The sequence below is a fragment of the Scylla paramamosain genome, chromosome 15 (assembly GCF_035594125.1).
Source record: "Scylla paramamosain isolate STU-SP2022 chromosome 15, ASM3559412v1, whole genome shotgun sequence".
Classification (NCBI taxonomy): domain Eukaryota; kingdom Metazoa; phylum Arthropoda; class Malacostraca; order Decapoda; family Portunidae; genus Scylla; species Scylla paramamosain.
The window spans coordinates 22,886,012-22,951,011 of NC_087165.1; the positions used below are offsets into that span (position 1 = coordinate 22,886,012).

The following is a 65,000-nucleotide window of genomic DNA, read 5'->3' on the forward strand; positions in this document are numbered from 1 at the left end:
TCCTTTTGTTTTTCTCATAATCAATCACATTTTTATTTCATTTTTCTCTCCCTCAATTCCTCTCACTCCCTACGCTTCCTCCTCCTCCTCCTCCTCCTCTTCTTCCTCCTTTTCCTCCTTGTCCTCCTCCTTCTCCTCCTCTTCCTCCTCCTCCTCCTCCTCCTCTTTTCTTCTCCCTTCCATTACTCCTCCTCTCATCCTCTTCTTGTTCAACTCTCTCTCTCTCTCTCTCTCTCTCTCTCTCTCTCTCTCTCTCTCTCTCTCTCTCTCTCTCTCTCTCTCTCTCTCTCTCTCTCTCTCTCTCTGAAAGCAAAAAGAAGTTAATGATCGAAGTGATAAAGGGAAGAGAAGAGAAAGGAAAGGCAGGAAGGAAGGCAAACGAAAAAGAAAAGTGAAGGGAAAAAAGGGAGAAGGAGAGGGAGAAGGAGGAGGAGGAGCAGGAAGAATACATAAGAAGAAATACGAGGATCAGGGAAGGAAGAAAGAGAATATTAGGAAGGAGAAGGGAGAGAAGGAATAGGATAAGAAGTAGGAGGAAGAGAAGCAAGAGGAGGAGGAGGAGGAGGAGGAGGGAAAGGTATAACTACACTGCCACAGGACAATAGGTAACCTTTATTTGCAGCTAAGTCAAAGGTCACACAGGTTCACAAAGCACCCCCCTCCCCACTCCGTTACGGCTGACTGATGGTTCCCCAGACACGTAATATTCCATCGAGAGTCGAACCCGGGACTATATGATACCGAGTCAGGGCCTTTACCGCTAAGCCATCCAAAACCAGTAGGGCCCCAGTGAGAGAGAGAAAGAGAAAGAGAGAGAGAGAGAGAGAGAGAGAGGGAGGGGAGTGTTTTTTTCACCCAACCCTTCACAGTTTCACGTTTATGGAAAAAATGCAAACGCGCCATTTTAGTGAAGTGGTCCCTGGATCTCGCTTTTCGTAACCTGATGAGAGCTAGGAACGACCCCTCCCCCTCTCTCTCTCTCTCTCTCTCTCTCTCTCTCTCTCTCTCTCTCTCTCTCTCTCTCTGGGATAGTGTACCTGTTGGGAATAAAAAAAAATATTTGAGTTAAATTTTTTCAGATTCTATCTACACAATTTACTGTACATACCAGAGAGAGAGAGAGAGAGAGAGAGAGAGAGAGAGAGAGAGAGAGAGAGAGAGAGAGAGAGAGAGAGAGAGAGTGTGTGTGTGTGTATGTGTGTGTGTGTGTGTGTGTGTGTGTGTGTGTGTGTGTGTGTGTGTGTGTGTGTGTGTGTGTGTGTGTGTGTGTGTGTGTGTGTGTGTGTGTGTGTGTGTGTGTAACTATGTGTGTGTGTTAAAGAAACCAGCAAGAAAAAGAAGGAATAAAAAAAAGTGAAAAAAAGAACGATGAAGAATATTATTAGAGAGAGAGAGAGAGAGAGAGAGAGAGAGAGAGAGAGAGAGAGAGAGAGAGAGAGTCAAGAGAACTACTTGCAAATGGAGGAGAGCAGCGTATTACATGCATATACTTTCACACACGAGCGGAGGCAGACCAAGAAAGACAAAAAACAAAAAATAAACAGATAAATAAAAGAAGAAAGAAAGAAAGGAAGGAAGGAATGAAAGGAAGAAGAAAAAAAGGCAAAAACTTGATCAAACGAGTAATGGTAACACACAAACTTGAGACGAAAAATTACCGACAACAAGACCAGTTTTTTTTTTTTAATGTTTCGACGTGACTTTCTATCTGCATCATCTAATCCCGGCAGAAGTTTAATACCGGAAGGCGCATATTGAAGAAAACGGTAAATATTTACGGATAACTGTGCTAGAATTAATATTCAAACTGACTGGGAAAGCATGTGACGTTTTATAAGCAGTAAAGGTGGTAGACAGATATAGTCGGATACACAAAATAGAAAGAAAAACATAAAATAGATAAAATAGATATAGACAGAAAGATAGATAGATGGATGAATAGATGGATAGAAGGCCTAACAGACTGACTGATAGATACACAGACAGTTACATTACTACATACATACATACGTACATACATAAAAAGATAGATAGATAGACAGCCAGAAAGACAGACATGTGTGCATTTGAGTGAGGAGAAATTGCAACAACAAGGACATGAAAAATAACTCAAAAGGAAAAGATGAAAACTGGAAATATGAAAGATACGAGACCTAGTTATGTCAGTAAAGTAAAAGTGGTGCTTAGGAGAAAAGGAACACCTGGAAAGGAAAATGAAGGCGATGAAGCCACGTCAGATGTAAAGTGAGGATAATGAAAAGCAGGCTACACTTAGAAATTAATGTGTTTTAGTGAATATTTCAAGTTTAAGGCAAGAATGCGTGTGGAGAGAAACAGGAAGGGCGGAAGAGAATGAGAGATGAGAATGGGAGGATGAGTAGGAGGAAAAGAAACATATTTATTACTAACTAAGTGGAACGGTGTTGAAAAAAATGTACTTGATAAAATGTGAAAGAGAAAAGTTGAGACGATGTGAAAAAAAATAATAATAATAATAAATCATCAATACATGTTACTGACTAAAAAGAATTGAAGAGGAAAGTCAGTTTGGTAATAAAAAAAAAAGGCTTAACATATCAAAAAAAAGAAAATAAGGAGAATCCAAAATGTTAGCCAGCTCACGAGTCGCTGCGAAGAAATCTTGATCAAAAAGCGAGCGTTGGACAGGGTAGAGGGAGCGGTTTATAAGAAGCAGTGTGGCTTTAAAAGATAAAAGGGATTCGTGGACCAAGTACTTGCTGGGAGACGAGATACAAGAGTGCCTGGCAGCGAAGAGACCACAAAGGAACACCAAGGAATAACAAACCCGCAACGTTCCTTCCCTCCAAACCCTGAATATTAATAGGCAGTTTGTGTTAAGTTAAGGCGAAGGAGACTAGAAACAACAGGATGCCGTAACTGATGAAGCAATGGAGACAGAGAAGAAATGTGCTGTGTGTGTGTGTGTGTGTGTGTGTGTGTGTGTGTGTGTACGGGTGTGTGTGCGGGCGCGCTAATTACCCCAAAAGTCACTTCGTCTTCTTCACAAGTGACGTGGTGAAGTCTTCTCTGTTTTGAGGGAAGTGAAGAATGGCGAGTGTTAATGTACAAGGCGAGTCACACAAAGAAGCGTCAAGAGGGGAAAGGAAACGAGGGGAAAGAGGAAAAGGCGGAAAGAAGAGGAAAGGATGAGTAAAAACGCGAGGAAACACACGGAAATGAGAGAGAGAGAGAGAGAGAGAGAGAGAGAGAGAGAGAGAGAGAGAGAGAGAGAGAGAGAGAGAGAGAGAGACGGCAAAAAGAGCTTAAACGCTTCCAGGTAGCACACTAATTAAAGAAAGATACAATAAATGACTAAAAATTATCTCATTTTAATCTTCAACTAATGAAGATTAAAATACACACGAGCGATCTGTTAAGAAAGCTGATGCATGACGAAACATATAGAACCTGAACCAAAGCTAAAGACAACGGAAAAAGTTTTTTTTTTATTTTATTTAGGAGGGACACCGGCCAAGGGTAACAAAAATCCAATAAAAAAATAAAAAAATGAAAATAAAAAAAAGGCCCACTGAGATGCCGGTCCACGAGTGGGGTCCAAAGCGGTAGTCAAAAATTGAAGGATAAGTGTCTTGAAACCTCCCTCTCGAAAGAATTCAAGTCATAGGAAGGTGGAAATACAGAAGCAGGCAGGGAGTTCCAGAGTTTACCAAAGAGAGGGATGAATGATTGAGAATACTGGTTAAGTCTTGCATTAGAGAGGTGGACAGAATAGTGGTGAGAGAAAGAAGAAAGTCTTGTGCAGTGAGGCCGCAGGAGGGGAGGCATGCAGTTAGCAAGATCAGAAGAGCAGTTAGCATGAAAATAGCGGTAGAAGATAGCAAGAGATGCAACATTGAGACGATGAAAAAGAGGCAGAAGACAGTCAGTTAGAGGAGTTGATGAGACGAAAAGCTTCTGATTCCACCCTGTCTAGAAGAGCGGTATGAGTGATTCCCTCACCTCCCCCAAAGGCATATGAACCACATTCCATTTATGGACGGATAAGGTCCCTGTACAGAGTTAGCTGCTGGAAGGATGAGAAAAACTGGCGGAGACACTCAGAACACCTAAGTTCATAGAAGCTGTTTTAGCTAGAGATGAAATGTGAATAAATAAATAAATAAATGAATAAATGAATAAATAAATAAATAAAAGCTGAACAGCAACATAATAAAATTAAAACTGTTTACTCAATTATTTATTTTTTTTTTTCAGGGTCAAATTTGTGGGACGAAAATATGATATGCTGTTGCTTCCGTTACATGCAAATTATTAATGAAAACACTGCCTCCGCAATAAAGGTAATTTCCTGTTGCAAAATGCGCTTATGCTGGCGATTGCGTAATACAAGTTCCATTACTATTATTACTATTATTATTATTATTATTATTATTATTATTATTATTATTATTATTATTATCATTATCATATTACCACACGCCATCTGTTAAACATATAAGGATTGGACAATTAAATCAACCTCGTAACAATGTGGCACCACTGCTCGCCAACCACCACCACCACCACCAGCACACTTCTCCCTAGGGCGCCACTGCACTATCAAACAGCCACTACCTCTCGCCTACTACTCGCTACCAATCACTCACTGCCTCTCCCTGCTATTCCTGAATCATCTCCCTACCCCGCCACACATCCATGCATCACCGCCGCTATCCCACGCACCCACCACACACTCACCTACACAGGGTCCTGACGCCACCAGTACTCATGCTGGTGCCCGCTCCTCCTGTCTTCATACTACCAATGAACAAAGAAGCTAGACAGTCATAAGCTTCCTTGCCAGTGACCAACAAGCGGCCCACAGAGGGGAGGGATATGGAGGGGAGATGACGTCACGCTGTAAAAAGCATTACAAAAACATTAGTTTGTCCCCCTTAGCCAAAACTGCGTGCGAGGAGGCCAGTGACGTGTGGTAGCGGATGAAGTACTACACGTTTTGAGAAGGAAATATATAGATTTATTGATGAGGGTGAGTCAGTAATACGAAAAACTTCAACTGACTGAGTTGTTGCGCCGAAATACAACATCAAAGTCACCTGACAAGATAATTTGGGATTGGATAAAGCGCCACCTCTTTTATATATAAAATGCAGTGAGGCGGGATCGAATTCACCACCTCAAAGCACAAACTGAGGGACTTTTAACTTGAGTAGAGCTCTTGTACTCATTACTGGTTGAATATTATTACACTAACTGTTCAGTAACCGAAGTGAAATTTACGGGATCCTAGCTTCATTTCAGCCGCTCTACATCATGCTGCCTCTTCGATATTTAATGTACTATAACACATGACTGGACAACAGACGCACTAAACAACGTATAACAAAGGCAGTGTGTTCCTCCCCAGTCGTTTGTTTACATCATGGAATCCCGCACCGCCTTGAGCGATTTATCATTTTTCCTGTATTTCAATAATCGTGAACACACTCTCCTTCCCTATACGTTGTCTTGAATGGTAACGCAACACCACTGTAGAAGCAATGACAGTAAGAGACTCATTATTTCCTTGGATTACACTGATTACAAACTGCTATAGACACCGACTCAACCTTGGCACGACGCACCGTACAGGGGATCATAGAAAACGAGATGAGGGAGATGAAAGAAGCGGCACACAGGCTGAGCTGATTGGCTGGCTGAGTGGCGGGAAATTCAAACAAACAGCCAAAGGTAAGAAGCAATTGTCAACATTTTCCGTGATAATGACTGGCTGACAATTGCTATTTCATTTAATTAATGCTGGACAACGACTGGGGACTGATTTTGACGTTACAGACACATCATTCCATTCTCTCTCTCTCTCTCTCTCTCTCTCTTTCTCTCTCTCTCTCTCTCTCTCTCTCTCTCTCTCTCTCTCTCTCTGGGAAATCGGACAGCCAGACAAAAAAAAGTTATTCGAGCCTGAGAAAAATGTCCCTCATCCCTCCTCCTCTTTGTACCGCAAGACAGCGAGGCATTGGGAAAGGATCCTCTGCCGGCAGGTCCCCCCCCTCAAGCCACCACGCCCCGCCACCCCCTATGTACGCCGCGTCTCCTTACCCTCCTTACAATCCTCCTCATGTTACTGCTTCTCGTGTCCTTCCTCTTTCTCACTGTCACTGTTCTCCTCTTTCTATTTATTTTTTTTTTCCTTTCTCCTCTTTCTCCTTCTACTCATTAGTCAATATACTTCTTATCATGATCATTCTCATCCATCTCTTTCTCTTATCCTTCCTCTTCCTCATTGTCAACATTCTCATCCTCTTTATCCTTCTCCTCCTCATCAGTCTATATCCTATTTATCATGGTCATCCTTATCTACTCCTTCACTTATCCTTCCTCTTTCTCATTGTCATCATTCTCCTCTTCCCATTTATTTTCTCCTCTCTCATCCTCTTTATTCTCCGCTTCCTTATCAGTCTATGCCCTCCTTCTCATGATTATCCTTATCCTCATACTTCTCAAATTCTTCCTCTTCCGAACTATTGTCGTTCTCCTCCCCTTTATCCTCTTTCTTCCTCCTTTCCTCCTTCCCTTTATTTATAATTTCATAACAGGACAAAACTCCCCAAATTTCTTTACTCCTATCTGTCAGTTGCCTGTTTACGTACTCCAGTCCATCCCAGCAAAACTTCTCATCTCTCTATCTAATTCTCTGCGTGTCTTGTCCTCTTTCTCCTGTAACTGTTATGTTAATTTTTTGTCAGCCTAACTTTCCATCTGTTTTTTTTCTTCAGTACGTGACGTGTTCTGCGCAAGTCTACATTTTTTTTTTAACTCTTCTAATCGTAGTTAATATCTGGCTTTAGATTGGCTTCCCTTTTCCTAAACCAGCACAAAAAGAAAAAAAAACTGTGTTATTCTTCTTCCTTTCACTCTGTTGATGAAATGAAAAGAAGCGAGAGAAAAAAAAAATGAATGTTGTAAGTCTTAAGTCATATTTTTCCCTACATCTCCTCCTCCTCCTCCGTAGCCACCATGTCTAAAGACGCCTTCTATTCCGTAACATGAGAAAAATTTGAAATGGAATAGGACTTCTATGCTACAAGTACGCTATATAAGAAAGGTTTCCTGGTGCATCAAGAAAAAAAATTAATATTCTTTCTCTCTCTCTCTCTCTCTCTCTCTCTCTCTCTCTCTCTCTCTCTCTCTCTCTCTCTCTCTCTCTCTCTCTCTCTCTTATTCTTAAGGGGAATGAATAATGTGTAGGTGGTGGCAGCAGTGATGGTGGTAGTGGTGGTGGTGGTGGTGAATCTCCATATCTCTTCATCAATTCCACACTTCGAGGCGAAAAATAAGCAGTTTTATTTTCTCATTAAAAGGGGGAGCGTTCTTTCATCTTTCCCTGCGTTGGAGATTGGTGGTGGTGGTGGTGGTGGTGGTACTGGTACTGGTGGTAGTGGTGGTAGTGGCGGTGGTGGTGGTGGTACAGGACGCCCGAGTTTCCACTTTCATGACATTTTTTTTTTTTTATTTATTTATTTTACTACGACTGATGCTACAGGAGATTATAGTTTATCTTGCTTCTTGATCCCAGTAGGCAGTGGTGGTGGTGGTGGTGGTGGTGGTGGTGGTAAACCTTGGTGTTCTTAGGGAAGGAAGAAATTAGTCTAAGTATATTAGGAAGAGAGAGAGAGAGAGAGAGAGAGAGAGAGAGAGAGAGAGAGAGAGAGAGAGAGAGAGAGAGAGAGAGAGAGAGAGAGAGAGAGAGAGAGAATTAAGGAAAAGGGAAGAAAGAGGAAGAAAAAGAGGAACAACACCGCCACCAACAACAAGAGACAAAAATAACAACAAAAACAAGACGAACAAGAAGAAGAAGAAGAAGAAGAAGAAGAAGAAGAAGAAGAAGAAGAAGAAAACATAAGAATAACACGCTAAAATCATACTGTGTTCCTTGGTTACACACGCTCTCCTCTTCTTCACTCGTCTCTCCTTCTTCCTCCTGCCTGCCTGGCCCTGCAAAAAACCTTCCTACGTATTATCTTTCTACGGCTTATCTATCTGTCTTCTTCCCCCTTTCTCATTCTTCGTCGTTTTCCTCTCACTTGCTCCTAACTCTACCTTTCTTTCTGCCCTCCCCCTCCTTCTCCATTCACTCTTCCGCCTCCCTCCCATCCCTCGTCCCTTTTAATATCTTTCTTCTCTCTGTCTTCTTCCCTATTTCATCTAATCTTTTCTCTCTTTCCCTTCATCTTCCGGGCCTTCTCTCGTTTCCTCCCTTTCATCACTTTCATCCTTGTCCTTTCCTTCCTGATCCTCTCTCTCTCTCTCTCTCTCTCTCTCTCTCTCTCTCTCTCTCTCTCTCTCTCTCTCTCTCTCTCTCTCTCTCTCTCCACAACCACCACATTTGGCGGGAAAATTGAGTCAGTAAATATTGCCGGCGAGAGGTTACTGCTTTTAATTAGTGATGTGAACTACCAAGACCATCACCTACACACACATAAACCACCACCACCACCACCACTACCGCTGAGAATATGAAGAGAATAAAGATGTGTGTGAAAAGAATCAAGGGAGCAGCTAACAGAGAAGTACAGGTGAGTGAGGCGGGAGAGAGTGGTGACCTGAGGCTGGGGGCACTGACAGACACCCACCACTCACAGACCGAGCGAGACACGAGCTCAGTGTGGCTGTGGCCGTGGTGCGAGGAGGGTGGTTGTCCTCCTCGCCACTCCTGTGCTTCGCTCCTCACCTGCAGTCTTCAGTCCGGTGCGTGTTGACAGCCTCCTATCTTTACGTACACTGACATTAAGGCTCATTTTCTAAAATCTTTAGTCCCTCATAATTACTGTTTTACTTTAGGTCGCAGAGAAGATTAGTCGGATTTTCATGGGTGCCTTTTTTTTTTCAGTGATGTTACCAAATTTTTGTTAACCTGTCAATGGTATCCTGGAGTACGTACCATTGAAAACCTCCGATAATTTTTAGTATAGCCTGTAGAAAAAAAATGACAAGATAAGGTGCTGAAATGTCTGAGAATACGTGCCTTGTGCCTCTCTTCATTAGCATACTCTCCGATTCAACACAAACACTGCATTCTGCATTGTGAAACACGTTGCCTTACACTCATAAGGACAATTCTCAAAAGCCACAGATATGAGTACGTAGCCGAGTTTTCATGATTGTTTCCCCCCACCCCACCCATTGAAGTTGATGCACTATACTTATTAAACCGTCACGAAAATCATAAAATCATCTTTAGAAATACTGGCAACTTCCACTACGTCCTGCTGAAATTAATCGGGATAAAACATTAAGGAGATTTGAAATAACAGTTCTTGCTACAACACGGCGCTACAACACAACAACGCCATTAATATTTTACTTCTCATTTTTTTCTGATTAATCAAAGATAGTGTGTGTGTGTGGTGTGTGTGTGTGTGTGTGCGCGCGCGCTTCTAATCTGACGTGATTTTTTTTTTTGTGCGTGAGGGTGTAATGCTTTTAAAACTTTATAGAAATGTAGTTTTTACATTTCTCTCTCTCTCTCTCTCTCTCTCTCTCTCTCTCTCTCTCTCTCTCTCTCTCTCTCTCTCTCTCTCTCTCTCTCAACATTTGTAGTTGTCTTATTATTATTATTATTATTAGTAGTAGTAGTAGTAGTAGTAGTAGTAGTATCTTTATTATTATTATTTTCATCATCATCATCAGCAGCAGCATCATTATTATTGTTATGGCAGCATATGTTACCTTACGATTTACTGAACTTCAAAGGAATAACCACCTCAAAATAAACCCATGAGAGAGAGCGAGCGAGAGAGAGAGAGAGAGAGAGAGAGAGAGAGAGAGAGAGAGAGAGAGAGAGAGAGAGGAGAAAAGCAACTTACACACCCACACACACACACTCACCCTCCCCACCCCACATCCCACACACACACACACACACACACACACACACACACACACACACACACACAAGGGTTGAGTGTCCGCTAAAGTCAGGAAATAAACGAGCGTATGAAATAAATCCTACCCGAACAAAATAACAAAGAACAAGAGCAGAGAGAGAGAGAGAGAGAGAGAGAGAGAGAGAGAGAGAGAGAGAGAGAGAGAGAGTCAAATCAAATGAACCATGAACGTTATGGTAAAGAAATTAATTGCATAATGAACGAGAATTGCAAATGTAAACACAATTATTGCCGGTAATATTCATTTAGCAATTATTTCACGGCACAGATATTTGCATTATTTTAACATTTTTATTCGTGTTACTAAGAAGGCCGTGTGTCAGTGCGTGTGTGTGTGTGTGTGTGTGTGTGTGTGTAAAGGGAAAACTAAAGACACGGCAGAGAAGGAGAAAAAATGGAGAGAGAGAGATGGTGGACAAGAGGAGGAGGAGGTGGAGGTGGAAGAGAAAGAAGAAAAGGGGGAGGAGGAGAAAAAAAGAAAAGAAGGAAGAGGAGGAGAGGAAAAACGAGCAGGAACAACGAGGACAAAATGATAAATGTATTAAACATTTCACAGCAGCCGACTGTTTTTTTTTTTCCCTTTCAGTCATCGCGTATTGTTTATGAAGACGAAAACGAAAAAGAGTAAAAAAGGAAAAAAATAACAAAACAAGAAATGCAGGCAACGAATGGAAGGAGGCGAGGCGGCAACACTCGCCTCGCCTGCTGTGACACATTTACTGCCAGTGTTTCGTTACCAGCACGTAAAGGCAGAGTAATGGTTCTTTGCTTGGGAGTCTTTGCCGCCCTCCATGTGTTGCGTCCAGTCGGGTGGAAGTGACCAGAGCATTCACAATGGCCCGCTGCAGCTACTATGTGTATTACCACCATTACTATACATTTATTGCTACATTCATATTATTACATCGCTATTATTACATCTAAGAGTATATTACTACTAAGTTTCAGCACATTTGTATTACGAAAAGCACTGGGTCTCCTTGTCCCAGTTTTCTCAGGTACAAAACTCAATTCGGGGATAACACTTGCAGTTTTCAAAGTCATCAAGTCAAAAGCCTCCGTCGAGAAATATTGAGATTCAGAGAAGCTTCCGTCTCCGTCAGAAGTTATCAGCAAATTATTAACTATATTTCAAGTCAGTGAGCCAGCGCGAGACTGGTGTGGCAAGGATACCTACAGTGTTTCTTTCTTACCCTTCACTATTTAATATTACTGACAGCCTCCGTTCTTCATCAGTTACAGTTACAGTTATATTGCGTGAGTAACTAGATCATTTATAGGTCATTGATAACGAAAAGTATCCTCCTTAACTTAAAATCTCTCTCTCTCTCTCTCTCTCTCTCTCTCTCTCTCTCTCTCTCTCTCTCTCTCTCTCTCATTATCATCAAATCGCTTCATGCTCCGGCACTTCTTTCCTTATCTTTCTTCTTTCCTCCTCCCCATCTCCTTTTCTTGCTGCCTCAATCTGCTTCCTTTGCTCTCTTCTTCGCTTGCCTTCCTCCTTACCCTGTTTATCTTCTATTTCACTCATTTTTTTACTCTCTCTCTTTCTCTTTCTGTTCCTTCTCCTTACGCCCTTCTTCCTTCATCCCTACTTCTTATCTCTTTCCGAATATTATATATTTTTTTTCTCTCTCTTCTTATTACTTCTCTCCCTCATTCATCCATTTCGCTTCTTCCTCTGTCCATTTTCTCCAGCTGCCTCTCTCTCTCTCTCTCTCTCTCTCTCTGCATCGTGGCGGTAAACACACGAGTCTCCAGTAATTTCTCGAGATTACAATCAAGTTTACGGCAAAACACGCTCTCTTCTGTAATTTCCTGCTCCCCTGTGCCCCCCCCCCAACACTGCCCTGCTGCCACCACCTTCGCCACCGCCGCCGCTGTTCCTACTCCTGCCATCACCGCCCGCGCCGCCAATACTGCCGCTCCTGCCACCACCGCGTCGTGAATAGCGCAGAATATTGGAGAAAAACATGGCGCGATTCCCTGGCTGGACAGATACAGTTGTAAGCTAAGGTTTGTCTGTGCTTTGTTCGTCCCCACAGCTGGGCCGCGACACCCACTCCCTGCCTGCCCGCCTGCCTCCCTTGCCGCTTGCTTGCCTTCGCTCCATTACGCGGATGGACATCATTAGGACCAAACTTCAGAGCGAAAAACAGTTCTTGGAAATGGCTGAAATTTGAAAACGGTGGAATTAGAAAGAAAACTCATTATAGCCGCGCTTACAGTCGTGGTCAGAAGTCCGGTAAACCTCTGCAACTCGCCTCACCTCTGTGTGTTTTGTGTGTGTGTGTGTGTGTGTGTGTGTGTGTGTGTCTTCCCCGCAGTCTTGTGTCCTCTCATCTCTTGTGTCTCTCTCCTTATTTAACCTGAGAGGTGATTTTTTGCATGTCAGAGGATTTAAGATTGAGAGAAAACGCTGTACACAGTGAAAGTAGGTACAGCATTGCCGCAGCTGCACAGAGGAAGAAGGAGTGTTATATAGCACGGGTTTTACTGCAACACTGGCTCGTATTCTTCAACATTTCGAAGCTTTATCGCGAGTAGTTTCAATAGGTAGTGGAGGTTTTCGGTATTTTATAGGAAGCTTACATGATTTTAAGGATAGTTTAACGAGGACTCTGCGCCATCAATACGAAAAAAAAAAACACACACACCAATGAGAACCCGACTATTTACGTGTCTCTGTCGCCTTTGAAAATGGTCATCCGCATGAAAGCTCATAATGTTCGATAATACGGGTCACTGTGTTAACCGAATTGCCTGTAAAATGTTGATGAGTGTTGGTGACGAGGCACAAATTCATCATAAAGGCAAAGTGTTGTGTGTGTGACCTGAACTAGAAATGTTAATATTATGTTTTACACGACGAGTGAAATATAAAACGAGAACAACTTTGCCATAAATGAGTAAAAATAAAAAATAAAAAGAAAAGAAAAGAAAAAAGAAAAAAAAAAACATTCGTTCTCAAAATTACACGAATGAGTATCAATTTACGCAAAGAGGAAACTTAAATGTGCTGCTCAAAAAAAAAAGAAAAAAAGAAAAAAATAGAATAAATATTTAATGTATGTATGTTTTTCTTCTACATGCTTTTCTTGCACCCACACACTCAAACAGACTCTCTCTCTCTCTCTCTCTCTCTCTCTCTCTTACAAGGCAGGCTGAGGCTCGCGTCTTGCTCACATCGCAAACAGTGTTAAGTGAAGAGTGACAGGTCTTGTAATATCCAGCGACTAAGACTCTCTAAGCGCTACATCACTCCACTTACCGGAGAGAGAGAGAGAGAGAGAGAGAGAGAGAGAGAGAGAGAGAGAGAGAGAGAGGTTAAACGGTGCTGGGAAAAATAAAAAGCTGCAGCAAACACAAAACGAAGGGGAAAAAGCAAGAAAAATCAACACAAAGAGGTGAAATTTAACGGTTACGGGGAGGAAGACGAAATAAATATAAACCAAAACAAATATACAAGAAAGAGCGAGAGAAAAAAAAGAAAAAGAAGAAAAACCGATACCATGACACGAGTAAACACACACACACACACACACACACACACATGCAAAAAAAAAGTTATAGCTATATAAAAAAAACGGGGATAGTATTGAAATAGAATAAAAAAAGAGAGAAAACAAAAAAAAATAATAATCGCCACACAAAAAGTAAACAAGCAAGAAACACGCCACCAGAACACACGGCGCTAGGTTGCAGAAACAGATAAGAAGGCAATGCAAGGAGCGTAACCTTTCGAATTTACAACAAAACTTACCGTGACGTGAATCCCTTGGCGGAGAGCTTGGAGGAACTAGTGCAGTGGTGGCGGGGTGAGGGTGAGGGTGAGTGGGTCTGCCCTTACTCCGTCCCTACCCACACCCCGCCCCAGTAGCAGCAGCAGCAGCGCACAGCTCACTCTGCCTCAGGCTCCAGGCAACTTTGAGCACATCTGTGAGAACTTAAAGTGGAAAATGAGTAAAGGTTAAGTCCGGCGGGGGAGTAAGTAAGGCATGACACTCAGCCAGCGCTTGTGTGTGGATATGAGGCAGAGAGAGAGAGAGAGAGAGAGAGAGAGAGAGGGAGGTGAAGGGAGCGGAAAAAACCACTTCCCGCTTGAGTGGGGGCAGCCAGCGGTCACACACACACACACACACACACACACACACACACGTCTTTTCTGCGTTACACAATGTAAGAGAGAGAGAGAGAGAGAGAGAGAGAGAGAGAGAGAGAGAGAGAGAGAGAGGCAGACGCAGAGTTACCGTCATGATGTTTTTCCCTTTCATAAAATTTTAAGTGCCCCAGAAAACTCGACAAATCCTTCCGAAAACTCCTGCAGAACTTAAGTAATCCCTAAGAAGAAGAAGAAAAAAAAAAAGAAGAAGTAGAAGAAAAAAAATTCAACTTCTTTTATTACTTTTCCCTCTCGCCGAAACCATGAACAACGCTTAGTAAAATTTATAGGCTCACCGCGGCGCAAACTTTTTTCCGGCGCTAATAATATATCTTGCTAAACTCTTCTAGTCACTCTTCATCACTCCTCGCTGGATATTCAATCTTTCGCTCCTTCACTCACATCACATCAGTCTGCGGGTGAACTGGGTATCGACTGAGTTATGTCACCGCAGCAACGAGGTCATAAGGCGCAGGCTATGTTATGTAGTTAGAGGCTCCCATTCTTAAACGCTTTGCTCTCTCACCACGACTAATTTCAAAGGCTGCAGAGATGACTAACCGGGGTTCTCAAGAGTGTTTCCCCTGTTAATAATGCGGAAGTCTTGTTATTCAGTCACTAGAACCGTAAAAACACCCTTGAAAACCTGCGCGCTTTCAACTAGAGCCTTTCGAATTGCGGTGAATGTGTCCCCTAGTCCTCATATTACAGGCCGGACACGAGACTCTTTGGTTCAGTACAGGGGAGAATAACCAAAAAAAAAAATACGAGGGATACGTATCACCTTTTACGAGAGGCACTTTTAAATCTTACATTCGCTGAAGAGGCATAGAGCAAGAGGGGGTCTGATTTTTATTATTAAATGATATAAGGGATATAGCAAGGGCAATACTGATAATGTCCTTAGGGTTGGCAATCAGGACAGGATTAAGAGTAACGAGTTCAAAAGATTAAAGATTAAAAATAGATACTACAAAGCTGGTTCACGAAATAGAACGGTAGATGACTGGGATAGACTCTGTAATCGAGCTATAAGAGCCGAATTAATAGGAAGCTTTAAAAGGATATTAAGTAAATTTATGGATAGTGGATGATAGATGGATATAGGATAGGTGGCTATACATGAGGACTACCACATGAGGTTTGATGGCTTGTTGCAGCTTCCCTTATGTTCTAATGTTCTAATGTTTCACTGGTAATAGCACATGTGATTTCATTTTAGTAACCGTATGCAATTTCTACTCATCAAAAATTAAACTACAAGCACTTAAACGTTTCACTAGATATTCAATTACGATATTTTGCTGAGAGTGAACAGCAGTATTTCAAGAACTCTTATAGAAGGCCACTTTATCAACCTGAGAGGAAGCTACGGCAGTCAAAGGTTTGAAGTTGTACCTCGCCACAGTGCCGTGAGTCTGGATGAAGCCCGGAACTACCAGGCAGCGAAGCGAACACTGCAACACAGAGCCGCCAAATCCTGTCTGTGGGCGACAAGACGCAATAGGGCGAGAACAGAGCACGTATTTCTGTGTGTTGATTGACATTCCTGTTATAGGCGGCGAGAGTACGCTTTTTTCTTTTTTTTACCGTGAAAAGAGGGGGAAATCTATTACTACAGGCTTTATCAGGGGAGAGAGAGAGAGAGAGAGAGAGAGAGAGAGAGAGAGAGAGAGAGAGAGGTGGGAAGGGTATGGAGGAAAGCGAACATAAGATATATAGATAAAATAAAAAGGCGAACACACTAGTAGTATTAGTATTAGTAGTAGTAGTAGTCCACTACCACTACCACCACCACCACCACCACCCAGCAATCCCCATCCGTGTTGTGTTGAGGGCAGCCATGAGAGTGTCGGGAAAATAAAGCAGAAAATTGAAAAGGAAAAGCCAATTTCATCCCTAAGCGAGCTTGAGGGAGGCAATTTCTCCCTCCCATTATCAACTCACATTTCTCTTGCAAACCTGACGACATTTTCCAATCCCTCACAAAACAAAGACATGAAAGAAGAGGAAGTGTAGCGCCGCGGTGTGTCTTGAGCTGCCTCGATCTGCTTTGCGTCATGATAAACAAAAAAAAAAAAAAAAAAAACAGAACAACTTCAGAAACGTTTTACTGTTTTTTTTTTCTCTCCAAGAGAAGAGAGGATGAGTGACTTACACAGCAATATCAAATCTCGGAAAACGTGCTATTCAATTTTTCAAGAGATAAGAAAAATTGTCAAAAAAATACATAATATTCTATTATAGTTATATAGGAGATATATTTCAATGTCTGCTAAAACAACTTAGAAAACGTGCTATTTAATTTTCAAAAGAAGGAAAAGGAGAGCAGTGATTTATAATGCTTCATATAATTATGCGTAACTATTTGGAAGCTTAAACGAATTAATAACTAATACCTAGTAAAACCATTTTTAAAACGTTCACTTAGTTTCTCAGGAAAAGGACGGAAAATCACAGTTTTCGAATAAATGTCATGATGCTCCTATCCGTTGTACAAGACTTTTCTGTCCTTCTTAGTAATGCGAGACTTAACCAGTACCTTCACTCTTTCATCCCTTTCACTAGTAAACTCTGAAACTCTCAACCTGTCTCTGTTTTTTTCTTCCTTCCTACAACTTGAATTGTTTCAAAACAAGAGCATCAAGACGCCCCGGGAGCTGAATTGCTCAACTTTTTTGACTCAGACTTTTTGGGAACGGAAAGGTGAGCGGCTTTATTATTGTTTTTATTTGTTTTTGACTCTTGGCCAAACTATTTGACTTAAAAGAAAAAAAAGAAAAAGATTATGGATTATAATGCTGAAGTAGACATTCATCAGTCGTTGTATTGAAGATTGAGAACATAAATACTAGACATCTTCAAAGGGATGTCGGCCTCAGTACCCAACCAGCCAGCAACAGTTATTACCAACAGTACAATCACGACTTGAATCTGGCCTTGCTGTGGTCACTATTGTCCCAGAATGCTGTCCAGTTTTCTTCTTGGGTAATGAATGTTTGCTGTCGAGTAGAACCCCAGCATATGGCGTATGGTACTGACTGACCTGAGAGACTGGCTGACTGAGTGACTGATTGACTGGTTGATTGACTGATTGCGAAAGTGTCACGTCAGCAATGTTTGCCTCGCGTCCCAGGAGGTGGTCAGTCTAATGAACTTCGCCCTGAGTGGTTGTAAGCATTTAGTAATGTTTGCGCAACACCTGACGAGGGGAAGGGGTTGGTATGCCTGGCTCGCGGCGGCCCGGCGGTTAATTGGCAGCCAGCGAATGTTTCAACACCGGTGAGAGGTTTATTGTTTCATTAGCGACACACACACACACACGCACGCACGCACGCACGCACACACACACACACACACACACACACACACACACACACACACACACACACACATATGAGCCGTTTTCCTCTCGGCCTCCTAATGATACTAATATTTATACAAATGATGTTCACTTATCTCACTCACTCACTCACGTCTCTCACTCATCTCTATTACTCACTTATCCCTCATTGACTCACTCATTCACTCACTATCTCACTCACTCTCACTCACACTCAGTCATCATTGCTACTCATTCGCCCTTCCCACCCACTCACTCACTTATCGCATTCACTGTTTCTCAGACTCATCACCGTCACTTCCTTATCCCTCACTCAGTCATTAATTCACTGATTCCTGTGCATATTTTCACTTCAAGCAGATTTACTGAGTGGAAACTAGTGGATATCTCCTTGTACAGCCTAATTAAGAGTTTGCAAGTTCGATTCTTGTTTACTGAAGTCACGGCAACTTTTTTTTTTTAGTAGGAGAGAGGTAGCGCTTTCTCTCTCGTGACCTTAACCAAAGCTATATGACCTTTTTAGTTGCACTGCTGTAGCTTCAATAATTTTTCATTTTAATATTAACTGGTGCTGAGATAATTGTAGCGTCAGGGTGCATAAACGCAGGTAATGCTGACAAAACTCACCCCTCCTCTCTGGGAACGTGTAGTAGTAAACTGAGTGTGAAATAATCTCGCAGCAGAAGAATATGGTTTTAAAAGTGGTGCGGCAAATGTAATGTTACGCTCCTCTGCTCATGAAAGTAAAATTATATTGTTTCAAAAAGTGCGGCTGATGCGATGTGATGCTGCTCCTCTGCTCGTGAAAAGTAAAATAATACAGTTTAAAAATTCTCGCTAATGTGATATGATGCGCCCGCTCGTGAAGGAGTCCAAGTACCTTTAATGTGGAGAACGGAGGCGGCCAAACTTGACGCAATAGAAGTGGGTGAGGAAAAAAAAAAAAAAAACTGCACGGGGAAAAATGAAAAGGGGAAAATAAAATGGGAAAACCAAGTAAGGGAGGCCGTGGAGATCCAGAGAAACAATGGAGGCAGCAAAGGAAGAGAAAACGTAATCGAAAAAAGAGGAAAAGAAAAGATGATGGAAAAGTAAAGGTGAGGAGAAATATCAAAACAAACTGGTAGGATGCGCAAAAGGAAAGGAGAAGGATTCAATATACACACAAGAAGAGACAACATAATGAGAGAGAGAGAGAGAGAGAGAGAGAGAGAGAGAGAGAGAGAGAGAGAGAGAGAGACCCACACACCCACTCACCCACATACATACAACCACATACGAGTACATATCCCACGGCCACCACACATACAGAGGCTCTCTTCTGCACCCTGTTCAGTACCCAGGGCGTGCATCCCCCTTGGCGTGGTTGTGATAGGGTTCCACAGGGCAGCAGCGCACCAGGTCGCAGGAGACAGCTGGGGAAACATATTGTGATCATTGTGGCCACAGCAAGCCCGGAGAGGAGGGATTTATGTCCTGTATTAACAATAACCAGAACTCAGCGGTTGCGTGGCCTGAGACGCTTCAATTAAGTTTATTATACCAGTTAAAGGGATCTAAAATGCTGGCTTACTTATGTTTTGCTGTTGAATTATCTATCATTAGGATTTTATGGTTTTTTAGTGTTGTGTATAACAGTATTATGCATTATATGAGATCGTGTTACATGATGAAAGATAGTCAAGGTTATTATTGGTGGTGTAATGCCAGCTGACTTCTTGGTGCTGCTGTTGTTGTTGTTGTTGTTGGTAGTGGTGGCGGTGTTATTGTTGTCGTTGTTGTTGTTGTTGTTTTTTTGTTATTCCTTTTCTTTACGTAAGACTTAGTATGAAATTTTCTATCTTTTACAAAATATGCATCTGTTATTATACAATATGTTTGTGTTACGTTGTGGGAGGGAGGCAGGAATTTTATCGTTAATTTATGGTGTGATTCTTTTATCGTTTTTCTTTTTTTTTTGTTTTTAAAAGATTCTGATGCTCTTTTATTTTTTTATTTAGTATCATTAATTCTAACTACACTCACATATCGTCATATTACACGGCGTACGTTGTTTGTCAAATTAATAAACACATGTATATAACTACAAACCTGATTAATTAAATGACATGAGGGCGATGCTCTTTTGTTGGTAATCCTTTATTCTAACAAACAATGGAATCCATGAAGCCAGCCAGACAAAGGTTTCCGCCTGCGCACGCACGCACACACACACACACACACACACACACACACACACACACACAGACACACACACACACACACACACACACACACACACACACACTATTATATAAGTAAATTTAGAACAAGGTGTACAAGAAGACCGAATCAACGAAGGGTGTGTGTGATACATTTGAAAGAAAGACTGGATCGATACCACACCAGTTTAGGTCAGGCCCTTTAAAATACAATACACACACACACACACACACACACACACACACACACACAAAGTATACGAGAAATGATAATGAGGAAACACGACAATTTAAAAAAAAAGGTTTTAAATCTGAGTAATGTAAAAGTAAAGATATGCATGACCAGAAAACTTTGCTCTTGCTTACCAGTGTTAATTAATGTGATGGCAATTTTAATATCACTGCCATGGAAATAGAATTCACCTATATGGCAACTATCTGACCCAACACGCATCTTATGAGTATATATTTCCATCTGCCAGTTTATTTCAACTTGTGTTCTTATTCCTTATTTTTTTTTTTTTTAATCTCTTGCAAATTCCGTATTTTCGTCATAATTATATCCTTACCTTCTTATTGTTAATGCAGCTTATAACAAAGATGGCGGTAAAATGTTGGCATTATTGCGGCTGATAAGATTAGAATACATTACATAAACTGAATTTTGCATGCCTTTCCTGTTCTTTACCTTTATTTGAGCAGCAAAATAACAAACTTTCTTCCCTAACATAACAAGTTATTCCCTTTTCCAATTTTTCGTGGTCATTAGGCTTAACAAGCTTTCTCCCCCAACATCACAAGCTTTTTCTTCTCCAGTATAAGCTTTTCCTCCCGATTTTTTGCGTCATTAAACATAACAAGCTTTCTTCCGCAACATAACAAGTTTTTTCCTCTATATTTTTCGTATCATTAAACACAACAAGCTTTCTTCTCCAACTTAACAAGCTTTTCTTGCTCATCTTTCGTGTCATTAAACATAACAAGCTTTCTTCCGCTACATAGCAAGCTTTTCTTCCTCCCCCTCCCCCCGCTCCATTTCTCGCGTCATTAAACAGCCTCCTTCACGCACACAACAGTCCTCCGAATTCTCTCACGAGCTTGACCTGGCTCGCAGAAAATAAAGAACCAAGAGCGTTAGGCTACACTAAGAACTATTTTTTTTAAGGTCACAGCAGATTAGTCGGTTTCTCGTGAATTTTTTTTTGTTTTTTTTTTCTATTAATGGTACATAGGAACTTTAATTGAAACATTCTGACAAGTTCGAAAGTGGACAGGCGTTGTTAACTCTCTGACTGCCACTTGGTACACCCTCCCCTAACCATCTTCCCTTATTCTCCAGTCTTTGAATTGGGAAGAAATTGCGAAATGTAATCTTTTTCCTTCGCTGACCTTCTTGCAGATGCATATAAAGACTTCACGCGTTGTTTCTGCGTAGTGAAAGGGTAAAACTATCTCTAGAATCGTGAAAAAGCCCCTGGAAACCCTAATAACTTTCAGCAGGGAGTGTTAGAAGTAAAAGTAGTCGAGATAAGACAACCAGATGTTTGAGAATGTAGTCCATTTTTAAGCGCCAACTTTCCAAAGCTGTCACTGATTCCATCTTTATTAACCCACATCTCTCCCTCTCTCTCTCTCTCTCTCTCTCTCTCTCTCTCTCTCTCTCTCTCTCTCTCTCTCTCTCTCTCTCTCTCTCTCTGAAAAAAAATGTCAGTCGTTGATTAGATAAATAACCCAGAATTTTTTTATTGTTCTTTCTCTTCCTCTTTTACTTACTTTTTTTTTTATAATGTCCGATGTTGTTCTATCTATCAGAGAGAGAGAGAGAGAGAGAGAGAGAGAGAGAGAGAGAGAGAGAGAGAGAGAGAGAGAGAGAATATAGAAGGTAAAGGAAGGAATAGGAAGAGGGACGGAAGGAAGGAGGAAGGAGAGGGAGAGAGTAAGGGAAGCGGAAGGGGAAGTGAGAGAAGACTAATAGATGGAGGGAAGGGAGGGAGGGAGGGAGACTGATAGATGGAGGGAAGGAGAGGAATGGAGGGAGGACGGGAAGGAGCGACATAGATTCATAGATAGATGGAGGGAGGCGGAAGGCAAGGGAGGATGGAGAGAGAGAGAGAGAGAGAGAGAGAGAGAGAGAGAGAGAGAGAGAGAGAGAGAGAGAGAGAGTAGCTTTCATTCATCTTCCCTATCTTCAGCGTCAATAAAGATGGAAATGAAAATGCAATGAGACGGAGAAAAATTTGATTATTATCTTGATTGTAAGTCCTCCTAGCACACACACACACACACACACACACACACACACACACACACACACACACACACACGAACAAAAACGGATATTCTCTCTCTCGTGTGTTTCCCGGGTACAGGAAAAAACACGAGAGAGAGAGAGAGAGAGAGAGAGAGAGAGAGAGAGAGAGAGAGAGAGAGAGAGAGAGAGAGAGAGAGAGAGAGAGAGACGGACACTTTTGTAAGATTGAAATCCCTCGCCTTCAATAGACTACACACACACACACACACACACACACACACACACACACACACACACACGAAGATTTCCACCACGAAAGAAAATATATATAACCGACGAGAAGGACTACGAATAAGGGACTCTCTCTCTCTCTCTCTCTCTCTCTCTCTCTCTCTCTCTCTCTCTCTCTCTCTCTCTCTCTCTCTCTCTCTCTCTCTCTCTCTCTCTCTATTGACACCCACCCTTAATTTTTCTCCACGTAGATGGTTGCCGTCCAATACAGAAAATAAAGAAAGAAAAGAAAAAAAGGGCGAGAGAAAAAAATCTTTCTGGAGAGAACAAGGAAATTGGTATTGGTATTTCGCTTTATCAGTTTGTTTGTTTGTTTGTTTGCTTGTTTGTTTGTTTGTTTGTCTATCAATAGAGGTGTCTAGTTGTTTGTTTGTCCTGCTGTGTGTTTGTCCATCACTGTCTACGTGTATGTGTACGATTAAATATAGTTTGTCTGTTTTTTCTTTTTTTTCCTTCCTGTGTACGTTTGTCAATATTTATTTGGCTTCTCTCTCTCTCTATCTGTGTGTTTGTCTGATTGAATACATGTCTTTCTTTCTACAAGTAATGGATATGGCTATTGTTCGTTCTCTATCTGTCTGTCTACTTATGTGTTCTGTTTAAATGCAGTATATGTCTATCACTCGCTGTCTATCTATCTCTCGAACAAGATCTTGAGATACGTAATCATCTGTCCGTCTGTCTGTCTGTCTGTCTACGTGTCTTTATGTCTGTTATTCTGTCTACTCTCTCTCTCTCTCTCTCTCTCTCTCTCTCTCTCTCTCTCTCTCTCTCTCTCTCTCTCTCTCTCTCTCTCTCTCATAGGATTTCCGCATCTCTCCTTCCCCTGGTCTTATATACTACGTCGGCTCAGGAATTCCCAAAATATGAGGAAGGCGCGCATTCTTTCCTTACCCGCCCTGGCCAGCGCCGCTTTGCCTTCCTCTCTAATAACTGCTCCCCAGCCGCCATACTGGGAGTATTGCACGGGCTCAACACACCAGGCACCGAGAAACACAATGAGAGACAAACCGCGGAGTAAATACTGTATACATTAAGAGAGAGAGAAAGAGAGAGAGAGGGAAATACACACACACACACACACACACACACACACACACACACACACACACACACACACACACGCACGAAAGCATAACACATTAATACAACCTCAACCGCAATCTTTTTCAGCCTAAGAAAGACAAATAAACAAACAAACGACCAAACAAGGAACCACAAAAGACAAACAAATAAATAAGGAACAGCTTAATAGATGTCGATACACGAAGTTAACTTGTCATTAACTTTTTTTTTTTCCTGTCTACTTTCAGTACTTCTACACTTCAATTATTGTTGCTGCTACTGCTGCTCGTACTACTACTGCTGCTACTGCCGGTACTGCTGCTGCTGCTGCTGCGTTAGCAGGGTGAAACTAACCAACTCCTACTTTTCCTCCTCAGTTTCCTCCTCCTCTTCTTCCTCTTCTTCTTCTTACTACGAAAGAGGACGGCCCGTCTTCTCCTCCTATATCATGTTCTTCCTCCCCCTCACGTCGTATTCTCTCTCTCATAAGTAGTCTTTCAGTCCTTCTCTCCTCCTCCTCCTCCTCCTTTTCCCCGACCATCCATAGCTGGAGTACCAAGATGGCGCACCGCTGACTCAACCATCATGGGCTTTGTCAGGTGAGAGTAGTAGTAGTAGTAGTAGTAGTAGTAGTAGTAGTATATTAGTAGCAATGGAATTAATTGTAGCAATAATAATAACAATAATAATAAAAATAATGATAATAATAATAATAATAATAATAATAATAACAGTCGTAGTAATATAATAATACAAAAAAAGGTAAATTTAAATACAAGTGAATATATCAATAAGTAAAATATGATCAAATATAATATACCGGTGCCTAAAGGGTTGACAATTTCACACCCACCACACTCGCTCACTCACACACCCACCCCCATTTATTGGTTATGACACATTTAAGCCCCCGTCACGTCCCGCCTCGCCACGCCCACTGACCACGAACAGACACGCCCTTTGAAGCCCATGGAACTCATTTGCAATCCACACACCGCACCCACCCACTGCATCACTCGTCACCACTCCCCCCGCTCACTATCACCATCAGCACCACCATTGCCATCAGCCCAGCCATCTATTGTCACTCACCACCATTCCATCAATCTACGTAGTCCGTCACTTTACTTCACTCATATTACTGGATTTTATTTTGTTCTTTTCTAGTATTTTCCTAGCTTCACCCATTCATCCACTTATCCACCACAGCAATGCTCATCCACTTTACGTCACCCGTCAATTCAATGTCACTTATGCACTCTGCGTCATCCACTTATTTGTCTAGCACCCACCTACCGTCATCCACCCACCTCCACTTCGTCACCCACATCATAAATTCAAAAGGAGGGGAAAAGTACACGATATTTGCTGATATTTCAATTTTTTTTCATATTTTCCTTTTTTTTCACCTCTTCACCCCCAACAGGGAGGCAACGTGACCCTGCTGTGTTTACCTTATAGGGAAAAATTGTTTGATACATCGATTCATTCAATATTTAGTCACATCTCCTGTGTATATATGTATATTTTTTTATCGGTGTGTGTGTGTGTGTGTGTGTGTGTGTGTGTGTGTGTGTGTGTGTGTGTGTGTGTGTGTACATTTCAGTTTTCATTTTTCAGGCTTCATTTTTATTTTCTCCACGAATCGTTCACGTTTTTCACATTTTTCAATACTACCACTATTCTCCTGCTACTCCTCCTCCTTTTCCTCCTCCTTCTCCTCATCCTACTCTTCCTCCTAATCCTCCTCCTCTTCCTCCTAATCCTCATCCTTATCCTCCTCTTCCTCCTCCTCTTCCTCCTCTACTTATCCTCCTTTTCCTCCTCCTCCTCCTCCTCCTTCTCTTCTTCATCATCATCATCTTTTTCTATAGTTCCATAAAATGACAGAAACTTTCCTCAACCTTCCTCACTCATCTCTGTTTGTTCCAGGTAAGACTTCTCAACTATTGTTTTCATCAAACCCTGTGTCTGTCTTGCCTTCTTTTGCAATAACCAAGCTCGTATTTTGTTACTCCACTTTGCATCCTAATACCTCTCACCTAAAATCACCCAAAACACCTAAACCCAAATAAAATTGCCTAAAATGATTTAAGTTCACCTAGATTCATTCCAACTCATCCGGAACTAACTAAATTTACCTAAACCAAGCAAGTACCCAATTTTTTTCTTCCTGAACTCAGAAAAATCACTTCATATATTTCAAAATCATGGAAACTCGCTTGAAATGAACCAAATTCCCTTCAACTCAAACATGAATCACCTAAACTCATTTACATGCACTGAAGAAATCATCTCGCCTCATCCAGAAAATCGTCTAAATTCATCTAAAATCACGGAATGTTCTCATAAATTACATACACAAAAAAAAAACACCAACACTCACCTTCAATCACACAACAACAACAACAACAACAACAACAACAAAACTAAACTCATCCACAATCACCTGGGCTTCACTTTTACCTCCTTTACACCCACTGACCTTTGACCCGCGGTGACCCCTAAGTTGACCTCCACCCCTCAGGACCAGTGTGGCAGAGGGGGAAGTTATCACGGGTCACCTTCCTCTGGTTGCTAATTATCGACCAGGTCACGAGGGAAGGTGAACATGACGCGTCTTGCTGGGTGACAAGTGTGTGTGTGTGTGTGTGTGTGTGTGTGTGTTTGTGCGAATTGTAATATGAGCTCCTTAACATAGAATAAATAACAGTACCCTTATATTACAGTTCCTCTTTTTGAACACTAGCTAGTCTCTCTCTCTCTCTCTCTCTCTCTCTCTCTCTCTCTCTCTCTCTCTCTCTCTCTCTCTCTCTCTCTCTCTCTCTCTCTCTCTCTAATTTAGCTGTTTTGGGGCAAATAAACATTCTAAAAGCCACAAAAGCAAAGTTTGACAGGAATAATGGACATTTTCTATTGTTTTGCAATGAAAAGAATTGGAAAATAACACTTGCTATTCAAAGACAAAAATCGTGTTACGTAGTGTAGAATAGTATAATTAAATCAGATAGCCTATTTTTATCTTTTTTTACATATATATATATATATATATATATATATATATATATATATATATATATATATATATATATATATATATATATATATTTTTTTTTTTTTTTTTTTTTTTTTTTAAGGCCGCTGCAGTTTCAGATTCACTTACATCATTCACTTTCATCCATTTGTCTCCATCACAGCTTCCTCACTCATCCATTCCACCATACACTCACTTCATCATTCTCCCCCATCCACCAGCATCCACACCCTTCTTGAGCCATCTCCACTTGAGTAACACACGTGGAAACTGATCTGCACACACACACACACACACACACACACACACACACACACACACACACGGCTGTCTGTAGTGGTCGGGTTTAAATACACACTGGACGGGTGAGCATATTTGCATGTTTTAATTAAAGGGATCACGTCCACTCTAAGTGCCTGGCAAACTAATCAAACATGGACTAAGAACTTGGTATATAAATAAAGCCACCTTCGTTCATCTCACTTCGGGAAAAATTCATTAAGCTCAACCCCACAAATGATTAAAATGCAGTTAACTAGTGGGGGGCGGGTGGAAGCGAAGCAAACAACTACACCAATGAAAACAACTATTAAAAAATGGTAACTACGTACGTGGGCGACAACACAACAACACTGAACTAAACTGGCAGCTTTTTTTTCTCTTGATTTTTTTTTTTTTTTTTTAGAGGGGAGCAGATAGTTGAGTGGGTATTTTTCTCCTTTTTTTTTTTTTTTTTAACCATTAGTCAGCCTCCTTCATATGCAAAACAAAGATACACTCAGAGCAATGTTTGTAGCGGGCACATCACCTGTATTTATTAAAACTTTTCTCTCATACCTCACACCACATATTTTTTAAACGTTCCAGACTGTTGTGATAAGGTCTGTTTTGAAACACTAAAGACTCTGCTAAGGCTGCTTTCAAATCATTTGGACTGCTAAGGGTTATTCTAAAGTACATCAGACTCTCTTAAGACCTGTCCCGAAACACTACACTCTCCATAAGGGTTACTTTGAAAAGCTTTAAACTCTCATAAAAGGCTGTTTAGAAAGACCACAAAGATTATTAGTCTCTCCAATGATGATGCATAATCCTTGTTAAACTGTGGGTAGCATTAGGTCCCCGTATTCTAAACCCTATTTTCCCTCATAAGGAGTGTTTTCAAAAGCCAGAGATGTTTCAAATCGTGTTTTTTTTTTTTTTCATTGACAAAAGAGAATGCGTGCTAATTTTTTTGCTAGGATCAAGAAAACAGTCTTGAAAGCCTCATGAATTTCCACGGTAGCCAGTTAGTTGCCGAGATGGGCCGCGGAAAAAGTTTTAAGAATACAGTTGTTAGGTGAACATCCTCGAATACTTTGTCCGCTCACTGCTATTTACAACATCTCTCCTTAAGCATTAACCACTCAGGCAAATTTCTTCCCGTTGCACAGCCATTTCTAAACATTATACTGGATAGAAATTGCAAAATCTATTCCTTTTCATCCTTTTCTTTCTTGCAGACGCTTATAAAGATTCCATGCGCTGCTTTTAGTGCTGCGAATTGTTGTACATCGCAGTGAAAGGGTTAGTACATTCAACTAGAGCATTTTTAAGGGCAGTCTCAAAATAAAACGCCGGAATGTTTGAGAAAGCAGTATAAAGCAGTCCCAGGAGCATCACAGCCAAGAAGTTATCACCGAGGGCAGGACATTATATGCAAAATTTTCCCTATTGCTCGCACTTCTTATAACTTGGATAAATTCTGCACTAAAACTATGAGGAAAAAGTACGAAGGATACAATGAAAACTCTTAGACTATAGTTTCTTCACACTCACCCACCAATCCACCCACCAACACACACGCACACACACACACACACACATGAAGCATGCAATCTTCATCCCAAATATGCAAATGATGAGAGATTGACTCTCTCTCTCTCTCTCTCTCTCTCTCTCTCTCTCTCTCTCTCTCTCTCTCTCTCTCTCTCTCTCTCTCTCTCTCTCTCCAATCGAAAGGCAAATCTGCAGTGAAACGTATGTAGCGGTAAAGAGGAGGAGGAGGAGAAGGAGGAGGAGGAGGAGGAAGAATTCAATATTAATCCTACTTTATGGGTATCCTATGTGTTGGTCTTTATAAGCAGGCGTGACACAGGAGGAGGAGGAGGAGGAGGAGGAAGACATAACTTCATGCTGAGAGGTAGTTTGGTTCGTGTCCATCTCACAGCCTTTCGTAATGAGGAAAGGAGGAGGAGGAGGAGGAGGAAGAGGAGAGAATGAAGAAGAGAAGGGCGAACACGAGAAGAAAAGAAGAAAGGAGACAAGGAGTGAAATCAGGCAGAAGAAGGAAAGGAAAGAGGGCGAAGAAGGCAATTAGAAGAAGAGAGAAAGAGACAAAAAAAATCTGGAGCGAGGAAGGAAAGACGCAACGACGGAAAGGAGGAGGGAGGGAGGTCAGAGAGAGAGAGAGAGAGAGAGAGAGAGAGAAGGTAAGGAAGGAAGGGAGGAAGGTGAAGGAGAAGACAATTAGAAGATTAGAAGCGAGGGGGAGGAAGAAACGACAGAAAGAGAGAGAGAAAAAAAAAGACGGGAGGAATGAGGAAAGGGAGGAGGGAGAGGACGAACAGAGAGAGAGAGAGAGAGAGAGAGAGAGAGAGAGAGAGAGAGAGAGACTACAAGCAAGTTGGCAAAAGGAGGAAAAGAAATAGCAAGGCAAGCGTGGGAAGGCAGCAGAAGGAGAGGGAGTAAATAATGGAGGAGAGAAAGAGGAGAAGAAAAGTGAGAGAGAGAGAGAGAGAGAGAGAGAGAGAGAGAGAGAGAGAGAGAGAGAGAGAGAGAGAGAGAGAGAGAGAGAGAGAGAGGAAGCAGAGTGATGGAGGGGGAGAATGAGGCCACAAGAGGGAGAGGAAGATTACCAAGCGTGAGAAAATATGAAAGCGGAGGAGGAGGAGGAGGAGGAGGAGGAGGAGGAAAGGAAGGAGAAAGAGGAGGATAAGAAGAACGAGGAGGATGCGGTGGTGTTGATGGTAGATGGGAGGGAGGGTACAAAAGAGGAGGTAGTGGTCGTGATGGAAGAGGAGGAGGAGGAGGAGGAAAAAGAAGAGATGAAGAAAGAAGAGGATGTGGTTATGGCGTTGAAAGCTAAGGAGGAGGGCAAAGAAGAGGAGAAAATATTCGTGATGGAGGAGAAGGAAGAAGAGGAGAAAGCAAGGAAGGAAGGAAGCTGAGGAGAATGAGAAGGAGGAGGATAGTCGCAATGGAAGCACAGGTAACAGGAAGTAGAGGAAGCAATCACTGGGTTACCTGGTTACTACAAATATTTCTACCTAGTTATAAATATGAGGAAGGAATATTCAAGTAACCTACACTGTCTTTTGTAGTCTATCAGTACCTATTTATCTATCTGCATATCTGCGTCCCCGTATATATTTCTGTCTTTGTACCTCTATATCTACACTTACTGTACATCTTGTCTTCTCAACTGCGTTCCTACACACACACACACACACACAACACTGAACTTTGGCGACGTTGCCACATATAGCAAACTAAGTGGCGGAAAGGAGAAGTAGGAGGAGGAGGAAAAGAAGAAGAATAACAACAACAACAACAGTTAGGGCAGGCAGATATCATGAATGGGAATTGGGGGGGAGAGGAGAGGGTGAAGAAGAGAGGCAATGAATAACAAGAAGCAGCAACAGGAAGAAAGATAAGTAAATGGAGGAGGAGGAGGAGGAGATGAAGAAGATGAAGGGAGGGAATACAGGAAGGAAAGAGGAGCAGGTGAAAGAAAGCCAGCTGCATTGTAATGAGGTTTCCTGCTGGAGGAGCCTCGCATACAGATCTGTTAGCGACGAGACTCACTTACTTCCTCCTCCACCTGCCGGGCCTCTTGCTCACCTTGGCAGGGAGACGCAGGAACACAATTACAGGTGACAGCAAGGATAGCAGTGGTGCACATTTTCAAAGGACAGACTCAAGGGCCTTTGTTGTCTGTCCTGCTTCTTTTTCCTCAGCCTGTACGTGAGTGAATGCTGTGTTGGTTTCTGTATGCATGCTAGGTAGGAATAATATCTTAAGACACTTTCTGAACTGAAGAAGCTAACACGACTTCTCTTTTTTTGATACACAGAAGGGCACTTGTTGTCTGTCTTGCTTCTTCTTCAGTCTGTACGTGAGTGAGTCGTGTGCAGGTCCTTAGGTATATGCGAGGGAGCGGTAACAAGGTATCTTCTGAACTGATCATTTTTTATACGTGTGGATCGGCAAACGCACAGGAAAGGAGAGGGAAGAAAAAGCTCGCTAATCTGTCGCTACTGAAAATAAATTAAACAGAAAAGGAATTTCGAATTGGAGGCCAAGTTGAGTAGAACACTTTTTTTACTATTTTTTTTTTTTTTTTTTTTTTTTGTGTGAAGGGAAGCTGCAATTAAGGTTTTTCTCTCTTTTTTTTCGTAGCATTTGCCCAGTCTCTCTCTCTCTCTCTCTCTCTCTCTCTCTCTCTCTCTCTCTCTCTCTCTCTCTCTCTCTCTCTCTCTCTCTCTCTTACATAAAACTCGTGAGCTCAATACTTTCATCTTTTGCATTTGTGTATCCGTTACAGACCACTTCTACATCCACTACACTACATACTCATTAGGCCTGGTAAGGACACGCGAACAGGGCGCCGTAGCAAAAAAGCCGGTGTGGACTGTCTCTTATAGCGAAACAACATCTCAAGAAACGCAGATATAAGCGCCAAGTTCGCTCTCATCCCTCCAGTGAGGATGAGACGCATATTTTAAAAACACTTCAGCGTTGCGGTGTTGTTGCGGTGATACGGGTTTTTAATGGTGTTTTTCACTCTTCTAGTGACAGATTAACAAGATTTTTTTCTTATTAACAGGAGAACCAGGCTAATCATCTCTGGGACCTTTGAAAAAAAAGTCGTGATGAAAGGGCAGAGCTTTCTGAATACGAGCCTTAATGCGTGCCATCAAAGGTGCCAGACGGAATGTTTGTGACGCGACGAGGTTTCCACGCCTTGGGACACGTGCCTTCGTTGTGCAGCACGGTCTTGTTAGTCCACGGTGCGGTGTTGTGTTTGCGTGTCAGTAACCTGCCGCAGACCCATATTTCCGAGAGTTTCAGTGTCTTGTCTCAACTTTTAACATATTGTAGTGGAGGTCATAGGGACTCTCAAGCGTGTTTATTTATTTATTTATTTATTTTTATGATTCCAGTGAAAATTTAACAAGGATTCTGCACAGTTAATATGAAAAACGCCTGTAATTATCCGAGACGTCAATCCAGCGGCGTTGGAAATTAACCCTTATGAGAAAACTTAAAGAGAAGAGATGGTGGTGCCTTGTGTACGAGCAGTGGACGTAACGCGCACGGTATCGCGCACATTGCTGCCGATCACTAATACTTATTGAGGTTTGGAATGAACGAATTGCTTTTATACTAGAGTAAATACTTCCCCCGCACACGATCTTGGAGCACACTGGTATTGCATTCCATCGCCGCGTGCCTGTGTGTCGTGTTTGTGGTGGTTCAAAGGCAGGGAAAGTTTGTGATCCAAGTTTTCGAGTTACAAAGAAAAGGAGGAGGAAAAGGAGGAGAGGGAGAAGATGCACAAGGAACGCAAAGGAAGAGTAAGTAGCAGCAGATCAGTGAGTCTTTGCATGGGTGTTTGTGGGGACTATATCATCTCTTAATAGTGAGAGAAATAGGAGAGATAGCAAAGAAAAGAAGAGCTGGAGGAGGAAGAGGAGGAGGAGTAAGAGGAGTAGGAGAAAGAAAGAAAAAAAAGAAAAGAGAAGCGGAGAATTAGTAATACTCGTATATTAATTGAGGATAAGGATTAGGAAGGGAAGGACAGAGATAAAGAGACGATGCAAAAATGGAATGGATTACAAGAGATTATATAAGAATTACAAACAGCAGTATCATCAGGTCTTGCAGCAGGATGCTATTTGTGTATCTAACCTCGTTCCCACGTAGAGAGAGAGAGACACACAGAGAGAGAGAGAGAGAGAGAGAGAGAGAGAGAGAGAGAGAGAGAGAGAGAGAGAGAGAGCGTAGCAGATGACACTGTCGGGCACTGTCACGCTTCATGTTTCCTTACCATGGAGTGAGTTACAGAATGTGTTTCTATTTCAGTTGGGGAGAAGGGGGAAGGATGGAGGAGGAGAACGAGGAGGAGGAAGAAGAGGAGGAGGAGGAGGAGGAGGAGGAGGAGGAACACAAAAGGATGGAGAGAAAATGCAGGTGAAATGAATGGAGAAAAAGGAAGAGAAGACACACAGTGAATCACAGAAGGAGGTGGAGGAAGAAGAGAAAGGTGGTGGGGAAGAAAAGGAGGAACACAAAGGAAGGAAAAAGACGAAGAGAAGTGCAGACAAAATGAACACCAAATAACGGGAAGAGGAAAAGAAACGCGATATGAAAGAAAAAAAAAGAAACGAGAAAAGTAAAAGAGAGAAGGAAGAGGAGAATAAGTGTAGTTTTTTGTTTCTTCTGGCCATATTATGAAATCATTCTGCGTCACATCTCCACTACACTGAAAAGGCCCTCTAATTGAAGTGACACAGGATTTTTTACGAGTGCTTTTACAACTCTAATAAAAGGTTAACAAGATTTCTATATTACGAACAGGAGAAACGCTCTTGGAAACCCGACTAATCATCTCTGTGACCTTTGAAAATAGTCGTGGTGAGAATACAAAGCTTTTCTGAATGCTAACCAGCTTGTATATCTCCGTTTTCCAGACTCGCGCCCTCCCATCTGCGGGTCAACGGGCGGACGTGTTTTGACTCCCAGCACGCCGCTCTCTCCGCTGCCACCTTCACTATTGTAAGTATATGATCTCTCCCACCCACTCATCCACTCATCCACACATCCACCTGTATGTATGTGCAGTCACCCACCCACTCACCCATTCATTTACACATTCACTCATCCATCTATCCTCTCGTCTGTTCATCCACTTATCCACTCATCTACCTGTCTCCTTATCCACTCATCCACTGATCCACCCACTCACCCACTCATCCACGCATCTACTCGTTCATCTATTCTCTCATCCACTCATCCACTGATCCACCCACCCATCCATTTATCCATGCATCTGCTCATCTATCCATCCTTTCATCCACTCATTCACAACCCCATATTGTTTAGGTGCTTAAAATCCACGAATTGATTAATCTAATTCACTTATTCATTCACTCATTCATTCATTTTTCCACTCTGTTATTATGGTAGTTGTGATGATAGCAATGGTGATGATGGGAAGGATAACAGTAATAATGATAATAATGGTGGTGGTGGTGGTGGTAATAAGATTTGTTATTGTTGGGTATGCAGTGTGATTAATTTGCGTGTATATAGAGGAATACGTATTGTTGTATGTATCTTGTAATGTTATGTTTGTTAAAAGATTTGTGGCAGCTCAACAGGACTCGACCTTCAAACACTTCTTTATCAAATTAATAGCATTCATATTGTAATGTATTAAGGCCAAGTAAAAAGAAGTAAATGAAATGAAATAAATCCTATCAAAGGGACCAACTCGTTCACTCATCTCCTCGTTCATCCATACGCACACACACATGCACTCACACTCATTCACTCCCTCACTCACCCAGCCATACGTAACCTAACCTAACCTAACTTAATCTAACCCAGCCATACGTAACCTAACCTAACCTAACTTAACCTAACCCAGCCATACGTAACCTAACCTAACCTAACCTAACCTAACCTAACCCAGCCATACGTAACCTAACCTAACCTAACCTAACCTAGCCATACGTAACCTAACCTAACCTAACTTAATTTAACCCAGCCATACGTAACCTAACCTAACCTAACCCAGCCATACGTAACCTAACCTAACCTAACCAAGCCATACGTAACCTAACCTAACCCAGCCTAACCTAACTCGTCCTCCTACATTCTAGTTCCTCATCCAAGTACTCATCCACCAACCTATCACCCACTTACTCGTATCCTGTCGGCCGCTCAACCATCCATTCATCAGTTCGGTTACTCATCCTCTCACTCACTCAGCCAATGACCCACCCAGTAACCTATTTCCTAACCCCTCAGCCATCCTCATCCATCTCTCATCCCTCCGCCATTACCTACATTCATCCACCTGTTTTTTTTTTTTTTCCACGATTTTCTCCACTTCATTCATTCATCCCTTATTCACCTTCCCATTCATTCAACAACACTCATCCAGTCATCCACCCATCCATCCACCCATCCAACAATCCACAAATAATTGATTGTTCACACACACACACACACACACACACACACACACAGAGAGAGAGAGAGAGAGAGAGAGAGAGAGAGAGAGAGAGAGAGAGAGAGAGAGAGAGAGAGAGAGAGACTATCAGAAATAAATGGAAGTGCACACAGCAGAAAACGCACATGCACACTATTATACGCACACATGAACAAAAACCCCAATAAAACATACACACATACATACATACATACATACATACATACATACATACGTATAAAGGGAAAATGTGTATGTGTAATGAAATAAACACACACACACACACACACACACACACACACACACACACACACACACACACACACACACACACACACACACACACAAAATACTAATAAAATAACAAGTGACAACATTTCATATTGTAATTTGAAAGGATTTATTTATTTATTTTTCATCTTTATTTATTTTTCCAGTACTTTTGTGTGTGTATTAATTATAGTCCCCTTTATTTGACCATTCTTTTTTCGCTCCCATGTTAATTTTAAGGCTTTATGGGAGCGGCTCTTTTGTGTGTGCTGTTTTTTATAGGCTGGTAATGGCCGCTAAATCTGAGCCTAAATGTGCCCGTTGCGTGTGTGTGTGTGTGTGTGTGTGTGTGTGTGTGTGTGTGTGTGTGTGTGTGTGTGTGATATAAGCAAGTGTCTATTACGTGTGCATATCCATAGTTTTGATAAGGTAGTAATAGTAGTAGTAGCAGTAGTAGTAGTAGTAGTGGTGGTGGTGGTGGTGGTGGTGACAGTCCCTCACATTCATGTACATGTATGTGTGTGTGCGCAGTGCTCGTCCGTGGTGGTGGTGCTGGTGTACGTCTGGCGGATGGTGCTCAATGCGAGACACCCTGACCACCTGCAGGATGTGTACTACGGTAAGTCCTTCAGCTCCCACTCAGCACTAACCTTTCAGTTCATCTCATCATTATTATCACCAGCCTCTCTGATATTACTGGACCAAAGCCACATTTATCATTTATTACTTGTCTCTATTAGCTGTACATCTGTTCGAAGCCACTCCAACTAAACCTTTCTCATCTCTCCATTTACTTCTCTGTCTGCCTTGCCCTCCTTCATCATCCCTTGCTTGTATTCCGCTGCGTTATTTGTCTATGTAGTATTTGTTCGCATGCTTATGTACGCACTTCAGATCTCAACAAACTCTTTTTTTTTTCTTAATTTAGTTCTCATCCTCCTTGTCTTCTTTCACCATCTTTTATTTACTTCCTGGTTATATATTTTCCACCACCTTAGTGTTCAGACTTATCTCACTTTTTTTTTTTCATTTTATTTCTCTATTTGCCTCGTCTGCTTCCATCATTCCGGAGTTTTCTCCTTAAATATTATCTCCTCCCCTGCTCAAATATTTTACACCACCTCAGTATTGGGACTTGTTATCTATTCATTTATTTCTCTTTTTGCTTTCTCTTCTTTCCCCATTCCTAGTTTGTCATTTTTCACTCTAACGATTCTAATTGTTCAGCGCCGAGCTGTCAACAGCCCGGCGCCTGACGTGATTCGCCCTTGTCCACCACTAATTGACATGTTACAAACCTAACTTGATCGTCACACCCACCGTTGCGCCTCTCTCGTCATGCAGTGTTTTCATTAATAACTGTCATAACACCCGTATATCATATCTGCATAATTTATCTCTCGTTAGCACGATCTTTTTTTTTCTTCCTTTTTTTTTTTTTTTAGCTACGTAGGAAAACCGGATTCTTTTTATAAGTGTTGCCTGTAAGATTTTATTTATTTATATCATATATTTTTCAAGCCTTCACGAAACTCCCTTAGTCTTCTACTTTATCAAACGCGCCTGCCGTGCCTTAATTAGGAGCTTTTTATCGTTCTTGTTTATTTTTATGGGGAGTGGCGTCTCTATTGATTATTTTTGGGGGTATGAAGTAGCAATTAGAGGCCTTTTTTTTTTTTTTATTTGTGCTTTGTCTTAGCAAAAGAAAAAAAAGGAAAAATTTGTACTCCTCGTAATTGGAAAGAAGAGCCTTTTCTTTTTTTGTTCTTTCGACACAGCATTCTTTTTTTCCTCTTCTTCCTCCATCGTAGCATTCTTTCGCCTCGCACCTCATGACACACCTGTCCTGAAGACTCACACTTGCCTCACCCTCACCACCACCGCTCCTTTCATTAGCCTCTCCTGGCCTCCTCCTTATCAATGCGAAGCGGGTAACTTCTCTTTTTTCCTCGTTTCATCGCGTGTATCAAACATTTAGCCATGATGAAAATAAAATATTAAATTGCGTCCTCTGTTTCAGTGTATTTATGAATTAATGTTTAGATTCATCACCTGAAGAAAAAAAGTATGATGAGTCTTTTACCTTTGATACTAAATAAGAAACTAGAAATTATAAAAGAACCACTCGTATTCTTAAACGCTTTCTTCTCCCATAAGGATTATTTTGAAAGGTCACAGGTAGAGTCTATCAGGTTTTCTTAGGGCCTTTTCCTTTTAACGGTCTAGATTCCTCCTTCAACAATCACTAGAATCATGAAAACACTCTTGAAAGCCCCAGTAACTTACACTATAAGGCCTGTTCACTTTGTACACACCAGATGCTAAATATTTAAGGATACGAAAATGGTCCGTATTCTAAATAATCTGAGCATCTTATCTCAACTATTCTTAACTTTTAACAAGCTTTAGTGGACGTCATTATGGTTTTCAAGGACGCTTTCATAAGTCTAGCGATTGTTTAACAAGTATTCTGCATCATCAGTGAGAAAAACACACATGGGAAAGCACCTAATTGTCACTGTGGCCTCTAAAAACAGCTCTGATGAGAATGCCGAGTGTTTGAGGATAGAGGCTTGGTCCCCCGCAGTGTTGTGAGCCATGCAAGTTACCCTCCACACAAGTCTTAGCTATTCATGGCCATTCTTTGGGTACACAACGTTCCCCTGCGTTTGCACTCACCTTGTACGTCTCCCTGTGTACACTAACTAGCTAAACCCACCCACATACACACCTACACACACCTACACACCTACACACACACACACACACACACACACACACATGGACGCACATCACATATTTTTTTTCACTAATGTTTCAGCATCTGCGCTATAAAGAATGTGTTCAAACTCTCTCTCTCTCTCTCTCTCTCTCTCTCTCTCTCTCTCTCTCTCTCTCTCTCTCTCTCTCTCTCTCTCTCTCTCTCTCTCTCTCTCACTGCGCGTCACTTTTTCGCTTTATTCAGCAGAAAGAAAGAGAGAGAGAGAGAGAGAGAGAGAGAGAGAGAGAGAGAGAGAGAGAGAGAGAGAGAGAGAGAGAGAGAGAGAGAGAATACTTTAAGATCCTAAGCACCATAAATGCACCATTCATTAGAGCCAAACATGTACGTACCCTTGTCTTTGTGTAACATGTAAGTACGTTAAGTACACTTAGAGAAGGGAATGCAATATGGCGCATAGGAGGAGGAGGAGGAGGAGGAGGAGGAGGAGGAGAAATAGTCTGTGTATCATGAAAATCAAATTCGTGTGTGTGTGTGTGTGTGTGTGTGTGTGTGTGTGTGTGTGTGTGTGTGTGTGTGTGTGTGTGTGTGCATCACTCTTCTAGTTTTAACGTGATGGTGGTGATGACTGTGTTGGTAGGCGTGGTGTGGTGTTGACTAAGCTGTAAAGAAATGGTGCCCTAAAGTGTGCCTCCCCCACCCCCTCTCTCTCTCTTTCCCAGGTGTCCAGATCTCGTACATGTCCACGCTGGGCACGCACATCACCCTCATCGCCCTCACCTCCTTCCTCTTTATCGGCATACGGCAGGTGAGTCGACGGCGAGCAGCGGGAGGGAAGGAGAGGGGAGGTTACAGTGCGTGGGAAGGAAGGGAGTTTGCATCACACTTCGGACAACATTCTAAAACGTTTCTGCGCCCCACCTTGACTATATTCAAAGATTCTAGTTGACGTTACACGGATTCTTAAGGGTGTTTCAATGGTTGCAGTGGCAGATTAACAAGATTGCTACACTATTAACAGGAGAAACTCTATTGAGAATTTGGTTCATCATCTCTGTGGTCTTTGAAAATAGTCGTGGTGAAAGAGCAAAATGTTTCAGAATACTAGCCTTGCACACACACACACACACACACACACACACACACACACACACACACAATACCGTTTATAACCAACTAACTTTTGTTTTCCTCCCTTACCGTCAAGTAACTTCACGCATTCCATTGGCCTTTCGCTTCACTTTTGTTTCCTGTTCTTAAATCTCCCTCTCCCTCTCTCTCTCTCTCTCTCTCTCTCTCTCTCTCTCTCTCTCTCTCTCTCTCTCTCTCTCTCTCTCTCTCTCTCTCTGCAATTAACTATGCAGAACCATTGTTAAACTATCTCAAGAATCAGAAATAAAAAGAACTGAAAACTTCCCGATAACTTCAATTAAACCCTTTAACAAGTTACCAAGATAAGAAACGTGTTGAAAATTCTAAGTTTTTATGCCATCACTTTCTTAATCAGATTCCAGCACTCTATTCTGACTCCCTCTAAAAACTCCTGTTAAAAAAAAAATAAAGCAAAATCATTACCTGACACCCTCTCTGTGCTGCAGGAACGGTGCGGCCTAATCACGCCCTGGGTGGTGGCCAACATTGCCTTCATGGCGCTGGAGGCCGTGTGCTGCATGTACTCCAACATCCTGCGGGACCATATCAACAAGGTGAGTCAGGGGGGATGGAAATGCAGGTGGTGGTGATGGTGGTGGTAGGAGTAGTAGTAGTAGTATTTATTTACAACTTATACTGGAATCAGAAAGCGGCAATAAGGACAGGAACAGAGCAGAATGATTGTATAGATATAAGAAGAGGAGTTTGCTATCCCCAGATCTGTTCTCCCTGTATATTGAAATTATAATAAGAACAACCTAAGGACGGGAAGGTCTCAAAATTGGAGGACAAATTATAAGCAATATAAGATACGCGGACGACATAGTGTTAATAGCGGACACACAAGAAAAATTACAAAATATGTTGACTGTAGTGAAGAAGGCGAGTGAAGAAAGAGATCTGACAAAAGACAAAACGGAAGTGACAGTGATTAGTTGTAAGGCACAAGTTCCATGATGCAATGTGAGAATAGATAATATAATTAAGCAAATGAGAAGATTTTGCTGCCTGGGAAGCTATATTACGGAGGATGGTAAATGTAACACAGAAATCAAAAGACGGATAGGTGAAGCGAAGAAGGCATTTCAGAAGATGAGACACCCATCAACAAGAACGAGGGAAAAAAGGCAGTAAAAACATATCTGGTTTGTATTATCATATGGATCAGAAAAAATGAACTATTAGTAAGCAGATGGAGAAAAAGTTGGAAGCTTTTGTACTGGCGAAGACTATTGAAAATTTCCTGGACAGAGAGAATATCAAATGAAGAGATGCTTAAAAGAATGGACATCGGAAGAAAATTATTAGTAAAAGTGAGAAGACAGATGAGATGCTTATGATATGTTATGAGAAGAAGAAGAAGAATAGAAAATTTGAGTTTATCGGGAAGAACTCAGGTTGGAGAGCAAGAGGCAGACCAAGAGAGAAGTATATGGACAGGATGGTAACAAAAACAAGAGAACGTTTCATGGTTTGTCGTCTTCTGCAAATGACAGTAGACAGAGATGTGGTATTCCACGGTCGCCAGCGTCTGCAGGGTAAGGTATGATGATGATGATGATGATGATGATGATGATAAGAAGAAAAAAAATAAGAACAAGAACAAGAAGAAGATCAGGAAGAACCGGAACAAAGAATAAAAACAGGAAAATGATGATGATGGTGGTGGTGGTAATGATGATGGTGATGATGATGATGATGATGATGATGATGATAAGAAGAAGAATTTTTTATTATAATAACAAAAATTAAAATAAGCAACAACAACAACAACAACAACAACATTATCACCGCCACCACCACTACCACCACCTCCACTACCACCATCACCACTACCTTCACCACCATCACCTCATCCCAAACAAGGCACACAACTTTGGCATCTGCATATATACATAGTGCATGTCTTACAACAAAGGCTCAAAACAAAGCAAATCAACCCTCCATAATTACAGTATTAATGTGAAATCTATACAATGTAGCACCAAATTCCCTTCAGTGTGATGGCAGAGGGCGTGAATGTGGTGTGTGTGAGTATGGGCGTAACGTACATCAACTCTCTCTCTCTCTCTCAGCCTCCTCCCGTTACTGTCCTCGCCCATTACTCAAGCTTGAAGCGAGAACAAACACTCAGCTCTGTCCTGGCAACGAGACTTCTGCTCCGGTCTCGTGGTCACTTCCTGTCCCTTTGCAGTGCTTGTGTATCTGCGTGTGTGTGTGTGTGTGTGTGTTTGCCAGGCGGTTGGTTCATCTGTCTCTTAGTCTGTCTGTGTTTCTGTTGGCCTGTCTGCTCATGAGTGAGTAGGTTTGTTTGTTTGTTTGATGGCCGGTTGATCTCTTTGTCTCTTTGTCTCTGTGTCTTTCTGTCTGTTGTTCTTTTCTTTTTATTTCTTTTTTCTTATTCTATCTATTCGTTCACACTCTCTCTCTCTCTCTCTCTCTCTCTCTCTCTCTCTCTCTCTCTCTCTCTCTCTCTCTCTCTCTCTCTCTCTCTCTCTCCCTATTTACCTACCTATCTATCTCTATCTATCTGCCTATCTATCTCATCCGTCCACCTAAACTTGATGAAAGCATTGCCGCCGCTTTTGTCAAGTCAACAACAAGAAAGGTCGCGTCACTCAGGAAAACTTGTCTTGCTAAAAGTAATATTTCCGAAGCATTTCCTCCTCCTCCTCCTCCTCCTCCTCCTCTCTGTCTCACTACCAGCAAGTCAGGTCACATTCCCGGCAGAGAGAGAGAGAGAGAGAGAGAGGGGGACGGTCACAGTTTCACAACGTTCCTGTAACCAATGTGAGCCAACGTCCTTATATGACTCGCCTCTCGTTCTCGTTTTGTCAACTTGCGCCGCAGGAAAACTGTAAGGGTCTTCATGTTGTTCACTTCCCCGCGCGCCGCTCCGGGTTTGGAAAAGGAGGCAGTCGTTTAGAAAGAGGGAAGATAGGAAACTGATTGAGTTACAACGCCGTTACAACAAGGTCATTTCCCCGCCGGCTAGGGTTAGAAGAAAGTGGCGGGGTCTCTCCTAACGAGAAACTGACGGGAACTAGGATCGAAGTCACATTTAGGCAACGAGTCGAGCGCTGCACCAGAGACCCACGCTGCCCCAGGAGGAGAAATAGAATGAAGGAAGAGGAGGAGACGTTTCTAGTATTAATAGTGTTTGTTGTATTTTAATGAAGTTTGTGGACGTGATGCTATGTATTATTACCTTGAAGGCCTCGAGAAAGGAAGGAAGGAGAACTTTTGTCGATTCCTAGCATTGAATTGTGGTTTGTTAGTGAAATAGGTAGAAGGAAAGGTAAAAGCGTGGCCGTATTTAGACCTATTGTGAACGAGTAAAGAGGATACAACTTATGATGAATGTAGAAGATATAAAGAGACTATATTTATATGGAGAGAGAGAGAGAGAGAGAGAGAGAGAGAGAGAGAGAGAGAGAGAGAGAGAGAGAGAGAGAGAGAGATGGTAATGACGATAATAACATTAATCTTTGATATAATACCGTAATATGCAAATTAACTTGCCATTTGAAATTTACACAAGACATTAGATGATTACATACACACACACACACACACACACACACACACACACACACACACACACACACACACACACACACACACACACACACACACCACTATATACCGTGCCGTTTTGAGTAATATATATCCTTTTCTTTTCTTTCCTCCTCCCGTTCCTTTCACTGTACACATCCTTTATTGCCGCCGCACCTGTCCCCTCCGACCACGCACCTGCCCCTCCCTGCCCACACATGTGCCTTCGTCAGCAGAGGTTCGACGTTGTGTGCCGCGCTGAGGTGTCCTTCTTTCTCTTCCGAGCCACCATAAACGTAAGTAGTAGTAGTAGTAGTAGTAGTAGTAGTAGTAGTAGTAGTAGTAGTAGTAGTAGTAGTAGTACAGGTGCATCTCGGTTCACACGATATATAGAGATCTCCAGGTATCGTGTAAGCAGAAATAGTGTAAAATGTAAAAAAATAATAACAAAAAAAGGAAAGAAAAAAAGAAAAGACTAATGAAAAATGAATGTCGAGGGATTTAGCTTGTTAAGTGTTAAGTTGCACTATTTTGTCTATTGATATGATAAGTGAATGATACTAATCCCTATAGCTTATCTGCGTTTATTAATCCTAATTCTAAATATAAAATATAAAACAATACATATGCATGGAAAAATGGAAAAAATATATCCCTCAATATTTACGCTTGTACAACGCCAATGAACGGTTGTGAAAACTTCGTGTAAATTCAATTAGATTTATTGCATTTCAAGTCGTGTCAAACTGCATTCATATAAAAGAAATCGTGGAAGCCAAGAGTCACCTGTGTGTGTGTGCAATAGTGGTAGTATAGTCACAGTAACCAATCCATCTCACTCTTATTTCCCTCCACAATTTTCTCCTACCCACCATTTCTCATGTCCTCATATTACGCCTTTACCCCTTCCCTTCCTTCCTCTTCTCTTACCCCTCCCTTCCCCATTCTTTCCCTCCCCTCTTCTCCTTTTACCCTTGCCTTCCACACCCCCCTTTATCACACCCTCACATCTTCCCTTCCCCATTTTCTTTTACCCTGCCTTTCCCATGACATCCACACACCCACTCTCACCCCTGCTCTTCCTATCTTCTTGACACGCATCCACACACCTCTTCCCTTGCCTTCCCTTCAGGTGATGGGACTCTGGGCAGTGATGCGCTTCGTGAAGAACATACGGGCGGGGATCACCTACAAGGACCCCGAGGCTATCGAACTCTGATGGCGAGGATCGAACTCAGAAGGCAAGGTCCCGCGCAACACCAGCACGAGGAAAACGAGAGCCAGTAGTAGAGGAGACTTCGATGTATGTGTGAGAACTGGAGATCTTTCTACCTTCATCATTGTGTGTGTGTGTGTGTGTGTGTGTGTGTGTGTGTGACCAATGAACTTTTTGTAGTTTTAAGAAAAGAGATAGATTAGTGTAATTACTGTTTGAAAGAGAGAGAGAGAGAGAGAGAGAGAGAGAGAGAGAGAGAGAGAGAGAGAGAGAGAGAGAGAGAGAGAGAGAGAGAGAGAAAGTGTTTTTTGTAGCGTTCGAGGAAGAACAAGAACAAGATCAAAAACAAGAAAAACAAGAAAATGAGGAGGAATAGGAACAACAACAACAACAACAACGTCACTGTCGATATATTTTTTCGATGCTAGTAAAAAAAGTGGTGTGTGTGTGTGTGTGTGTGTGTGTGTGTGTGTGTAATAATATTAATAATAATAATAATAATAATAATAATAATAATAATAATAATAATAATAATAATAATAATAGTAAACGGTTTATTGTTTAGGCAGTTAACAAACTGAAAATGTACAGAGGGGCTGGGGAAATACTTAAACTTTATCCTAAAGCTAAGTCTAATCTAGAAGGAAAATACTATTGATTGATGGCTCGCACCATGGTGGGAATCGTGCTGAGTCTGTACCGGTCCGTGCGCGGCGCCTTTAGGGGCGTTATCTTGTTGTGGTGTCTGGTGGCACGGACCGGGCGAGGCGCGTCAGGTGGCGGCATGTGTCTCAGACGTGGATGATGCAGCAGTCCCCTTGAAAACTTTTCCAGAGCCTCTCGGTGCCTGGTGGATAGTCTGGACAGACTCAGAGTGGTCAGGGCTTCATCATAGGTGGTGTAGGCAAAGCCAAGGATGACCCTGTACGCCCTTTTCTGCACATTCTCCAGCTGTAGCTGTTGAGTGTGTGTGAGGGAGGAGGACCACGTTGGGGAGGCGTACATGAGTTTGGGGAGGATGAAGGTAAGGTACACCCCCCTTAACTCATCTGTAGGCGTCCCCAGCGACCTGAGTCTGCGCAGCATGTACAGCCTGTAGGTAGCTGATCTTACAGTGCTGGCGACATGCTGCTTCCAGGTCAGCTGGTCGTCCACCGTGACTCCGAGAAGCTTGGCACATCGGACCAACTGGAAGGGGTGAGGGCCCACTGTGAGCTGAGGAGGGGGCACTGGTACAGAGGAGGTACATAAATGCATCACCACAGTTTTGCTGTGGTTGATGGTCATCCTGCTCTCCTCCGTCCACGTCTGCAGTCTCTCCAGAATTGTTTGCAGAGGCGAGTATTCCGTGTTCTCGTTGGAAACTGGGACGCCCACGGTACAGTCGTCCACATGCTTCCAGCGATGGGGGGTGTCAGTGAGGGCGTCGTTAATGATGAGGAGGAAGCATAGAGAACCCATCTAGGTCCGCTGACGCATGAGTCTTTTAATGCGGGGCGTCATCCAGGGGGCATCAGACGGGTGCGCTGTGACGCTCTTGGCTGGGAAGTAGCGGTGGAAGGCTTCTGTGGTGGTGGCGACGTAATTTTGCCATTTTAAGTGGACGTCCTCCACATCCAGCACCTCGGTCCACGGGTGTTGTGTCACCCACTCCCTGAACACCCTCATGGCTGAGTCAGGCATGGGGCGGTGGGTCCTGGTGACAGCTGACCGCGGGGTCGAGGTGGTGGGTGTGGGTGTCCACAGTATGGAGAGGTCGGTGCTCCGTCCCATGGGAGGCAGCGGTTTGAGGGGCGAGTACTGCTGGCCCAGGTCTGTCAGTATAAGGTCGAGAATGGCTTGCTGGTGGGTGGGGAAGTCCACGACCTGGGTGAGGTGTAGCTGGTGTAGGATATCGCTGATATCTGATCTGTTAAAGTCCCCACAGATGACCGGCTTGGCGGCAGGATACCTCACCCTCAGGGCATCAGCAGTGTCGATGATGTGAGCGGTGAGTAACTGTGCTGTGGTGGCTCGGGGGGGTGTACACGACGCACACGATGATGGAGGCCGTGTTGCTGGGATGGCAGGGGGGCGTGACTCTTACCCACAGGGCCTCCACACCGGCAGGAATATCGGCAGGGAGGTGTGAGGGGCTGAGGGCAGAGCGGCAGAAAACGGCCACTCCCCCCTTGATGGGACACACATGTTTCCCTCCCCTCGACCCGCGGTTCCGAAATAGTTTCAAGGTCTTAAGGCACTGTATCACGTTGGGCGGCGGGTAACCTGATCCTCGCCTACGACGCAGGAGGTAGTTGCGTTCGTACGTTTCCACTGAAGTACACATTTTTCTTTATGTATCGACGCGCACTCGCTAAATGTGTTCACAAAAACAACAATCCCACCAGGGCGAGCCTAAAACTAAAACTAAAAGTTGAGGGGTACACGACGCACACGATGATGGAGGCCGTGTTGCTGGGATGGCAGGGGGCGTGACTCTTACCCACAGGGCCTCCACACCGGCAGGAATATCGACAGGGAGGTGTGAGGGGCTGAGGGCAGAGCGGCAGAAAACGGCCACTCCCCCCCCCCTGCGTCCTGTCCTGAGGTGATGGTAGAGCTGGTACTCCTGCATCGTGCACACCTCAGGAACAATCTGCCACGCCTCAGTAACCGCCACAATGTCCGAACAAGTAGAACTCACCGTCACAAACAATTCGTCCATCTTGTTGGCGAGAGACGTCGCATTAAATAAGAGGAGGGACGGAAGACAATACCACCCACGCGGCACTTCAATGTGCTTGTATTTCTTCTTCTCCACCCTGCGGTCTTCTCTGGCACTGGTCACTACCTTGATGGGACGCACATGTTTCCCTCCCCTCGACCCGCGGTTTCGAAATAGTTTCATGGTCTTAAGGCACTTTATCACGTTGGGCGGCGGGTAACCGGATCCTCGCCTAGGACGCAGGAGGTAGTTGCGTTCGTACGTTTGCACTGAAGCACACATTATTCTTTATGTGTCAACACGCACTCGCTAAATGTGTTCACAAGTACGACAATCCCACCAGGGCGACCACCTAAAACTAAAAGCTAAAAGTTGAAAACAGAAAAAAACTGAGGTCACTATCACTAGGGGACAGGGAAGGCCAACAAGGGCTTGCTCGTGTGAGGTCAAGACTGTGTGTGTGTGTGTGTGTGTGTGTGTGTGTGTGTGTGTGTGTGTGTTCGAAAACCTCTGTGCTTAACTTTACAAACTTAAAGTATCAAGACAAAAAGAAAAAAATATTTACTGTAAAAAAAAATTCATAGATTTAAGTAAGAAGTGTGACAAGTGTGACTTAGCGTGACCTGTCCCTGTATTTTGTAGTCTTCCTGTCTACTTGAACCACAATAACATCTCTAGTTGTAACCCATGGCTTATTTTTTTCCCCTTTGAACACCCCATCCCACCTCTCTCTCTCTCTCTCTCTCTCTCTCTCTCTCTCTCTCTCTCTCTCTCTCTTTAGCTCTCATGACGTCAACTCTATTGAAACGAGAGAGAGAGAGAGAGAGAGAGAGAGAGAGAGAGAGAGAGAGAGAGAGAGAGAGAGAGAGAGAGAGAGAGAGAGAGAGAGAGAGAGAGAGAGAGGTATGAATGAAAAGCGTGAACAAAGAGCGGCAAAATCCTGACTGAATCCCGAGAAATCCTGAATACAGACTACGGAATCCTCAGTGTATCCAGAAAATTGTGAATAACAGCGAGGGGGATTTGAATGTGACGAGAACTCTTGAATCAATATGAAAAAATTCTGAGCTTGAAATGGAATATCTTGGATCAGGACGCAGCAGGGAGGGAAAAGAAGAGGTGGAGGGAAAGGAGGAGGAAAATGACGACAATGATGGTGGCGATAACGACGATGACGACGAGGACAACAACAACAACAACAGCAACAACAACCTCATCTTCATCATCATCAAGAGAGAGAGAGAGAGAGAGAGAGAGAGGAAGGGACCTGGGAAAGGGGGCGAAGGAATCTAAGTATTGCAGCTCGGCACCTTTGCCACCATCTACCTACCTACGTGGCACAGATCAAATCAAAACACCATTTCATTTTTTTCCTCAACTTCCCAAACTCCGCATCGCCCACACACGCACACACGCTTTGTAGGCTTCGATACCCTCCTTCCCTCCCTCTCCCCCTCTCCCCTCGCGTCTCTCCCGACCGAAAATATAAACAAAGATAAAAGAACAGGAATAACAAGCCATTTTTCCTCCCCCGCGTCATCTCGCTAGGACGAAAGAAGGAAGGGAAGGAAAAGATTACGATACAAATAGGTTAAAAAGGTGAAAGCTCGTAAGTAACTAGGTAAGGTAGGAAGCAGTGGTGGTGGTGGTGGTGGTAGTAGTAGTTATGGTGATGGTAGTAGAATTAATAGTAGTAAACAAAAAAAATAGGAAAAAAAGGGAAGAGGAGGAGGAGGAGGAGATGAAGACAAAGAAAACACCATCACAAACAACAACAACAACAACAACATACTTTTTACTACTACACTATAAGCCTATTTCTTTTCAAAGCGAGACTAAACTAATGATGTAATCCTCTTCCTCCTCCTCCTCCCTCCTCTCCCTTTCGACACCACCCACCAAAAAAAAAATAAATAAATAAATAAATAAATAAACGCACTATTTGCTACAGACGCTTTACTGTGGCCACGAATAAGTAAAAAAAAAACAAATCTCTTACCCTCACATTCATTTCACAGCGCCATGAAGACCACCTGGACACATTCCATACTACAATAAGCATCCATCAAGTTATATTATGCTCATTTTGCTGATCAGAAGAAAGACACATCATGAAATAAGGTCTGAGCAATTTGAAATAGAAAGGACGCACCAGAAATGACTATTCGCGTTATGTAAACAAAAGCATTGTGAGGAAACTCGAGCCAGAAATGTCACAGCGAGTTTTCGTTTACTCAACATTTTATTTCTCCTTAGCCAGTCTCTATTTCTCTCTCTCTCTCCATCTCTCTCTCTCTCTCTCTCTCTCTCTCTCTCTCTCTCTCTCTCAAGATTAAAACACCCGTGAACTACAACAAGATGATTTTCACACAACCATCGCCAGTCACCATAATTTTCTTTTTCCTTTTTTTTTTTCACACTGCTACACCATCACCATCCCTGCCTCTCCCAGCGACAATCACCATAGCCTCCGTTATCACCACCACATGAATCACCATCAATATCTCCCCTCGTATTCCCTCTCTCTCTCTCTCTCTCTCTCTCTCTCTGAATTGAATGCGAGACTGCAGAAAATAGAAACGGATTTAAAAAGCACGCACACACACACACACACACACACCCACACCACACACACACACACACACACAGTTGGATAGACGAGCAGAAACTGAATGAGAGAGAGAGAGAGAGAGAGAGAGAGAGAGAGAGAGGAGAGAGAGAAGAGAGAGAGAGAGAGGGAGAGAGAGAGAGAGAGAGTGTGTAAACTTTAATATGCAGTACAGTGAGGGTGAACTGAATGGCGTAAGGGCGGAAGAAGAAGAAAAAGAAGAAGAAGAAGAAGAAGAAGAAGAAGAAGAAGAAGAGATGGTGGTGGAATGGAGAAAAGGAGACAAATAGCATCCCATCTTCTCCACAAAACAGCAACTCATGGGATACTGAAAATAATGGAAGGGAGAAGAATATGGTCAATGGTAAGAGGAATCGGAGGATGAAGAGGAAGAGAAGGAGGAGGAGGAGGAGGAGGAGGAGGAGGAGGAGAAGTGTTCAATACAACACATGAAACCTCTACTGTTTCTCCAAGATTCTTTTTTGTTACATTATACACAAACTAGAATCGATACCCAATGAATGCAAACAAAAAAAATAAATAATAAATAAACATATCTTACCATTGATATGACGAAAACGAGTAGGGGGAAGAAACATTTGCATTTTCACATAGCAATCTAAAACTATGTCTATTGAAATGCCTCCTTCCTTTCATGCAATTACCGTTGTCCTCATGGCGACGAGAGGGAAGGAGCGGGAGGAGGAGGCAGAGAACAAGGAGGAGGAGGAGGAGGAGGCAGGAAGGAGAGTACAGCAGTAGAGGATGAAGGGAAAACAGGTCGACATGAATTGTAAAGATTGAAAGGGGAAGAGGAGAAAGGGATTGGAGAGGGGAAGGGGAAATGAATATACACCCCAAAGTATATTTGTGAGAGGATGTTAACAATAGCCCAAACGCACTGTGAGAGAGAGAGAGAGAGAGAGAGGAGAGAGAGAGAGAGAGGAGAGAGAGAGAGAGAGAGAGAGAGAGAGAGAGAGAGAGAGAGAGAGAGAGAGAGAGAGAGAGAAGATGAGTGGAGTGAGTGAACAAGTGGGTGAGTGCGTCAGTAATGAAGTAAAAATACACATGATGGGGAAGTTTAGAGAGAGAGAGAGAGAGAGAGAGAGAGAGAGAGAGAGAGAGAGAGGAGAGAGAGAGAGGAGAGAGAGCCGAGAGAGAGAGAGAGAGAGAGAGAGAGGAGAGAGAAAATCTAAAATCAATCAATTACTGAATGATATGCATGAAAACATTTTTAGACATGAAAACATTATTAGACCTAGCACATATTGATACCCCCCCTCCACCACCAGTCACCAGGCAGTGGCTACTGAAACAGACTGAAGTCCTTGCACTGGCATCACCTGAGGGAGTGATCTAAGCAGGAGTGTGAATGAAGTCTATCAGCATCAAATGAGGCAATCATAGTAATAATCAAGTAGAAACAGAGGCTGGCAGGAGTTAATATCACAGTGTGAGTTAATGCAAGGCTTACGGAGAGTGGGAGGAAGGAAGGTGTAGTGATCCCCTTATCAAAGAAGGGATACAAGTTTGTCACCGAGTCAATACAGGAGAATGACTAAAAATTATCCCTTAAAACAGGGAGATGTTAGAATCTTTATAAAATTTGTTTATCAGAGATGTCAACTATGAGAGGTAATGATGACAAATTTAAGTGAAATACAGGATATATCATAGACAATATAGACGAGACCCTAGTTATCTGGAAAGGACTAGAAGTAACAAGTTCAAGCTTGATAAAGTTTGATTAAAAAAGGCTAAGAAATTTGGATCACCAAATAAAATGGCAGACTGGATTACATTTTGTAATAATGGTGGTACTACTGGAATCAATAGAGTGCTTTTAAAATAAATAAATTTCTTGATGGGGATGATAGGTTGACATACTAGGTAGTTATGTCTTGCACATAAGTAATCTGATAGCTTCTTATAGCTTTCAAAAATATTTCTTCTGCATGGGTTGGAGAGAATAAGAGGTAGGTGCAGGTGGTGATAAGGCATGGGTAGCATGCTAGCAATGAGGTGTCATCTGCCACAGGTAGGTTTGATGGCTTCTTGCAACTTTAATTTTCTTATGCAAGGCTGGGGGAGAAAGAGAAGGAAGTTTTGATGACATGGATGAGTACTACCTACAACAAGGTGTCATTTCTGGTGCTCCATCATAATAATTCACACCAATTGAGGAACGCATAAATAATATGCACTATGTCAGGCTTATCTGTAAGCAGTGACGGGTCCCTGTCTCTGACAGTATAACCTTCAACATGGAGTAAGTTTAAACTAATTAAAAATGTAATAAGTAAATTATAGTAAAATAAAGTAGGCATCAAATATTATAACACATATGTACAAAGTAACATATGAATAAATGGAGCAAAGATCTTACAAACCAAAAATAAAACTGCAGCCACTAAAAAGCTTTAATACAAGACCACCCCTTCAGGTGTATGTTGTCTACCTAAGCAGTACTTAAAACTTACACCAGACCATTTAACTGAGCATAAGAAACCATAGCATTCTCAGGGTGATGGCGGCAGGTGATGTGCTGCCTCTCTTTGCCCTGACATCATAGACATTCTGTAATAGTGCCAATAGTTGCTTCATTACGTCACTAACATGAGAAGAATCAAGACACTGGCTCTCAAGGTGAGACACTGGATGAAGAGGCCTAATAATGATGCCTTACGTATGGTGTTATAGCTTATGTTACTTATGTTCATGTAAATTTCTTAGGTATAATGATTTTTAGATGCTATATAATTATTCAGGCACATTCTTTTTTGCTGCATCCATGTGTAGATTTCTGATTTTCCTTTTTTGTGGTGGTAATAAAAGAAGAAATCCTTTGCTAGCAAGAAAAAACAGAACAAAGAGAAAATGGAAGGAATGAGCGAGCAAGCGAGCAATTTAAAACAATAAGGTGCTGCAGTGTGATGATATGGAGCTGCTATGTAATGTTAAAAGCAACTAAAATTTGGTAGTGACTTAAAACAACTAAAATTGTGTTACAGCAAGACAAAAATGTTAAAAGCAACTAAAATTTGGTAGACTTAAAACAACTAAAACCGTGTCATAGCAAGACAAAAATGTTAAAAGCAACTAAAATTATGTTAGGGTAAAACAGTAGTACATACATACATACATATACAAAATGTCTCACCCCACAATGGGGGTTAGGTATGACAAAGCACACAACTTTCACTTCAACAATTATTCATATCACCCTCTTAACCATTTGGTCCCAACAAAGAGGAAGCACTCCTACCTCACTAAGGTGATCAGTCACACAGCTTGGACAGTTCAGTCCAGAACAACATTCCTACATGGCAAATACTCTCCCCTACCACAATGACTGCTCCACACCTGTGTGAGGTTAATAATGTGTGAGGTCGCAGAGCTGCGTCATTCCTCACACACAACTGTCCTGCATTTGCTTCTGACATGCACAATCATTCTATTACACTTCAGTGTCAGCCCTCTGATCACTGTGGTAGAGGAGTAGGAATATTACCACCATATTCCCTACACATCATGAGGTGACACAGGGATAAAGTGAGGTGGTTTGGGTCCCCCTCTTCTGTTGATATTCAGCAAAAGACAAGACAACAATAATAGTAGTAAAGAAAACTGTGGTTGAGTAAATATCTCAAAAATTAGCATGACAAAAGGAAATTAAAATTAAAATTATATGGAAAGACTTGAGGCTGCAAAGGAGGCCAGCCTCCCTAATGCAGGAGTACTTCATGCCCCATGGCGAGACATTTCTCCCACCATCAAAACAGCAGGAGAGGAATTGCTAATCTCTGCCATCTTCATGGTGGCAGCTAAAGCCTCTCACCTCTTCTGCCACCTGCAAGGACTGCTTCCCATAGGGGGAGAACAGGTCATGAAATGGAACAAGCCTGGAAGGATCAATTCAGTTCACCATCTCCCTAGCCAGCCTATCAGCATTTTCACTCCTTGAAACTCCCACATGGACTGGGACCAGCAACACCCAACATGGTAGCCTCCATGTTGGAGAAGATTGAGCCATTCAGGAACTGATAAAACAAGATGAAGGGAAAGAGGACTAAAGAGTTCTAAAGCAGAAAGAGCACTACACAAATAAAATTGTAAAAGGTGAAACAGGAAGAGGAGTGAGAATATCAGAGATAAAGGAAAAGACAAGAAGAGAAAGAAAAGAGGATGGTGGACTAAGAGATTGATGAAGGAAAACAAGGAAAGGAGAAGGAAGAGATACACATTACACTCAAAACCCTTAACTTATCTCAGGTCTTAACTAATTCAACCAAGCTTTAAGTTACACTCAAAACCCTTAACTTATCTCAGGTCTTAACTAATTCAACCAAGATTTAAGTAAGCAGACATTTATTAATAATCAAATCGAGGTGCTGGAAAAGGAGTATTTTAACATTTAATCCTTGTGCCATTTTTTAAATTATAAAACACAGGAGACATCAAATTTTAAAATTTGTGGAGGTAAAGGGACCAAACAAGGAAATTACTGAAGGCCATAAGTAGCAATAAGTTGGTCTGCCTTAGCGACGTAAGCCTCCATAGCTGCCTCCTTGGTCATCCCCTTCCGGGAGTTCCAGGCATCCCACTTCGCCTTGCCCTTAAAGTCCAGCATGCCTGGACGCTCTGTGGGAAAACAAAATCCACACTTAAGACAGCTGACTCCTGCAGCTTCTACTTAACCTTCACAAAATGTTGTAGAGCAAGTTTAGAGTAATTATATTGAAAGATGCAAGAATTGTACTAATTTTGCACCTTACCAAAAATTACTGTCATTAACTCTTCAAGCTTAATAAAATGTGTAAATCAAGAGAATAATTTCCAAAGCCACCACTGACAGCAAATACACCTTCTAGCACCTGTAGCTTTGTTTCTGTACATTAAAATTCTCAAACAGAAGTAGTGTTATGTTACCAGTAGCAATGAAAAGGTTGATTTCGTTTCCCAACATCAAAATCATGGCCATGACTGCAAAAATTTCCTAAAATTATGAAGTACTTAATTCACAAACAGCATATTCATTAACAATTTTTCTTTTTAGCATGAGTGAGACTGACAAAAAGGGAGGTGTTCGGTTACTGAGGTTCCACTGTGTATGCATATATATATATATATATATATATATATATATATATATATATATATATATATATATATATATATATATATATATATATATATATATATATATATATATATATATATATATATATATATATATATATATATATATATATATATATATGTTTTCGAATAAAATTTTGAACTCATCATTGCTTCAGTTGCAGCATCATAATTCCGTTCTAGAACAAAGTTACTTGATTTCAAATATTAAAATACATAGCAAAAGCTGCTGTTTATTACTAATTTATAATTTCTATAAATATGTCCTTCATTTTTATATATTTGGAGGAGAGAAAGAGTGTAAGACAGTAATTCAATCCTTGAAACAAGGTAAACGTGATCCTGCTGAAGAGCCTCAATGTAAACTGTTTTCAGCACTCAGGAGTAATCCTGAGCCACCTGTGGCTCTCTCAATGACCCCCAACACCATCACTACTGCACAACTGCATTTTTCCAGTAGCTTTTTCAACAGCAAAGATCACCTTCATTTTGGCAGTAAATAGGTTACTCCTCTCCGTCTCCCTCTGTAAGGCTTCCCTCACTAGATCGGTGACACTTTCCAGCTACAGCAACACTTGCTTCACTCCACTATCCCTTCATTTTGTCAGCCCAACCTTGGCCTCACCTGTGTTGATGTCTCCCACAGTGACCTGCTTGTACAAGCCATACAGCTCCTTTAGCTCCTCATCGTTGGGCTGTGTCTTCAGTTTCTTCACATTCTCAGCAGCCTCGTTGAATTTCTGAAATATTAGGAATTATTAAGTATTTATTATTAATTTATTTAAGGATAGCAGCCCTGTGATATATTAGCAAACAGCTCACAACAGATTAAGTCCCAGACTTGAATCCTAGGCCATTATATAAGTTAGGTCTTCTTTTATGCTGTAGTTCCCATCCACCTAGCAGTGCACAGGTACAGGAGGTCAGCCAAGGAGAGTGATGGCCTTGCCCCTGGCAAAAGCAAGTGGCAAAATTTTTTTTTTTTTTTTTTTTGGTGTGTGTGTGTGTGTGTGTGTGTGTGTGTGTGTGTGTGTGTGTGTGTGTGTGTGTGTGTGTGTGTGTGTGTGTGTGTGTGTGTGTGTGTGTGTGTGTGTGTGTGTGTGTGTGTGTGTGTGGACATTTGCTCTAAGACCAAAAATAGTCTACACCACAACCTTAGAGGAAGAATTAGCAAAGTGAAAAATAAACAAAAATAAATAAATAAATAAATAACAGATCATGATGTAGTATTAGGACTGTGCAGGTGTCTAAGGTGCATGCAGTCTTGTAGCATATGTGAACAGTAAAAGGATATATCTTCAAGAAGCATGCTGCAACTTTTCACCTGTGTAACTGACACATGAATGGAAACAGAGCAGACACAGCATGGATTAGCAACAGGTTTGCAGCAGATCACACTTTGGGATATTTGTAGTAGAAATTCATATGAAGTTCACATATCACACTGATGCATTTGCATCCCTTGTGGAAAAAAAGAACATTGGAAGTGTTTTATGTTTATTTGTTTCCTTGCAGGGCACTGCTGTTCCTACTAGAAGATTGAAAAAGATCAAGTAAAATATAATTACAGCTTAATACCAACAATGTCTAACAGAAGTGAAAGAAAAACATATGTAAGAGTTATCAGTATCAGCAGTCGGTATCACAATCAGGACTGACAGATGTGAAATACTTAAGGAGTGGAGAATGTGATGAATGTGCTCAGAAGGTAAAGATTTACTTGGTTTGACAAGTCAGGAGAAAGGAGGGCCATAAGAGTGTTGTAGTTGGAAGGAAACCAATGGGAAAACTGAATTAGACCTAGAGACCATGTATAGATAAAGACAAAAAAGGATGAATATCATGAGAAGAGACAGTCTACAAATGCAGAATAAGGGAGAGAGTCATAAGCTGTCAAACCCCATAATAAGGACACTGAATGAATTGATGAAAATGTGGTGAAAAAGTAAAGCTATTGCTTAACTACTACCTAATGATTAAAACATCCCCACTAATCAGTAAAATAATTAGCAAAGAGAACACAGATGGAAGTAAAGAATCCTATCTACACACCAGGCATGGATCCCCCAAAAGACAATATTTGAGGCTGAATGCCATCCCTCATATCAATGTCAAAAAAAAAAAAAAAAAAAAAAAAAAAAAAAAAAAAAAAACGAGGAGGAAATTGCCAGTCTGTTCCTTTGCATGAGGAATACTGTGGTAACATTCTTCAAGGCTAGCTGCAGTGTGTTTTCGCCTAGCATGTAAATGCTGAGATAAGCATACATATCAGCCAGGAATTTCCATTAGTAGTAGTATGCAATACATACGAGCTTCTCAGTTATGTATGCTATTACTGGAGAAAATTATACGACTGCAAAGAAGTTATTATTAGATGTTCCCCAGCTTGGAGGTTGTTATGTGAGGTTGGGGTAGGAAGAATGTTCTAGAAGAATTAAACCATTACACTTGAAACCTGAATTCCTAACAAGTATTGGGACTGTAAGAACACATGAAAATCACAAGACTGTAAAAGGCCAACTGATCTCCACAAGGCAGCTCCTGACATCCTGAGGAGTTGCAATACCCTGGCGTCATCTATAAATATGCATTATATCCAAGCCACTTCAAGATGTTGTTCAGCAATATATAACCAAAGACATATATAACAGAAAATAGCCTCATCTCAGAAGCACATCAACTCAAGAGAAACACGACCTGTCAAATGAAAATTCTTTGTTACCTTAATCACTTTGGGGATGCTGTAGATGACAAACTGTACATGTTAACTACTGGAAGGTTTGGAAAAGTTGCATAACAATGACTGTACATCACATCTGAGGTAGGAGTTGGAGGCAATATTCTCAAATAATAGAAACCTTCCTATCTCCTTTGCCTTGTGAATAGCCTTGAGTCATCATGCCAATGGTGTCTAGAAAACAATAGCAATTCTGTAATGAGTCAAGTATTTTTGGACAAGAGTAAGAGATTTTCCAGGAACTTTGGAAATTACTGTTATTGTTAAAAATTGAAGGAATTTAAATTTTATTATCAAGAATTGATAAACTATCATTGTTCCTGGTATAGGAGGTCTCACAACTCCAAGGTAACAAAACTAACTTTTACAAAATCCTTGTGAACCAGGAGAGAAACATTATTTGAAAACTAACATCAATAAAACTCAATCTGGTTGTCATGGAGTTTTCCAGTGCCTTACAGACCTCCGGGTAAAAAGCTACCATATAAAGCAAGGTCAGAATTATTTGGTAGAAACCATGACTCGTGGCAGCTAATCTAATATTTCTATACCTGTTAACAACTATAATAAAACTAAATTGAACAATAAACTAAATTATAGCAAAAGTACATCAATACCAACTTCAAATAAATACCCAAAAATTCTATTAAACCTTTTAGTCAAAACAGAAAGAGGAAGAGATCAGTTTGACATCAGTCAAACTATCCCCCCTATGATGCAATGATGGGAGAGACACTGGCATGATGACAATTGTGCTTATCTGTCTCACCCTGATGGATAAAACATTTTCTAGTGAGTAAAACTTTATACTGCACACATACACCATACAAGAGCATGTTGCAAGTCTAATGAAGCCTGTTAAGATGTGATCCTGCAAAACCATTTGTGGCATTATTACAGAATCCAGTTGTCTGTCCCACACTGGCAGACCAAACTTGATTTTCTGATGTATCATTAATGTCACAATTTTATTTCTTTAATGGAGAATTTAAGAAATCATAAGCAGCAGCTAAATTAGGTTAGATTATTTGAAAAAAAAAATATATGGCAATGATGCATTTAATTAAATTTACAGTGTTACTTAATGGCAAAAATAGTTTGATGTGGCTCAATGAGACTTTGGCCATGATCAAGAAAAAACTACAGAACATGCTGACTTGCTATTTCTTACTCCTAATCTCCCTGCTCTGATAACTGATAAGCTCAAGTAATGACATTGTGCATGTCTGCACACCACTAGAACCCAAGGCTAACTTTCCTGGCTTTTCATAGCAACAGTATATTAAGAGGAGCATCTGTGTTGCAGACAGCTGAAAGGAGACTAGAATGAAGTTCAAAAAAAGACTTGGAGACAGTGTGTGGAAGAACACCTGAGAAGGATGACCATCAGAGAAGAGATCGTATACAGCTGCAAAAAGTGGGAGACTCATAAGTTGTCCAATCCCATAAAGGAATATAAAAGCTACATATGAAACTGTGATAATTGGTCTCAACATACTTCTGGATTCCACATCTCCTTTCGGATCTTAGCTGATGTAGATTGATCACAATTAGATGAAACTCAATAAAAAAATAAATAAAATAAAAAATAAAGAGCAAGCATAAGTTAGTCAAATAATGCATAGTACTAAGTAGGCAGTTCAACACATTTTCAGTAGGGCAAACTGAATGGTTTCAAGATCAAATTACAGTATAAGAAAAATACACATTTAAACAGACAAAGGGATACAAATATTAATGATGGAAAACCATAAGACAGATTCAACCTGTAATACAATCCGGGATAAAAAATGCTATTACTGTAATGTGTATTTTTTGTGTTAAGAATCTCGACCACATTAAAAATTGTAAGAAACGTTTAGCATACTTGAAGACAACAAAATAAAGACTTTTGGAAGTTCCTGGGGAGAGCTCAAGCTTTTCTGAAATGGATGGGGATGATAGGTGGAAATAGGTAGGTATATTTCATACAAGGACTGCCACATGTAATCCTGGTCACTTCTTGCAGCTTCCCTTATTTCTTATGTTCTTATGTTCTTATGAAAAGCCTTGCAGTGATATGTGACCAAGATTGAAGGAACCATCATAGTAAATTAAACTTGCATAGCAGTTAGTGTGATTTTTGAGATGTGCACAATAGACCAAACCATGGGATTTTTTTATTTATTTACTTACTCATTTTCAAAGTAACCATCAATCTTAACACATCAGCTCAAATAGAAAGTGTATTTTGATCATGGGCTCTATTAATGGTTAAATCTTACAGATCGTAAATAGACATGCTAACTCTAACCTTAGTCGACCACTGAGTCAAGGCAACATTCCACTGGAATAATTGCTGAAGTTATTGATTCATTCCAAGACTGAAGGAGATGGGGTGGCAAAGCAGGTTGAATATTGTGAAGTAACTCGATGGCAGAGGTGAGGTGTGGTAAGACTGGAAGAGCTAGATATGATACTTGAGACGGGAGCTGTGGTAGAGCTGGATGAGGTGTGGCAAACATGACAGGGGTGTGGTAAGGCTGGATGAGGCGTGGCAAAGATGACAGGGGTGTGGTAAGGCTGGATGAGGCGTAGCAAAGATGACAGGGGTGTGGTAAGGCTGGATGTGGTACAGACAATAGACGAGGTAGGGTATGGCTGAAATTAAGCGGTACCGATTATAGACGGTGTGAATTATGGATGGTACTGGTGAAAAGTGGTGTGGGTAAGACAACAGGCGAGATGTGGTGTGTGGTTGCGATGACAGGCAAAATAAGGTGTGTGGCAAACATGACAACTGACATATGGCGGGGTACACAGCACAGAAACACCTTTAGGAGTCACCAGAGCTTAGAAGGCTGTGTTATTTACATAGGCCCGGCTCGGCCACCTCCCAGACACCTCAACTGCATTCCAATGACAAAACAAGAGAATACAGGAACAATAAACAAGGCCAAAGACAAGAATAGATAGTTACCTCCTCCAGAGACATGATGAATATGAGGTGGTGGTGGTGGGCGAGGAGCACACGAGATGGAATGAAGTGGAGTGGAGTGAACTGGACACCGGCCGGGCACAGAGGAATGAAAGTCGTAGGTGACGCTCACTAGCTCTCCATTACGTCACTTGCTGCGAGTTGCCACAGCCTGCCACCGAACTTTTATAATGGCAGAAGCTCGGCCTCTACTTTATTAATTGCCTTATTCTCTGATAAGGACTGATTTCAAAGGCCACAGAGGTGATGGGGTAGGGTTTTCGTAAGTGCTTTTCCCATGGGTAATGCAGAATTCTTGTCAAGCTATCACAAGGGTTATGAAAACACTCTTGAAAATAAACTTCAATTACAGCTTGTTGAAGGTATAACCCCAAATAGCTACCTTATCAAATATACCCTCAGTACATATCACTACGGTATGTTCAAAAGTAACAGAAATAAGACGGTCCAAGATGCAGAACCATATTAATCTCCTCTATATGGTTGCAGTTTTTAAATAGGTATTGCGGACGCAGGTGCAGTAGTTGATTAAAGTATTAACTGTAAGAAGAGATAACTGATGATTAGTCTATTAATACTTGAAATCTCTTGTAATAAAGCATTAACATTTTCTTCTGTTTACTTCTGCCCTGGTAAAGGATGTAGTAGTCTCGTATTTTACAGTGTTTCTGTAAAGTAGGTGACATGCAGGAATTATGAAGTTATAAGGTGAAAAAAGGTAGCTCTTGTATTGTTAAGCCGTTCATACGTGTTTTCACAAGAATGCATCAAATCTTAACAAAACACATTGCATTCCTTCTCGATATTCTTTAATATAATTTTAACTGTGCAACTATAGTCGATCCACATTTGATATCAGTGACGCACAGTGATAAGAGAAGTGACTGAGTATAACACCCATTTGAAGAAGACATCATAATTTATTAAGTTAGGGGTTCTCAACCTTTTGCAAGCTGGGTCCCCCAAAAGCTGGTTCAATGCAGTTGTGGTCCCACTCCTCCCTGCGCCTCCCACTCAACCCCCTCCCCAACTATGCCACCACAGATAGATAGATAGATAGATAGATGGAGGGAGAGAGGGGGGGCATAACAGCTGCATCTTCTTTGTACTAATAACCAGTGAGTCTGATTTTCCGTGATTTTTTCCCCTCCCGTCCTATGCTCGAGCTTCTCCTAGGGGAGAAAAAGATAGGGCAGGAAAATTAATTACAAGAGATGTCTTTATAAAAATGACTAGTGTCTCATAGTTTTATGGTCAAGTGTAATATATGAACTCCTTGATCAGCTTTACCTAAAATCTACGTATACACATGCAAGGAGTATTTAAAGTCTCCCAGTAACAGTATGACACATAAGAGTACAAATTTGCGTCATAGAGTTGGCATCATCTCATCTATACTTTGGCAAGTGTCACTCAGCACGCACCGGAGGATTACACAACCCAAGGAAGGAAAATATATGTTTAATCAAGGACTTGGCACAACCGTCATTAGTCACTCACAATCAATTAAACTTTCTGCTCTCTATCTATCGCTACAATCACCAACTATTTTCCACTCTCTCTCTCTCTCTCTCTCTCTCTCTCTCTCTCTCTCTCTCTCTCTCTCTCTCTCTCTCTCTCTCTCAGTCATATGGTGTAAGGCAACATATCTGCCGAAAGAGATCCTGAGAGATTACAATGTTGCTTAACTCAGTGGAGGAGGAGAGATGTGTACGTCAGTTAAGTACAAGGCTAAGTTCAAGAGGGTGATAATGAGATCAAAATGATGGAGATGTCTGCTGGGAATATACATGGCTGCTGATAACACTACCTCATGAGAAGATTAAAAAAAAAAAAAAAAAAAAAAAAAAAAAAAAAAAAAATATATATATATATATATATATATATATATATATATATATATATATATATATATATATATATATATATATATATATATATATATATATATATATATATATATATATATATACATACGTACATGCATACATACATACGTATCTATTTATTCTATCTATCTATATCACGTATGTAAGAACACTAGATCAAACTAATTAGCTTATAACCTTAATAAAATGCTCTTAATCCTCGTGTGTATGTGTAAAGAAATTGAAAGAATACAGAGAGAGGCAACCAGCAAGATGGTCCCGGAGTTGGATGACTTGGCATATTAGGAGAGACTGGACTGTACTGCCGTTGAGAGAGAGAGAGAGAGAAGCTGGTGGATGAAATAAATTAATTATACTACTACTACTACTACTCCAGCTACCACCGAATCCTTTTCTAACTTAAATGTCATGCAATCTCCTTTCAGTCTTTGTTAGGGTTATAGGACATTCGTGTGACCGTAAAAGTATGTGTATCAGCTTTGTCATCAAGCACACATTTGATGGCTCGGTGCAGAGCGTGGAGCAAGGTCGTGGCTGCATTAATGTTCAGATTCGATATTCCCGCAGACTTATACAGGACGATCGTGCCAAGTTCTCAAGAGAAAACTTGCGTATTTTAAGGGTAACAAAAGAAAGTCTAGCTACCGGCATCGTTGGAAGTTTTCAAGAGAAAATGTAAGTGTTTCAAGGTAAACTAAGAAAAATGAAGTTCTCATTGATGGGGCTAAATATTACTCTAGCCAGAGACCAAAGATGTCATAGAAAACATTAAATATGGTCAGAGGATAAAAGTGAAAGATGAACAAGCACAGTCATCCAGATAAGGATAATGAGAGCAGAAGGAAACAGAAAAGTGTCTACTTTTAATAATCTCAAACAACAGTACCTCAGTGAGGAATGGGTATCAATCAGAGCTTCTGGTCTTTTCCATCAGACAATCTTTGCATACAAATAATGAAATTATTCACTTAACAACTTTGATTATGCTATCTTCAGATTATTTCCTTAATGTTACCTATTTAATCCTGTTGCTGCAGGACATTTATATTTTTGCATCTTTCCATGGATTACTGAGTTTTATTCCCAGAATGGTACTGAACATTTACACATCCGTGTCTGGGCATCAATTTAGGGTGACGAAAGTGTCCACGAGCTCTGGCCTCTCAGGCGAGGATGAAAAATAACACTTTAATGTGGAGATCTCCCTTGGTGACAGGGCTGCTCCTGTCTCCAGTGATGAGTGAGTGTTGACTTTATTTCTAATGAATACAGCATAACTGTAAGCAGTAATGATAAGTACACTGACAGGAGCAGATAGAAGGTGAGAGTGGGAGAGAATGGAGGAAATAATAGCAGTAATTAGTTATCATTATTATTATTATTATTATTATTATTATTATTATTATTATTATTATTATTATTATTATTATTATTATTATTACTGCTGCTGCTGCTGCTGCTGCTGCTGCTGTTGTTGTTGTTGTTGCTGCTGCTGTTGTTGTTGTTGGTGGTGGTGGTAGTGGTTTTGGTGTTGTAATTTATTATGATTTAAATTTAATGTTGCACATTAAATTAGATCTTATACTTACATCGGTACACACATGATTTCATGGGTGGTGCCTTCACAGAGACTCATGCCATCCCCACTGAGGGATCAATTCAGCAACTGGATGAGTGAACAACAGACAGCTGAGTAAGAGTTTACTGTGCATCCAGATCTTTTTTACCATTTCATGTCTTACTGCAACATTACATTGGCTGACATCACATCATGGTCAAAAGTTAATATACAACTGCTTAGTTATCACTTGAATCTGAATGCAATATCCACATCATCATCACCATCACTATATCATCATTGTCATTTTGTTTAAAATTTTTATTTTCTCTTATAGGGTTGGATGCCTAATAAGACTTTCCTAGTTCATAGATTATATATTCCCTGATGTTCATCCTCATCATGTCTTCCTTCACACACCATCCCTCGGTTCTCTTTGGTCTGCTCAGTGGCCTCATTCCAACTACAGTATCTCCAATCCTGCATCACCACCTCTGTTCCTTAATGGCATCCTTCTTTCGACCAGCAAACTTGCCATCTCTCCAATTTCTCCACACAGCTACTGTTCATATTCTTACCACTGCTTCTACTCTAGCCTCACGAGACAAAATCTCTCCCATACAGCAGAAATGGGGTTCAAGTTGGTGGTGCATGCATGACTCTTCACTCAGAATATTGAAATACACATTTTAAGAAGACATTGATTTTATTTCTCTGTTGGTACTGGGTCTCGAGGAAGGACGAAAGCAAGTATATCACCAAGGTAAAAGGTGATGGCATTGCTATACTAATCAGAGCTTTGTATGTATTACGAAGATTAGTTAAAAAGTTAAATTTAACAGTCTCTCTCTCTCTCTCTCTCTCTCTCTCTCTCTCTCTCTCTCTCTCTCTCTCTCTCTCTCTCTCTCTCTCTCTCTCTCTCTCTCTCTCTCTCTCTCTCTCTCTCTCTCTCTCTCCATGACAGATCACATAAACCAGACCACCGTGGTAGACAAGAAAATCCTTGCCAGTGTTTACAGATCCCATTTCCCACAGACCTTATAATCAAACAGCTTCTAATAATAACATCCAATTAATTAATACCTCCAGTGCTTATTGTACTGGTACGAAAAAAAAAAAAAAAAACAGACTGGAGTATCCAAGACCATTAATTTGGGAGCACATCTTACTACTCTCGCTAATGGTAGTATGACCTTGTTCTGACATTTCTGAAGTTTGTTGCTGGTTCCTTAGTTTTGAACCGGACGCCGCAAAGTAGTACGTGGCGGAATCCATTTGTCACAAGGAACAAAGCAAATCTTTTATTGTATTCTAAAGCCTGAGAGGGTGGTGTAGCCTCTGGAGGACGAGGAGCTGTCGTACAGGCGGCCCTCGTCCAGCTGCAGGTACACGCGATCGCCAGACCTCAAGTTAAGGACAGCGCTCTGGCTGCCCATCTGGTAGCCCGAGGCGTCCCCGTAGGCACTCACCACCTCTATGCCGTTGTGGCGGAGGCTTATCCTGTGACATGTGAAGTCAAGATAGTGAGAAAGTAATGTGACAGTGTTGGTGGCTGAAGGTATGAAGGCCAAGAAGTTTCTGGCGAGAAAACGTAATATCATGGCATCACTTGGAGCTCCACAAATCCACATTTTTTAATTATGAGTATCTTTAAACGTCCTTCTTACTGTTCCCTATCGTTTGGAAGGCTGCTCGAGACACACGGGACAATTACGCCACACGGGCACAATGGACAGTGTTTCATACAGGGCATACGGATAGCACACGGCACACAGAGCACGAAACATGTAACCAAGATAAAGCGTAATAAAACAAGAGTAGGTGGAGGAAGGATAAATAAAAGCCCTTTTTCCTCTTTCTAACTAGAAGCGTATCGGTTTCTGACGATGGATGGAAATCAAGTACAAGAAAAATAGCAGAGAGACTGTGCTGGTCGAGGA

General features: G+C 41.6%; 3 protein-coding genes across 4 annotated transcripts in view; 1 reads left to right on the plus strand and 2 right to left on the minus strand.

Moving 5' to 3' along the window:
• The first annotated feature begins 8,596 nt into the window (after positions 1–8,596).
• On the plus strand, positions 8,597–46,840 carry LOC135107699 (uncharacterized). Of its 2 annotated transcripts, none has more exons than XM_064017876.1 (8): positions 8,597–8,730; positions 23,491–23,841; positions 33,011–33,095; positions 35,338–35,425; positions 38,248–38,333; positions 39,124–39,231; positions 42,466–42,528; positions 43,365–46,840. In XM_064017876.1, the coding sequence occupies exons 2-8, from the start codon at positions 23,828–23,830 to the stop codon at positions 43,449–43,451; spliced, it is 531 nt and encodes a 176-aa protein (XP_063873946.1). In that variant the 5' UTR covers positions 8,597–8,730; positions 23,491–23,827; the 3' UTR covers positions 43,452–46,840. The 2 variants fall into 2 exon arrangements, with proteins under 2 accessions (XP_063873946.1, XP_063873947.1); XM_064017877.1 differs by having other exon boundaries at positions 42,469–42,528.
• Positions 46,841–53,111: 6,271 nt separating this feature from the next.
• LOC135107700 (acyl-CoA-binding protein homolog) lies at positions 53,112–59,758 on the minus strand. The gene is made up of 3 exons (XM_064017878.1): positions 59,596–59,758; positions 54,525–54,639; positions 53,112–53,401 (listed from the first exon to the last, which is right to left on the minus strand). The coding sequence occupies exons 1-3, from the start codon at positions 59,608–59,610 to the stop codon at positions 53,262–53,264; spliced, it is 270 nt and encodes an 89-aa protein (XP_063873948.1). The 5' UTR covers positions 59,611–59,758; the 3' UTR covers positions 53,112–53,261.
• A 4,162-nt stretch (positions 59,759–63,920) lies between these two features.
• The window catches only part of LOC135107701 (uncharacterized), a 5,974-nt gene continuing 4,894 nt past the window's right edge, over positions 63,921–65,000 (minus strand). The window contains exon 4 of the mRNA XM_064017879.1: positions 63,921–64,560. Coding sequence (XP_063873949.1) covers positions 64,362–64,560 — 199 coding nt within the window. The 3' untranslated portion in view covers positions 63,921–64,361. The remainder of the gene's footprint in view (positions 64,561–65,000) is intronic.

Excerpts from the sequence above, each read along its gene's own strand:
- LOC135107700 (XM_064017878.1), bottom strand. Across the intron at positions 53,402-54,524 it reads TGTGGGAGACATCAACACAG|AGCGTCCAGGCATGCTGGAC; the intron begins GTGAGGCCAAGG and ends GTTTTCCCACAG.
- LOC135107699 (XM_064017876.1), top strand. Across the intron at positions 33,096-35,337 it reads CCGCTGCCACCTTCACTATT|TGCTCGTCCGTGGTGGTGGT; the intron begins GTAAGTATATGA and ends GTGTGTGCGCAG. Across the intron at positions 42,529-43,364 it reads TCTTCCGAGCCACCATAAAC|GTGATGGGACTCTGGGCAGT; the intron begins GTAAGTAGTAGT and ends CCTTCCCTTCAG.